The sequence below is a fragment of the Harpia harpyja genome, chromosome 5, assembly GCF_026419915.1.
Source record: "Harpia harpyja isolate bHarHar1 chromosome 5, bHarHar1 primary haplotype, whole genome shotgun sequence".
Lineage (NCBI taxonomy): Eukaryota > Metazoa > Chordata > Aves > Accipitriformes > Accipitridae > Harpia > Harpia harpyja.
In genome coordinates, this window is record NC_068944.1 from 4028895 (window position 1) to 4085910 (window position 57016).

General features: G+C 38.7%; 1 protein-coding gene across 4 annotated transcripts; it reads left to right on the top strand.

Annotated features, from left to right (window-relative positions):
* The first annotated feature begins 7712 nt into the window (after nucleotides 1–7712).
* On the top strand, nucleotides 7713–54416 carry RPRD1A (regulation of nuclear pre-mRNA domain containing 1A). 4 transcript variants are annotated; one of them, XM_052786827.1, is made up of 7 exons: nucleotides 7713–8095; nucleotides 19305–19434; nucleotides 20161–20267; nucleotides 20351–20445; nucleotides 21404–21530; nucleotides 21629–21804; nucleotides 49724–54416. In XM_052786827.1, the coding sequence occupies exons 1-7, from the start codon at nucleotides 7945–7947 to the stop codon at nucleotides 49871–49873; spliced, it is 936 nt and encodes a 311-aa protein (XP_052642787.1). In that variant the 5' UTR covers nucleotides 7713–7944; the 3' UTR covers nucleotides 49874–54416. The 4 variants fall into 4 exon arrangements, with proteins under 4 accessions (XP_052642787.1, XP_052642791.1, XP_052642788.1 ...); XM_052786831.1 differs by lacking the exon at nucleotides 49724–54416 and adding an exon at nucleotides 24370–24983 and having other exon boundaries at nucleotides 7714–8095; XM_052786828.1 differs by lacking the exon at nucleotides 49724–54416 and adding an exon at nucleotides 24889–24983 and having other exon boundaries at nucleotides 7714–8095.
* The last annotated feature ends 2600 nt before the right edge of the window (nucleotides 54417–57016 follow it).

The following is a 57016-nucleotide window of genomic DNA, read 5'->3' on the forward strand; positions in this document are numbered from 1 at the left end:
CTAAATCATTAATTTCTCATTAAGGACTGACTCCCTGATTGTCCACACACTGTACATACTGATATGCACCGAGACAACCCTTGGGGTGCTACCATCTGGCTCCTCAGGTGGGAAATCTTGGACTTGAAGTGGAAGCAGCTTACTTACGTGCAAGTCCTACTCTCACTGGCAAGAGAGATGCAATTGAGCTGGGTCTGGCTTGAGCTGCTCTGCTTACAGTAGTCCAAAGACAGTAGAGTACTGGGGAGACCGTGAGCCTCCTTTCCCTCACACTGGCCCCAGTTCAAGTTAAAACAAAAGCAAAGCGAACAGCCAGTCTGCACCCTGGAGGACTGTCCAGGAGAAGGTTGGATTCTCCTTTCTGGGACAAGAGCAAATCTCTGGCAACTATGTTGGTTTGGAAATTCTGTTTGATGGGGATAGAAAGTCACAGGTATGTGACACGGCATACAGCTTCTGACAGCCAGAAGAGGGGAAATGTCAGACAATGCCTGTGGGCAGCCACAGTCTCCCAGCATTGCTACAGCACTCTCAGCTACAGCATCCTTACCTTGCTTCCAAACTTTCCTGCCCCCTGCTCACCGTTTCCCAAGAGAAGTAAGAATCCCACTTCCATAGAAATGAGGGGCTTTTACTCTAACTGGGGAGCAGCTGTGGCCAGATGTGACAGTATAGGAGAGTCACCTAGTGGTAAAGCATATGGTGGCCTGGACCACTACCAGACAATGACAGCATGTCTGGTCACCCCTTGATAAACCACAGATGTCTGAAGAAACATGGACTTTCCACTGCATTCACAGCTGACTCCCGCACACAACTGCTTATCCGTCACCAACTCTGACTACGTTTTGAGTCGGGTATGACAAAACGATGGCACAGAAAACAAGTACAGCAGAGCACCACGTCACTAACAACTACTGGCAAAATTACTGTGCTTGAGTCATGTTCCTGAAGATGTTGCAAGAGCAAACTAAGAACTCTTACTGCCTGCACAATCTTCCTTTCCACATACCCTCTCCTCATTTATTTTCTTTCCTCAAAAAGCGGGCTCAAAAATACAGTTTTGGGGTGAACAAATAAACATCCCTTGGGAACAGCCACCTAGCACTCTGGCAATTCTTAGGTGTGCTTTCAGTGTAAGGAAGAGAGAAGAGCTAGTATGCATCAAGAAATACATGGATTTTATTTATGGACCCCCCCATGCATTTGGGGAAACTGCAGCTACTCAAGTAATTGATACTTTTGACAACATAACTGACGGCTAGCATGTAGAAGATACGTCTGACGGCTTTGTAGTAACAATTCTAATAACAGCAGACCTCTCCATCCCACTCAGCCTGCTCATTGATCAGTAGGAGTGTGGAGGTAAGTGCACTCCAGAAGACAACAAATACCGACTGTACTGAAGGATCACACTGCCATGCAAGTTAATCTGAAGAGCTCTATGTGATAGGAGAGTGATGTTTTGTAGCTGGACAACCTATCGTGCTATGTGGATCCAACTGATACAAGCCAAGCAAGCTAAGCCCTACGATGTAGATTTGTACTTGAGCCTGTACAAGTACAAACCAAGTCGTACAAGTATATCGCTCAGCAAATGTGAATAGTATAGTATATAGACGTAGTCTAGAGCTCTACTCCACCATCCTCCTGTTCAAAGCAGGGTCACGTACGAGGTCAGACCAGGGTGGCCAGGGCTGTATCTAGCTGAGTCTTGAGAATCTTTAAGGATGGAGACTGCAAAACCTTTCTGGGCAACCTGTTCCATTTTCTGACTCTCCTTGTGGTGAAAAAACTTTTGCTTTATATCTAGTTGGAAACTTCCATTTCAGTTTATCACCATTTGTCAGCCTCTCATCATGCATGTCCATTAATTATTCCATTTTTCTCGGTAACCTCCTCATAGGTATTGGAAAGCTGCCATTAGGTTGCCCCGAAGCCTTCACTTCTCCAAGTTAAACAAGCCCAGTTTCCTCTGTCTCTCCTTCTGGGTTCTGTGCTCCAACCATCTGACCATCTCAGTGGCCTTCTGCTGGACTTAAGCTTATAAATATTTTTGCTATACTAGGGGAGACCAAAACTGAATGCACTATTCCAGATGTGGTTTAATGAGTGCTGACTGAAGGTGAATAAGCGCTTTCCTTAAACCTCTGGCTATGCTTGTGGTAGTGCAGCACAGCATGCTGGCGGCCACCACCTCCAAAACCAAGAGCTGAGTACACCGTAACAAAAATACAGTGTCTGCTTCCTACAGGTGAATGGTTTCTGGGACATCATGTTCTCTACTGGATCACAAAGGTGAATCAGCCCATTTCCTTTGATTTAAAGTCAAATATAAATTTGCGTTTTCAGAAATTTCAAGAAGTTTCTTCACCCAGTATATCAATACATTGCCGAGTTTTCCTTTTCCTTGCAAAGATAACATTATTTATTGTTAAGAATGTGCTTTATTATTTTTATGCTGTGACTGAGCTATATACACTTTAGGGCACATATTAATGATTCATTAATATATTGCTCAGATGTTTAAAATTATTCAGCCTAATGTTTCATGCCTTTCTGCACACCTGAGTTAATACATACCCTGGAGTGCTTCCTGCATAGTTACAGCACTCTCTCTACTAAGGAAAACTGGGACTTGATTGCATCCATATATTAATCACAGTGTATGTTTACATAGTATGACTTCACTTAATAGCATAATGATGAAGAAGCCGGATGTACATAGCTGCCTGGCTGAATGCCTGACTTTTAGGAAAAAAAGAAAGGTTTTCTACAAACATCTTTACATCTCCACAGAGGGCCAAAGAAATCACAGAAATGCTAGAGATATTTTTTCTTTTAGATTATATCATGCATCTTTCTCCATAAGACATGGGAATGCCTTGCTGGATCATATATACATATCTCAGTAAGTGGTTTTTGTTAATCTCCGAAGTAGCAAGTAATTTCTGCCTTTAATGAATTACATTAAAAAGGTGAAGTGCTTAGTGGCAGGAACTCATGTAGAAGAACGATTATTCACTCTGAGGTTTTTGGCTCCAGTAGGCAGCTCCTGTAAGTAACTTCAGTGAGCTTCTTCCTTCCATTTAAGCTTTCTTTAGTTCCCTGCCTGCAGGACTTCACACTGATTCAACTCAAATTTTTTTTAACTTATTTATTTATTTATAGTTTCTGCCAGGGATATGCCCTCTTGTTATACAGGTAACAAATGGGGTTTAATGTTTCTGAAGAAATTACCCAGATGAACTACCATCTCTCCGTCAGGAATCATTTTACAGCTGTATTTCAGGGTCATCTTTTTGCGTTTCTCCATTTTCATGCCCTTATTGGGATATGGAAGTAGGATCATTTACACAGAATTGGGTCATGAGATGCACAAGCATATGGTGACAGATGGAAAAATATTTTTCAGTATGAAACTTCAGAAACTGTTATACTGGATGGACTGGACACTTGGAACAATAAAAAGGAACTGATATGCCAGTGTTGTATTTTTGAGATCCAGGCAGCACTTGGTATGCTGACTAACACAAATTCTCAGGCAGGAAACAAGACTAGAGAAACCTCATTTCTCCTTTAATAATATTTCATCTCCTGGGTGGGACTATTTGAGAAAGAGCTCCAAAACAAAGATAAAAATGACAAAACGCCAGCCTCACACAGAGAAAGATCTGGTCTGTTCTGATGCAAGAGCTGGTTTCAGCTCAAATCCCACATGGCTGATGAGTAATGTTTAGTAAACCAGTAAACCAGTATATACATAGACTTTTACTGCTCTATGTAGTGCTGTAAAACAAGGGTTCCTAAACAATTCCAGTGAAGCATAGAATATTACTAAGGATAAATAAATCATCCAGTTACATCTCTGGGCTTCAAGAGAAAACAACTTCTAAAGGTAACAGCTGTAAGGGGGGAGTACCAGACTGGAGTGCCCTGGAGGAAACAATTAAAGTTAAAATTGACTCTGAGACTAAGACATGTTCATATCAACAAACCATGGAATGAGATAGGTAGGCTCAGTGAACAGCAGTCAGGTGGTGTATATTTTTAACATAGTCTACACCTCTTAGATTTGGCAGGTAGAGTGCTGTTCTGCAGAGCAATAGCAGCCAATTCACGCTGAACTGACACTGCTGGAGCACAGACAATGGCAGTTTCACTGGGGCTTTGCCCATTTTGCCTCTCGGCACTCTGTTAACCAGCACAAACTGCCACCTTTGCCGCTCCTTTGGCCCTACCTGAAAGCAGAGAGATAAGAGACTCAGTATAGACAATCTGCCTTCTCTACCTTAACGCTGATCTCATTTTAAATTTTGCCTTTTCTTGCCAGTTTCAGATAAAACATCTAAACGCGTATTGTCTTTTGTTATCTCACTTTTAAAATGCTTAGTGATAAAAAAGTCATGCTCCTGTCTTGTGGCAGTTTAATTTTGATCATGCCTCCAAGTGTACCAGCAGCTACACCCAGCTAGATTTGCTGAAGGGCAGTCCAAGAAACAAGGTTTGATGTTCTGATGATCAGCTGGAGTGGTTCAGGCAGAGAAAGAGCGCACATGCTGGTTTGTGGCTTGGAACAGTTGCTTTTGAGACAGCCCTATAGCAGAGTCAAGATGTTGTGTGCCCCAGCACCTCACTAAAGCAAGCCTTCTCTTTGAATTAAGACTAGATAATAGAAATGCTCAGATATCTGGGGGGAGAGCAAAGATATGGACTGATGCGTTTTGTGGTTTTTTTACCTCTCCCACAATGCACCATAAGCATTGCTATTTTAGACACGGATCAGCCCTTCTAGTGCTTAAACAATTCCTAGGATTCCCTCAAGGTAACAGAACGTAAAACTTCCAATCATTACTAGGGTTAAATTCCCCTCTTATGGAAGGTTTTATGTGGATGTCCTTGGTTGAGGGGAAGAGAAACAAAAAATCTGCGGCCAGCATAGGAAGTGTAAGGATGCTATATAGCCTCTTGGCGACTGCAGTCTGAAATGTAATTACATCTTTCAACTATCCAGAGCTTCCCAGTCCCACGTTCTACAAAAACATCAACCGAGTAATTTATTCATAGTCATTGTCTTACACTTGCACAGGGCTCCTTTCTCTAGGAGCGGGAAAACACAGCGAACTACCACCAACCCACGGTGGTCAGACAGAAGGGAAGCAGTGCAGAATTTCATTCTTAGGGAATGAGAGGAAAGATGTTATTACGGTTTGAACACAGGAATGGGTGGAAGAAAATTTGCCATCTGTTGGCAACTCCGCCCCTGCGGACATGGGTGAATTTTTTTAAAGGCAGGTGGATAACGTATGAATTGTTTCTGAATGAAAGTTGAGGTTTTCAAAGCTCTGCAGCAAACGAACCCTCCATCGTGCATACTTGCTGTCTGAGAGTCACTTCACTTTGAGTAAGTCTCGTGGTAAATTTCCATTCACTGACTGGGTAAGCATAGCTTTTAAAATTAGATTACTGATGTAAACATTTACGATTACAAATTTAAAATGTGCTATAAAGATTTATGGGGAAAGTAAAATATCAATTTTGCTGTACATTATATTATACACTAGATCATACACAGACAATAAGTCACTCTCTTGGTATTTAAATATATTTATTTACAGAACAAATACCTATCTCAGAGGATTTATTCTTGTTTGTAAAATGTTCTGATAATCTGGGATAAAAAATGCACAGGAAGCAGTAATAAACATTTCTACAATCATTACTAAAATTCTCTACCAATTTCCTGCTCTTTTTCCTTATCTTTTTTGCTTTAACTTCTAAATTTCACTGTTTGTTCCTAGATACTTTTTAATCCAGCCTTGTATGTGAGAGAAATGTTTCTCTTTCCATAGTTACCCACAAGTTTCTCCTGCTAACGCTAGAACATATGCCTCCAGAAAATGGTATTTGAATGTTAGTTACTAGATTACCATTCATATTTCATTTTTCTCATGCTTGCATCTGTGTTAGCTCTGTCTTAATTTTAGTTCACTGGCCAGTTCTACTTAATGCCAGAGTGTCCTCTGCTGTACATAGCAAAAATAGCAATATATTACAGGTTCTTTCATTCATGATGATCAAAATGCAGTGAAGTGATAGAAAAAGAGACTCTGTAGGGATCTGTGCAACTTCTCACTTAAATTTCTCTGTCAAAAGCATTTTTGCAAAATCACTTCTAGTCCCCCCCAAATCATTCGTGCTACAGATGATTCTGTAAATAGAATTCACATTAAAACCTCCTAACACTCCCACCTCGCCCTCACCAATGTTTTATGTTTAAAGGGAAGATTTCACTAAGAACAAATATGAGGAAAATTGCCTGAAGACAATCCTGTGGGACATCGTCTCTGAATGTCAGGCATGAAATAGGGAGAAAACTTCGTAAAGTTTTAAAAATCCTCTACAGATATTTGTTTCATAACTAACTTTCTGCTGTTTGGTGAGGACAAACTGGATGTGTGAAAGGTTATAGGAATACTCCATTTTAAGGGTTGCTACTTAACCATTGACAGGATGTCCCATGAGTAAGGTATATGCATATTTTTCTAATTAATACACACATAATTTTATAGAAATATTAAAAATACTGAGAGAGACATTATCTGCAGTGATAATTATTAGCTACAGAACTAGGATTCAGGACAGACCTGTAGGAGTTAAGGTGGATAGTTCTCTGAAAATGACAGTTAGTTGGCAATGTTTCAAATAAGAAGTGGTGTCAGGTGTTTTTTAGAAGAGCAGCAGGAAGGCTAGAAAAAGCTTACGTTAAGACTGGAAATGCTACTCGTGTCAGGCGGCATAGAGCACCTTCCATGTAAGGAGGACTGACTTGGATCCTTCAGCCCGAAAAATGACTGCAGACGATACAATGCAAAACCTATGCAAGAATGCAAAGGTGAGCAGAGAACCTTTTTTATTCGCTATTATTTCCAAAACAGCAGAAGTAGCAAGGATTCAGTAAAGATTTAAGGGAACAGGTTTGAAACACAACTAAGAGGCAACGCTTTTGCACGTCATCTTGTCATTGAACAGCGGAACCCTCACGATACTGTCAACGCCAGAAAGACAGTTTTTAAAAATGAAGCAAGACACGTTTGTGGAGTACGTGTCCACCTTGCAAAGATGAAATACCATGCACCTTGGCTCACAGTAAGTTCCTTAACCTGCTAGGTGAAAGACACTGGCAGGCCCGGGTTGCCTTGGGGCCTTTTTTGTGTCTGGGTTTTCACGTTATTTCCCAGGGCAAAACGCTGACATATCTGGCCTTTTGTAGTAACGGCCCCTAACTCTTGCTTTTCCTCACCGCACCCTACAGCCTCCCAGACCGCACTGGGAAACCTCTCCAAAGCCCCTTAGTAAGGCACGGCTGGCACGCACAGGCTTTTGGGCGTGTGGCCACCTGGAGCGAGGCGGGCTAGCGAGGGAAGCCTGAGGAAAACCTGAGGAAAACCTGAGGAAAACCTGAGGAAAACCTGAGGAAAACCTGAGGAAAACCTGAGGAAAACCTGAGGAAAACCTGAGGAAAACCTGAGGAAAACCTGAGGAAAACCTGAGGGAAGCCACCCCGGCGCCTGAGGCGGGCCGAGCCCTGGGAAAAGGAGAGCCGCGCGAAGGCTGCTGGGAGAGGCGCGAGGACGGCGGGCGCTGGCGGGGCCCCACCCCGCTCCGCCTCGTTCTGGGCCCCTGCCGGAAGTGAGGGCAGGAGGAGAAGGGGGGCGGGGCTAGGCGGCTCTCCGGGAGGTTCGGCCGCCGCCATTTTGTTAGCGCCGGGCTGCCCGGGTGCGCGGAAGTGGCGGCCGGCGAGGCGGGAAGGGACGGGACGGGGCCCGCCCGGCTCCTCCCCTGCTGGGGCGGAGAGGCGGGGACTGAGCGCGGCCGAGCCGGGTCGGCGGAGGCGGCGGAGGCGACGGCGGCGGGGGGGGCCGAGCCGAGCGCGGCCCGGCGATGTCGGCGTTCTCTGAGGCGGCGCTGGAGCGGAAGCTCTCGGAGCTGAGCAACTCGCAGCAGAGCGTGCAGACCCTGAGCTTGTGGCTCATCCACCACCGCAAGCACTCGGCGCTCATCGTCAGCGTGTGGGAGCGGGAGCTGCGAAAAGGTGAGGCTGGCACGGCCGCCGCCGCCGCCGGGCCTTTTCCCGCCCTCGGGTGCCGGGTAGGGCCTGCCTTGGGGGCGGCGGCGGCCGTGGTGGGAGGAGGCCACCCTCGGGTGTGCGGCTGCTGGGGGGAGGATGGTAGGGCTCTTCGGCCTGTCGAGCCGGTGAAGGAGGGAGGGAGGGCCGGCCGGCCCGCCCCGGCGCCTGGGGAGAACGGAGCTGCTGGGGCAGGTGTTAAACCCCGGGTCTCAGTTTCTTGATTGTTGCGGGCTGGGGGTGCTTCTCCTTCCTCTTTTTCCCCCCCCACCCCCCTGGCTCCTTTCTTCTCCCTCCCATTCCGCCTTCCTCCCTCAGTGAGATGCTTCCGAGGAGGCTCGTTCTCACGTTTTACTCCTCTTTTTTTGCGGAAGGAGAGAGGAAAGTGGGAAAAGGGAGGGAAGGCGGAAAGCACGGGGTTTAGGGCTTTTTGTTTTAATACTGGCAGGTACGGCTCTTCCAAGACGATCCTTTTTAGGTAGTCTTTCATCATGTATAACAATAGTTAGCTGTGATACTATTTAAGTTTCCTGACGCGGTGGCTTTGTCCACTCGTGCCGGCAACTATTCTTTTAGGGAAGCTGAGGAGGGCAATACTCAGGGGGAAGAGCAATTTAATGTGTCCAAAGTGGTTTTTACTTACTGTTTTTGCAGATGGCTAATACCGATGTTAGCATAATAAAGATGTGTGTTTCTTTAGCTGTATTGAGTATTTGATGTTGAGCCTGCAGACTTAGATTCTTACGTGGCTTTCCTTTTAACAGGAAAGAACTTGAAGCTATAGGCAGTGGCTCAGGGACTGAAAAGCAGAAATGGCATCTGAAGGTTTATTTGACCTGACTGGCAAATAACTTTATCTTAAGCTGACTCATTTAAGAAAAAGAAAAATCACTTGCTAGAGCTCTACCTTGCTTTAGGAAATGTTACTGTATTCCAATAGCTTCCTTTGGAGCCCCATTAATATGTGGATCTTTAATGGGAAAAGTGAAAGGCTAGGTTTTCAAGCTGAGAGGAAAAACAGCAGTAAGCCATTACAGGACTTAGGAAAGAGAAAGCAATCTCTTAGTTTCACGCAACTAAGAGGAATAGTCAACTCGCAGAAATGATGTGTAATGGAATACAAAGAGTGCATGGCTGGATCAGAACTACCTCTTGGTTAGGGGGCATAACTTCACAGCAAATGGATTGAACTACCCTTAAAATAAAAATCTCGAGTATGAATTATACAAAACTTTACAATATAGTATGGAAATATGTTCCTATAAACTCTGTAGCTTTTCACATGGCTACTGTGTTTTTGTTTAATATATGCTTTTTGTGCAAAATGTTATCTTTTGAACTTTCAGGCATGAGTTAAATTATTTTTTTCTGTTGCCTAAAGAAAGACATATTTGGTGGCATATTTCATCTTGTGAAATAAACACATTTTCACTATATGTTTGTTGCAAGCTTGCTTTCTTGTTCTGAGAACAAATGAATGGATCTCCCATCTGTGTCTGAAACATTTCACATTTCTGGGCCTTCTAAACAAACAACTTGAATGTTTGGTGTTCTGAATGATATCAGAAAGCTATCTTAAACTAACTGGTACAGAGCTAGAGTTTTGGTTGCTCCTCTTAATTAACATGCATAATACCAGTTCATAATAATCTGTAACATTAGTGGTCAGTCCTTAACTTTAGTATTAGCATAATTTTCTTGTGCTCTTGGACTAATTGGAGAAATGAAATGGGCTATGTATTTGAAGGTGGTATTGAGAGGCAAGGATAATGATCATCTTAAGAACTCCTGGGAATGCTTTGCTTTTTCTCAGCTTTCAATGTCTGGCTTCCACTTTTAAGCCTGTTCTGAGGGTGTAGCTTAGGAGCTTCGGATGAGCGTAGCTGCTGCAGTTGGTTTTATCTTCAGTTTGTTGAAGCTGTCGTCCAGCTTTTGCTGCTTCCAAGTAAGATTTTTCTGGTGACCTCTTTTTGGAAGCCAACCTTCAAGGGTCTGTGGAGAGTATGTGATAGTCTGCTTCCGGTAGGAGTAGCCTAGTTGCTTTCAATGTCCTGTACCTTTTCTTCTGGGCTTTTAAGGCTTATGTGAAGTGTTTTTTCTTCCCTGTGTTCCTCTACCACTTCATTTGAAGCTGGTGTAGTTAATATAGGCAGGATGTATTTTAATTTTCCATCTCTGATAATAGTACCTAAGCTTCATAAATGTTAGCTTACATTTGGCTGGCACTAACTTTTTCCTAATAGCAGCACAGAATTGTAAGATGGTCCCTAATCCTCGAAGGGTGGATTTAGTGGTCAGAGCAGACAGCATGTGGAAAACGAGAAGGAAAACCAGTATGCTGTGGTGAAGTGACTTGCATAAAACATCACAAAGCAGAATGCTGGCAATGAGGCTATAAATAGAGTAGGTTTAAGGCTCCTGACTTGCCCACCATCCAAGCTGTAGAAACATGATTTCCCTCCTACCTGAGAGGAAAATGATCTCTATTTGGGGAATACAGACACAAAAATTATTGGCATTGTTGGCTGCTATTGCTAGCCAGTAGTGTCCTGGAACTGAAGCTTGAACCTTGCCTTTCTAAAATTTATTTCCTTTCATTGTATCCCTTTTTTTGTTGTCATCCCTGTCTCCAGACCTTCCTTCCAGCCTACTCCCTTTCAGGCTCATGGAACATTGTATAACCGAGTTGCACACATAACAGTGTGATACTACGTTTTTTCTGGATGCTTTCGGTTTTGGTAAAAGATCCCTTGTGTCAGATCAGCTTGCATGAACCTTTCTGAAGACGTCTTTAGTTATTCATGAAAACAAGTGCTAGGATCACGGCTCTTTTGTTCCTGAATGTTTGGTTCTGATTCTTTTATTTTTAAAATAGTCATTGTCTTTATATCACGTTGGAGTAGTAGAGGTGAAGAGGCAGCTTTTCAAATGTGCATGTAACTTAGGTAACATAAAATCTTAGTCCCTTTCTGTTTACTTTGATTCATTGATAGTGTTTAGGTCCCATATTAGGGCATCTCTACAGATCACTGGTTCCATACACCTTCATCTACAGGTTTTCTACAGTTGAACTTTCTTTGATTCTCTTGGTTAATTTTTGCACTTAGATGTAAACAAAACTCGCACATCTTTGTCATAACTTGGAGCAGTTACATAACACTGGATTTGTCTTGCTGTACTCCAGTGTTGCTAAAGTTGTATTCAGACAGTTGTTGTAACTCATGATTACTGAAGGAGAATGCATATATGCTTTTTCCATAATACTACCATAACTTTTATATGTAGTTCTTAAAATACTGGCATGTAAAATTCATAGGGTCATTCTTAGAAATAATCAAAAATTGGAGGAAAGCTAGTATAAGGTATTCTGGAATTGACTGTATTGTGAAAGTCCTGATAACTCTGAATTGTCCAGACGCTTCTAGTAACATCACAAATATTTAAGGAAAGGATGTTATTTTATACAACCAGTAGTTTGATGAAATTATGATAAGGAGTTGCATATAATATGCTTCAAGAGGCTGAGTGTAGAGATGTGCTGTTTAATGACTGACCTCAAATATGTGCTAATGAAAAAAGTATGGATGAACTGTGCCACTAGCATAGGGCTGTGGCAGAGCTGGTGCTCTGCCTGGGGTATTAAGTATTCCTGATTCTGCATCTGTGCAAAACCACTCACGTGTTGCTCAAAGTACTCCACGTTTCAGTGTATGTATATTAGTAATCTGTTACTATGATTAGTGGAGAATAGATTCTGTAGCTCATTGATCTTTTGTTCATTGATGAGTAAAATGATGAGAAAAGATGAATAGAATGCCTTTAACTTAAATGACAACTGTAACGAAATAACAAAGATTTCTCCTGTTTTGACAGATAAGCAGAGGTCTACAATGACAACAGAACAGCTCCTTTTCCACTCTGCTGTTGGTTAAATATGTCTTTAATTATTCTGATGGGTTTTTTGCTGACAATGTCTTATACTGTGCTGCTGCTGAAAATCCAGCAAAACCAATAATTAGTTTTGAAATAGATGAGTTCCCTGATGGAAAGCTGGTGCTGCCACAAAGGAGACTGAGGATAGTATTGTCCCTTTAGGCCACAGCCTGTGTTAGCACTGGCTTATGCTGATCATGAGTCTGCATTCTTTTGAATGTCATAGTTGATTTATGGAATAAATAATTTGGTGGGGAGGCTGCTCTTTCAGTACTTCATTTGTAGTAAATGTCTTAATAACATGAATCTCGTGCAGTTTGGATTTTTATTCTAGAAAACTGTGGCTTTTTTTTTTGGTACTTGTGATATGACAGCTTCGTGATTGCTTCAGAGTAACTTGTGTGGATTAACTTTTGTGATAATGTGGCCACATAACCTAATTATTTTACAGAGACCTTTTGATTGGGGGTTAGGGAGAATTTTGTAAAGGCTTGAAAGGTGTGCATTGAGGAAAACGATCCTGCTTCAGCTAGATTTCAGATGTATGAAATGTAACACCCAAAGTTAAATAGTTAATAACTTAGTAGACATAAGCTGACTCAGTAGTTAAGTAGTAGTAATTAATTAACTGTAATGTGACTACATGACTCATTCCCAAAATGCAATGGTGGGCCCATTAAAACTATTTAATTTTGTGTATCCATAAAGGGATTGACTTACAGGGTTTTTTTTAAACTTAAGTAGTGGCATTACACATACAATTTTGTTGCGTAAGCCTGCAGCCACTGAGCGGCTGCTGAGAAAACCCTTAGGAACCCCCTTGAAGAGGCTCTTCTGAGATAGAGGCTGTTGAGACTTATTTTCTGTTATTTGCAAATCAGGTATGTTCTCTTGCATACATCTCTTGCTCCCTGGTTTCAGGATTCTCTGCAACTGTAGGGGTTTGTTGTTTGTGTTTTTTGTTCTGAAATGAAAAATTTCGATTCCATAATTCAAAAGCATCAGCCTTCAAGGGTGAATGGTAAGTGCTTGCTCAGTAGGCTTCATGTGCTATTTGCTATACTGGGTTAAAGTGTGTTCTTTTTAAAAGGAAAAAAAAATTACTAAATATTTGAGTTTGGTAATGTGGTAATTTTTATTTCAAGCTCCAGTTAGTTGTCTGTAGTATCTTCCTGTCAGCTCATTTTCTGTTAGGTTTTCCAGGTCCAGCTCTGTCACTTGTTAGGTGTTTAAGTCCTAGTGATATTTTAATAGTTGTCGTGTTGTGTCTTTAAACCTTATTTCAGATTCAGGTATCTGTTTCCTCAGAGCCTGACATGGCATCTCATAGATTAGTCAGTCTCAGAAACTGATGCTGAAGAACGCAACATCCTCCCTGCCCCTTAGTCACTTGTCCTCTAGTTTTAGCTCTCATCTGTCACCCCACCCATGTCACAGGGATTGTTGTCTTCACTGCAAAGCTTATCCAGGTTAGCAGAGCCATTGTATATTTTCTTTAAGGCAGCTACAATTGCGTAAGTGCATGTGGGCTGCTACAGAGGGATGTATTTTTAGCGCTCCACTCTGCCAGTTTACCTGCTGTTCCATTTTATTGTGCTTGAACTTTTTTTTGGTTTTGGGTGTTGAAGTCATTCAGTGGTATAAAATGCAACTATTTTTGCTTATTTATGGCTGTCTACAACTTCTGCTGCTGGGACGTACGCTAGTGTTTGGGTCCTCGCTCATTATAGCTGTTGGCATTGATGCAGTACGTTTTTCTGAAGCTAGTGGCTGCTGTGGCAGTTGCTCAATGCTGTTGAAAATTGGAAGATAGAGGATCTTAGTAGGCAAATTTAGAAGGCCTAGCAACATTGAAGCTAGAATTGAAAGACGTAGTACATCTGAATTACTCTTGATATTCAGTCAACTGCTTTGGAGCAGAACCACAGCCAAAAGTGGTGGAAATATATTGCCCTGCAGATGTGAATTGCATTTCAGGAAACAAGTTCCTGATTTAAAGCAATTATTTTCTGTACTATGTAGTGTAGTTTTTCCACAAAGAGAAGGAATCTTTTTCTGCTGGTGGTTGTAAGATTATTTTACTTAATGGTGATATAGTGTCATGGGCCAGTGTGATACATTTGAGAGAATAAATAGATTTTGTTTATTTAAAAGAAACAAAACTATGGCTTACTGATTTTACTGGTTAGTAGGTGTTCTTGAGGAGGCCAGTAATGTACTTAAGACGGAGGTGCTTGTGGGTACCTTCCTGCTTATCCACATGAATCTTCTCATTTATGCAAAAAGGTTTGGATATCAACCAACAGCGGGAAAAACTTCAGGTGAATGCGAGTTGTTGAGTCAAGTTAGAGATTTACAAAATGACCTACAGTCAGGAGCAACAGATTAGCAATATAAGAATCTTTCACTTAAAGTAGTCACACTTGGATTGTGTAATCCAACCTGATTCATTGACTCTGAGTCTTGAAAGAATGCAGTGTGTACAAATCTATATTCATTTATTGCTGTACTACTTGTGTCCTGCTATCTTACCTGTACCTGCCTGTCTTTCATCATTCTGGTTCTGAATACTTAAGTGCAGTGTCTTTTTCCTATCCTAAAACTGTTGTTATTGCTGTCAATTCATACCCATCTGGGCATTGTACCAGCCAGGCGATGCAGTGAAAGGAATTGGTTTGTTTCACATTTAGGTAATTCAGGATACACTAAGTGTGGTGAGAAGCTTCTACAGAGTAATTATGTTGGAATGGTTTCCTTGGTTTGTGACCAACTTTCTCGTGTCTCTCTGGTAATTTGATGCTGATGGCCTCTTTCCAGGCAGTGGCTGTATGCTGTGTTCCCTTTGTCTACTAGCCTCCAAACTCAAAGTCAAGATACTTGGACCCTCAAACCTTGAACACACGTTCTGTGGGCAATCTCATTCCCCTCTCTGAAAAGGAGACACAGCAGTTCTCAAACGTTGGTAAAATTCACCAGGAGAATCAGGTGACTGCAATGTTGAACCCTTAGTTTAACTTTTTCTTAACAGAAGGTTAATTAATTTTAAGATTAAGTGCTTGTTGGTACCACATGCCTTTTATGGTTTTATTATCTTTGAATTGTCCTTTCTGGTGGTAGCCTCTCAAGTGACTTTTTACAGATATGCTTTCAGTCATGTTACCAAAGATGCTGCACTTAATCAGCTTGCATAAAAACTCAGGTTAGCTATCAGTGTGAAGGGTCAGTGATCTTGCACTCAAGTTTCAGTGCTGCTTGACTTAAAAAAGATGAGTTGGGTCTTGTAATAAAAAGCTTAAAAGCTTGTCAGGTGTTTACAAAGATGTCATGTAACTTCTTTTGCAAAGATATGAAGCATGCTATGACACAGCAAGTGTCCCAGGGATTTTGGGAGAAGTGCTGACACTCATATACTCTGCTACATATATGTAGATTAATGTAATTCAAAAGCAATTGAGCCAAATCTTTATTTGAATCCATATTAGAGAACTTCAGTAAAAAGGAGACTGGTTAGTGCTGATAACTGTTGCGGGATTTTAACCTACTGATGTTCATTTTCTCAAAACCTCGTGTTAAATGATACTTTCATTTGAGGTCAGTTGGCATAGCAGAGCTGGCCTGTAGAAGGTTAAAGCCTGCCGGCCTGTAGAAGGTTAAAACCTGATGTAACATTTTCAGATGGGTCAATAGGCTATGTACTTGTAGTGGGATGTAAGTAAAATCTCTTATGCTTGTGTGTTTCTCTGTAGTTTCTTCCTTTATGTCTAAGATGGCAAGTATCTCTCAGCTCTAGGGAAGAGGTGTGGAACAGCATGAAACTAATGGGCATGTTTCTAGCAATCTTCCTGAGACCTCAATTTCCAATGCCAGGAGGTAAACCTGGAGAAGACAAATATGGGTGATTATGCTGGCTTTGATTGCCAGAGTTAACCTCAGTGAAAATAACATGCTTACTGCTTTCCAAGGTAAATACTAGAGTTTCTTGCACTAAAGTGGTGGCTCATCAGAGTTCTCCAAGTATTACGGACTCAAGCATACAATGTCAGGGCATCTATATTGGACTGGCAGAGAACCAGGAATACCCAGGCCAGGCTAACAAATATGCGTTCCAAAGAATTTAAGACTTGATACTGAGGATGTCAAGTCTCTCCACCATAGATGCCTGATGACGCTGCAGAGTATTCATTGGCATTTAAATATGTCAGATACTTTTTTTTTTTTTTTTGGGGGGGGGGGGACACTTGGTTTCAGTTGCAAGCTGCCAATCCCAGTTAGCCTCATTGTGGATGCTTTAAGAGTAATCTGCTTAGTATGGCCCTTACACCAACCAGCACCATTGACATGTTAAAGTATTTCAGAATCCAGCACTTCAGGGAGCTGCTTTGGTGGGTAAATGGTAAATTGAACTGAAACAAGCAGAGGAGTTATGTGAACACTGCACAGAGCTTCTGAAAAGATGATTCAGTCCAACATGGATGCTTTCTTAGCAGTTTTGTGTTTGCAGACTGTACTGTTAGTGTACCAGAGGTACTGTGGGCTTTCATTTTCTTCTGACAGTAAGACTGCTTTTGCTAATAGCCTTGCCACGTGTTGAGGACGCTTTTTTAAATAGTCTTAACTGTTCTTTGATCCATTTTGGTGTTCTGAGATACATCAAAGCGCAGGGCTGAAAAGTTAGTGTCACTGCTACTGAAGAGAGATGCTTTAAACAGATAATTTTTTTCAGAACAGATCTATCTGGTCTGGAATTTTGTATTTCAGACTTCAATAGCTAATTTACAGTCATAGCAGCAATAGAACACTTTGCGTTTTTTTTCAGCTCAGAGTTGTCAACCTCAGTTGCTAAAGGTTACGTTGCCCTTTAGTCTCGTGTGTAAGGCAGAGCGGTAGTAGGCCGGGATGTAACTACTGAAGATTGGTGAAGTGAAGGGGACAGCTTCTTGAGAGTAGGCGTAATTTTTAGCTTTGGAACTTTGGAATTAAATATTACTTCACAATGTTCTTTGTTAACGTAAGGGTAGAATATTAGTTGAATTTCTAACCAAAGCCGCAGATAGCTTAATAGCGTTTTGATGATTTTTGTGCATTATATGCAGCTTTGGTTCTGTTGAATTGTAGTAGGAAGCTGGAAAGGTGATACTAGAGGAAAGCTTGAAAATGACTTTTTGGATTTTAGCGTGCTTTTTCCAAACATGGTATATTGATCTATTTAACTGTAGTGAATAGATCAAGTCTAGACTTTGTGAGAATCAACATCGCCTGACTTCATGGCACTGCATACATCTCCTGTCTTTACCAGCTCAGTTGATTTGGTTACTTGTTGGAAACAAGGAAGCTGAGGTCTGTCACAAACGAGTTGCATCACTGAGGATTAAAACATGACTTTTCTTTCTGTGAAATGGACAGACAAGGACCTATTGTGCATGCAGTTCAGAGGATGTGGAATGGGGAACAGTCTGCTTCATTAGATTTTGAGTCCTAATTCTGGGCTTATTTAAGAAATGGGGCAGGCAGGCATGGTCAGCTTTGGTCAATGCTAGTTAATTTTCGTGCGCCCATGAGACAAGACCTGTTTTTTAAAATTCTCTCTTTGAATAATTCAAAGCTTTCTATGTAACAGAACTATGATTTACTTGAAACATAGGTAGGAGACATGTTGCTATATTGTCAGTTAGTTTTTAATATAGAAATTAAGTAGCATAAGTTTATAAAATCTACATTTTAGTTTAGCCAGCTTTTGACCCAAATAGATGAATTTCCTAGCTGTCTGCATATAGTGACCTCACTGTTTGGAGCAGACTTTTAATAGATCCACCTTGTGTGGAGCACTTCCGAACTAATTCTTTTTTGCCCTTTTTTAGTTTTCCCTGATTCTAAGAGATAGGTGCATTTTTACTTTTAATGCAGAGGTTTTCCCCCCCCACTTAATCCAGAACTCTCTTAACTTGTTGGATATGTCTGCCCAAGAGGATGGGAAAAATTCAGTACTCCGAGGAGAAATCCTTCAGAGGAGTATTTCTATAGTGCAGAATTTATTCTCAAAAACAATTCCTTAGAATGGAAGCATATCAACATTGAATTTTCTGTTTGTACTTGAGGGTACTGATTCTGCATGTTTGAGAGGTTTCAGTGGAAATTAACATCACATCATACTGGGTACTAAGCATGAGTTTTAAGGAATCCTAGATTGGCTTTACCACAGTGCTGCTTTCCTCGAGAGAGCAGAAAAAACTTAAATCCTGTCTCTCAAGAGAAACCTCTTTTTAAAGTCAGAGCATACATACTGAGACTGTGTGGTGATAATGGATATTGGAAGTTTTTCTGGTGTTAACACAAGGTTAGAAGGGTTACAATAAGAGTTGCAGCTCTGAGAAACCTGTAGACTTACGAAGATTAGATGAAGTGTGGTGGTAAATGAAAATACCTAAGTAGGAACGCTTAGAAAACATGGAAGAGATTTTCAAAAGCAACTTGTAAATATGAAGCTTGTAATCTATTACATGTTAATGGGAATGGGGTAGAATGCTTAAGACACTTGGAGAAGAGATGCATTGCAGGAGCCTAAAAGTGATTTTTTTAAAACGTTTTCTTGATGTTACAGCTGCAGGCACATGAGTGTTTTAATGATTAGGAGATGAGGGAGGGGAGTATCATGGTGATATGGAGAGACTGACTGTTCAGTTTGCTCAAATATGAGAATGAGGGGTGGTTATGTAAGACTGAGTGAAATTCAGATCAAAAGGAAGAGGTTCTTCACATGAGTGATTGTGGATCTGTGAAGCTTCTTGTCAGAGGACTTCATGGGTGTAAGAATTTTATGCAGGCTCAAAGGGAAGCTGAAGTACTTTGAACAAATCCATGAAGACTACCAAATGGACAAATCACATAAGGCTCAGGAAAACACCTGGAAATAGTTGGGGGCTGAAGAACACTTTGGAGTATCTTTCTTTTTTTTTTTTTTCTGTTTATTTTTGGAGGTGGTGCTAGAGGGAGCTTATGTCATATTATGAAGGAGGAGGAATCTGAGCAAAGAGTTACAGCAGAAGGGAGAGAAAAGCCACTGGGTGACCAAAGTCTTTTCACATTTTTAAATACAAAATCAGACTGAAATGTTGTAAGCAGTAATGAGAATAGGAAAAACATATTTGATTTGGGTTTTTTGTGTTTAGTATAAATGTGGATAAATAGGTATTAGTTGGAGGAACTAGAATTTCTAATAATTCTTGTTTATCACTCTTTTTATTAGCAAAACCAAATAGGAAGCTGACATTCCTGTACCTGGCCAATGATGTCATACAGAACAGCAAAAGGAAAGGACCAGAATTTACGAAAGACTTTGCTCCAGTAATAGTGGAGGCTTTTAAGCATGTTTCAAGGTACAGTAAACCATTATGTGCACTGTCCTTCATCATCCTTCATCATACTGTATTTGAGGGGTATTTAGAGAAGTCCTCAGTTCATCTCTTCTGACCCAGCTAGTCCTTGTGCTATTTCTGTACTTGAAGTCTTGTTAATTTAATTTGTTCAATTTTCTTTAGATCTTGGATAGTCTTAATGCCGTTGCATGAAGTTACATAGTAAATTCATCTGCATTCAGTCCCTTTTGCCTTAGAAAGCTGTTAGCTGTGCCTTAAATTAAGACTTGCTTTCAGTCTTTATAGCATTTATGTGCTACAGCAGTTTGCTGTGTTTCATTACTGGTGTTGCATGATTTGTTATTCCCCAGCAGCCATTCATCTTGTTGCATGAGGATGCTAGAGTCTTGATACAGAATTATTTTCACATGGTACGCAGCTGTTGAAGCAACACAAACCTATTTGCAGTGTTTGCGTAATAGGGTTATAGACCTACAGATTTATGGGTTGAGCAAGCAAACAGAAAGAGGGGACTGGGCGTTGGTGTTTTTCTTATGTGCTTGCTGAGACATCTTGAACTGGTCTTTGCTTTCTTTTCTTTAAAATGTGATTTTGTTTTCTGAGGTTACTGGACTTCCGATACTTTGGTATTGCTAAGGTATGCCAAGGTCCTTCTGTGACAGATAATCATACGGCAGTGCTGTACTTTTCCCTAGTGCTGATTTTTGCTTTTTTGCCTTGTAACAGTGAGTCTGATGAAAGTTGTAAGAAACACCTTGGCCGAGTGCTCTCTATCTGGGAAGAAAGGTCTGTTTATGAAAATGATGTATTAGAACAACTTAGGCAAGCGTTGTGTAAGTATTTTGTGTGTGTATGAAGATTGAGTCTCTTGTTTGAAATGTTATTTCCCTGACTCCTCTGTTTTGTTTTCATTTAGATGGGGACAGAAAGGTGAGGAAGCGCACATATGAACAGATAAAAGTTGATGAAAGTAACTGTTCACCTCGAAGTTCTCCCACTGACCCTCCACAGGTAAAAGCATGTTTATAAAATTCTGTATTTGTGTATGGTTTGATAAAGAATTTTTCAGTTACTCTTGTTTTTGAATGGTCTCTGTTTTTCTTTTTAATGAGGTACTGTTTGGGTGAGGGTGACTATACCTGAAACTTTTCTTCACAGTACTTCAGGTTACAAGTGGAGCATGCTCTAACTTTAGTCAGTTTGATGCTAAACCAAAATGTATGAACTATATATCCAGCTTTGTCCACGTCAGGATTTCAGCATTAGTTTCTACAATGTTTTAAGTTCTCATTTGGTTTCCAGGGAGGTAACAAGTAACGTGTATTAAAATAAGATTGTTATCGATTTATCAATAAAATACTTCTCAATGTTGCAATCACTGGTTGGGAAAAGTTCTTGTCTACCTTGCATTGTTATAGCTTCTAGAATTCTTGTGGGTTTTTTGTTATGGTACTGCCCCATCTCAGAAGGCTTTTTGTTATGGCAAGGAATGACTGTCCCCAAATAATCACAATTTAGTATGTTTCTCTGTAACAGACATCTGGGCTTCTATGAACATCAGCCCTACTTCCAAAAGCAGTGCAGTGATCTAGTCTGATGTGATAGTGAAGCAAAAATACAAGAAAAATAATTTCAAAAATGTATAGTAAAATAAAAGGTACTGTAAAATAATCACTACTGTCAAAAAGAAAAGATTTATAAGTAGTCCTATACCAAGAATTTAAATGAAAAATCTATTTTAGGAAGGTGACCTTTAAAACTAGGAACACTTCAGTGTTGTTCTGAGAATTAATGGCTTGGTTTTGTTTTGTTTTCCATCTGAGAGGGGATAGAATGTTAGTATAGTGCTGATATCATAAATGCTTTTAAAATTACCATCAAATTGATTCCATAAGCTTATTGTGAAATGCTGTTTTGTACTAGGATCTGTTTATTTAAACTAGTTACCAATCTTGCATGCTTTTTTCAGACCACAGATCTCATTAGAGCATTACAAGAACTAGAAAACGCTGCCTCTGGGGATGCAGCAGTTCATCAGAGAATAGCTTCTTTGCCTATAGAGGTCCAAGATGTGTCCCTGTTAGACAGAATAACAGGTGAGGGTTGGGGATCCAGTAACTGAAATGCTGTTCTGAGAACTTAACAGTATGTAATGAAATCATGCTTTACTTGGTTTTCTCTGCTTGCTTTTTAGATAAGGAATCTGGAGAGCAGCTTTCCAAAATGGTAGATGATGCATGTATGTTGCTGGCGGATTACAATGGCAGGTTGGCAGCTGAAATAGATGATAGAAAACAGCTAACTCGAATGTTGTCGGACTTTCTCCGATGTCAAAAAGAATTCCTTGCAGAGAAAGAACATAAGCTGGAAGTGCGTAATGTTTTGTTTTAGTCCATTCTTCACTAGAGCTTGTTCTTGCAAATGTTTTTAGTTTGCCTAAACAATTTTTCTCTCCAAAGGTAAATATTTAATTGCTGCTGTTAGGTCTTTGCTTCCAGCACATTATTAACAAGATTTCTTTTGGTTCTAATGTTCTAAATCTATTAAACCAGCTCAACATTAGGTAATGTTACAACTGTAATCACTTTAGTGTTTTTCTTTCTGGTTTTTAGCCTATTCAGTCTTCATTACATGTACAGACTTAGTTTCAATAGTGCAGATAGAAAGTCTTATCCTGAATGGTACAAACTTAATTCTTCATAGAGTAAATTTTTTTTTGTTCTTTTTATTCATTGTTGTAAGTCTTAGTTGTGTATTACATTGTTTAATAATATCCTTTTAGTGAATAGAATGATCTTTCTGGTACTTGTAGGTTTGTGAAGGTACCCACTTAAAGGGTAAGAATTTAATTTCTGGTTTCAGCACTACTTTTTAACCTGACTCAAACATCCATTGGGCCCAGTAAAATGTAGTTTTAGCTTCTACAGCCTCTGACATGGCTGGTTAGCAGCACTAGCACTATTAGGACAGGGCAAATCATTAATAGAAGAAGGATGCAGAGTGAACAGCTCATTATGAGCAAATAATCCCCTAAGTTACTCCGTTCTTTGCTACTACAAGTCATCTGTTTTCCTTTCCTACCATGTAATACTGTCAAGCCTCCTGTTGAACATCCGGCGTATTCTGAATAGGTCCATAGTTTCATGTCCATTGCTTCCCAAATACCTTGTCTCAGCTTTGAGACATAGGTTCCAGCGTTAACTTGAGTATTACAGTAATAGAACTGAAGCTGCATCCTTCTGCAAGGGGAGATAGCTGAATGGTTGCAGTGCCCTGTAACTGCAGCATAAGCATACATGGTGCACAAATTAATTGCTTTTCAGGTTTCATCACATAGGCCTGTCAAGAACATTTTCTTCACTCTGTGGCTTCTTTACCCTTTTCTAACTTCAGAACTTGAGTTCAGATTTTGTGGTGTCTTTGTTCAGGAAAATGCTGTTCACAATGTATCTGAAGTGATCATTCAGATCAGTTGTGTCATTCCTAGACTACTCTTATTTCTTGACTCCCTTCCTTTGCTCTGTGCCTCACAGAAAAGCAATTGATGAAGGTTCTTTCTGTCAACTTCACTGTGTTTATCCTGTGGGAAGAATATCAACCAAGTTCATGTAAGATAGGTGGTATGCACAGTAGTGCTGATTGCAGTAGCAGCTGATCCAACTGCACAATGGAACCTGCAAGATTAAAGAACAGGAAGCCTTAAGCTTTTCATCACCTGCCTTACCTTCCCTCTGTGTGTGTAATGTGTTTGAAGGATAAGTTCCCACAGTACCAGCGTAGGACTGATTGTCTTGAGACACTTCTTTTTGTAGATCATTACTGGCAATTAGACCCTGTTTAGGTATAGTAGACCACTGGGATAGTGAGTTGCTCAAAAGGCAACTGTCCTTCAGACAGATGTATACTTCTGTAAAAAGACGAGAGCTCAATTAATCAGAAATTACAAATGGAGTGCAGCTGTGAACAGATTCCACCTGTTTGATGTTTTCAACAAATAAAAACCAGTTTAATTTCCCAATGTTACTAGATCAAAGAGTTTGTAACTGTAAGAGAAAGCAATTGCTTATTCCCGGGCTGTCATGGTCCTTAAAACTGGGTTTCTTGGCTGAATTATTTTAACTGTTAAAGGATCTCATTCTAATACAGCACACTTCCTGTTTTGGACTGGTTTCAGAGGTCTTTCTTTAGAAAGCAGGAGACAGTCTTCAGTATCTGTAGCAGTCTGTTTTAAACAGATGAAGTCCTAGGATGTTGAGGTATACTGTTAGAATGTTTTTAGACTGATCAGTGTGGTATAAATGCAGGTTACTAATAAAAAGCTGTGAGCCAAGATGGTGTCAACCCTGGGTACTAATAAAGAGCTATAAGGCAAGAGATTGTAAAGAACAAGAACTTTAAGATCAAGCTTCTAAATTTATGTTAAGATGAGTGAAGTGACTTTATGCTCACTACCAGTAGTGCTTTTTGGTTTGGGAAGTGCAGGCTGATAAACATTCTGAAGTTTTGAAATGTAAGATCAGGATGTCTTCATGATACTGTCTATAGGTCCAGCTGACTTAGTTTATCTTTTTATATTATTATTTTTAAGAAATGGCTATCTTCTGATGTAAACACCAAATATCTGTAGCCAGATGCATTTGTTTTCTGAAGCAAGGACTCTTGTTTTTACAGTCTTAGGAAATACCATACCTCAGATTGAGCCTTGCTTCTTGGCTTCTCATTTGAAATAGCACTGGAAAGGGGCCTAATTCTCTGAGAATGTATTTCTTGAATTGTCTGGTCCCTGGGTTTTGCTGCTCAGGTTTGATTTCTGGTGAAATTAATTTGCTCTAGACAAGCTTGTTTCCTTTGTTAGAATTCTGGCTACTGACATTTTTGAGTATGACATTTGATACGTTACAACCCAGAGACAGTCTTCATTTCTTTCTGAATTAGTATCACTGATCTGTGAGAATATTGCTGAGATCCTACCTTACTGATTTGTCCAACACCCAGGTATGGTAAGAAACAAGTGGTTGTATTCTTAGTGGAATCTAGAAATGTTACCTGCTGTTGACCTGGTTTAACAGTATTAGAATTTGAATGTCCAGAGAATTCTTGCCAGCTTGAAACTTTAGATGGGAGCTTTAGACCTAAATTTGCAGATGTTTTATCTTCTGAAGAAAATTTACAGGTAAGTAACTTTGAATAACCAATCTTTCCATGAGTAGTTTTTTAAGAATAAGAGTTTCTCTAATAGTAATTTCTAAACAGAAGTGCATGATTCCCATCAAAATCAAGGTAATGTATGCATTAAATCTTGACAGGAAATTTTGACAACAGATAAGTAATAGGAGCTATCGTGTCTGCATCAAAATTTAACTGTACTGCTTAGTAGGTGACTTTCATTAAGTCTGCTCTGGGTAAGTAGTGTCATCTTTAACTCTTCAATTGTTTTCTTTAACATCTGTCTAGCTTCTGTTGCAGGTGGTGGACATGGACCTATCTTCTAATGATGTCACCATCCATTAGTACAGACATCCTGCTAAAAATAAATTTAAGAATCAAAATCTTGTATTGTCTGTTGTTTTTGAAAACTGAAGAGGAGGAATTCTGTAACTACTCATACCAAACCTCTGCTATTTTCATCTATATTCTCACAAACGTTACTGAGTTTATGCCTGAGATGGATGAGTATTTATCCAGTGTCATTCCTTTTTCTTGAAGATTAAAACTTTCACATGGTTATTCCTAAAACCCACAAGTCCTTTCGGTTAAATCGTTCAAAATTCCAAATGCAGAAGTTTGGGTGTCACTTGCATTGAAGCTGCCATTACCAAAAGGAAAGAGCTGTGAAAACAAGACTTTTTCAGACTTTCGCTTTTTAACTTACACTCTAGCTATTGGGTTTACATGAACATCAGAAATGAGAAGTGATGGATATAGAACTTGTCCTTCACAAGCACAATAAAGAACTTTCACTTTATTAATGTACATCTATTCTACATTTAATGTAGGTAACAAAGATGTATTTTATAATTGCTCTTATGCCCCTTTAGAGCCCACCTCAAATTTGGGATCATCCTAAAGAGTATTTTCCCTTCACTTTTGTAAGTTTTAAAGTAGTATAAATATTTAAGGTTCAGTGTACTGTAGCCGTATCTGGAAACTTGTATAGGATTTATAGGTAGATGTGATTCTGTCTGTTAGAGAAAATGGAAATATTTACAGAAAGATCTTTGTAGGAACCCTTTTTTCTCAGAACTTGGAGGACTAATATAATTTCCTGTTTTCTTCTACTTTGACTGACTCTTTCCTCTCTGCTTCCTCCTTGTGTCCCTCTCCTACCTCCCTGCCCATCCCCTAGTTTTTGAACAGAAATGTTGGTTGATCTGTTGATCTCACTGAAGGCTGATAAAAAGAGCTTTTTATGTTATTCAGTAACAGAGAATTTGGTATACATAAATTAATATCCAGGTGCGCTCATCTCCTTTTGACAAAGACTGTCCTGTAGACATTCCAGGATTAACATGACCTTAAAAATACAGGGATGACATGAACAAGAGAAATACTTTTTTCATATTGCTTTGCTTTTGTCTCATCCACAGTCTCATTGATTACAGCATAAATAGACTCTTACTAAGTTTCAAATAAAGCCTTTGATAGTTCAGATTCTTATGTGGCTTGTTAACAAGTGTGGGCAGGGGATCATAACGACGTTTTTCTAGAAAAACAAGACAGCCTCCTCTCGCCTTCATTTTGATGTTACGGAAAAACATAGCATTGCTACACTTAGCATATACTAGATGATCCAGTTTCTTACATAGTGTTTGTATCAACTTACCACTTTAAATTGGGGAACATCTTGCCACTAAATCCAAATTTTTATGAAGTAAATGCTACTCTGGGAGGCCTGCTGTGTTTCAGCAGCTTGCATTTAATTAAGACACTGTTATTGATGGTGTTGCTGTCTTGCGTTCCTTATTTTCTGCAGCTGTATAAACAATATTCATATCCTTACACTCACACATCTGGTTATAATTGTTTGTGGTTTCTTAGCATGTTGAGAGAATATTATATGTTCAATGCACTTTTATTTCATGATTGAGCTTTATAGCTAGATATATATAGCTTGACTTGCCTTCTTAAAGGGTTTAATTTTGTCATGGGATTTTATGGGTAAACAGCAAGCAGTTAGTCATCCCAGTCTGTAGCGCTGGAGTCAAAGGCTTTTTTTTTTTTTTTTTTTTTTTTGTTCCTCCCCTTCTGTTCAGTTCCAGCTTAATGGTTTCAAATGCAGACAAAAATGTTAAGCGAAGAATTTAGAGATGGCAGTGGTATAACAGGCCTCTTGTGTTTAGGGTTTGTTTTTCAGTGTGAGGGTGGATTGATACCATCGTCGGCTGTTTGCCTCCACTATGGCCTTTGTGTTGTTACAGGGTGTAGTGCTTTCCTTGCTGTTTGGTTTTTTTTCTTTAGAGCCCTTATACTTACCTGGTACCTTTTTGTATGCTAGCTTCTTTCTTTCAGTGCCAGATGAACTTAGGGTAATGCATTCAGTCATGCTTCATACTTTTCAAGTCAACTTAAAATAATTGGGATTCCAGTCTTCATAATCTTGCAGCTGAGCAGCTAAAGTATTTTGCTGAGCTTTGGTTGAGGAAGATGCATTTGTAGCTTGAATCTTACACTGCTTTTTGTTATGGGGTGGAGTTTGCAGCCTTGCAGGTGATCTACAACTCCTTAAATGTGGCAGCACCACAGTAACTCAAGTTAATCTTGAGTTAGAACTGAGCTGTGCTGTACCTGCTGCTAACAGTGCAATGATTACAGAACTGGTAGCTGGGAAATATCAGGAAGTGGGCAATATGGTTCATCTGTACTCATCAGGACTATTTTGAGTATTTAAGATCATCTGATGCATGCTTGGCAGCAGAAGACTCCCTGTAAGTAGTGATACCAAACAGACCACGTTGTGTAGTCTCTTGACATTATGAACCATCGCGTTCGTTTCTGTTCAGGATTACAGTTTTAGAAATTGAAGCTGGGTTGACAGTGTGTTTCCCATTCAGGGAATATATGACTTCTACTGAAAGAGGTGCTTGAATTGATCTAGATAGTCTTGGGCTGAGGGGAGCATGACTGTGGATCTCTTTTTATAATAAAAAAGGGAGGAGAGCCTTCGCCAGAATTACTTTCTTCTGTGGGCCAATTTCAAGTAACTGTTTTTTCAGACAAATGTATGTAGCACTTAATCATCAGGAGGGCAACGTAGGCTAGGGATCTCTAATGGACAGATTCTTTTCATTCTAGTTCTCCCCATCCTACCCTGTATGAAATCGAATATGATTCAGAAACAGGCCCCTATGCTTAGAGATTTGTATAGATCGATTCAAAGTCCTTGCTTACAGGTTGGCTTTGAATGACCATTTGAGGTGCTTTGTGCAGTGTAAATAAAGTTGAGTTGCATAGTACAAGTCCTTTAGTGAATATAATCACTAGGGTTTTTGTGTTTCTTTTGGAAAAAAAAAACACACCAAAAAAACCAACCTGCCCCCTCCCCCCCCCCGCCCAAAAAGAAAAACCCAACCAAAAAACCCCAACCAACTAAACTTCAGTAAGCTTCGGTAGTTTGAATTATCTACCTGAAGATGACTGGGGAAAATTAAGCAATCACTGCAATACTCATTTCTCCTTAAGGTTTATTAGGTTAGAAGTTAAAGAATATGAGGGGATGTTTAAAATGAGACACAGGTTGCATTTCTGATCTGCAATAGAAGTAGAGTTGCTAAGCATGCTTATAGGTTGCTAACCTATCTTTTGAATGTGGTTGTTCTTTTGTTTCCATGAGCATTTTTTTCAGTGGCAGGAGATAGTTGTAAAGGTTAAGTTTTGTAGAAGTAATCTGCTGGACTAGAGTGGAGAACAGCAGCCCTTATGTCAAACACAGCAAAGCAAAGTCAAGTGGTCGGTGCATTTTGTTCCTCTGTGCTGTACCCACTTTATGAGAATAATGCTTATTTGCCCTATTTCTTATAACAAGCTCTCTGTACTTGAGCAGTAAATATCCTTTTTTTATATTGTGACCTCACGACTGCAGCCTCAGATACTATGGTACATAGTTTCTCAATTTGTACCTGGAAGAGTGTTAGACTTCAGAGCTCTGTGTTGTCATTCAGAGTAACAGAAACACTTGAAGACTTCCAGTTCTTAAATTGAATTACCAGATATTTGAGTATAAATCATGGCTTTTCTAACAGATTGGGCAGGTTGTAGGTGTTGTACTTTGCTGATCCTTGTAAAATAAGGATAACCTTTTGCTTCAGTTCATCATGTTTTAAAGCATCGCTTGTCACATTGAAGATGCTCTGTTTTTGAAACAGCGTAATAAAAATTGTTACAACTTCTGTATTTATAAAACTTTTTACCAATTTCACCCTTATTATTTGTGAAGAGTGGGGTTTTTTAACCTTTACTCTGCAGCTCACCCATTACTTTTTATTTGAAAGAAAAAAAAAAAAGTGTACAAGATACTACATACTGGGTACTTTAATCTAATACCCTTGAGGTGCCTTTTGAATTCCTTGTTATAAAAATACCGAGAGAAGATACTGGTCTTATCTAGGTAGGACTTGCTGCTGTTTGTGAGACTTTTAGACAGTATGTTCCTGGCTGTTGGAAGCCAAAAACTTGATACTGTTAACCAAAATGAATGGATCTATTTGTGTCATCCTCAGAAGAACAAGTTTTGCAGGTATGTAATGGATTCAGTTTTTGTGCAAACAAACATCTGAGATGATGGGAAATTGAAAACGGAATAATCGGTGCTATATCTAGAACTTCTCAAGTTTTTGAAGGACAGCTGTAGATTGGCAAGTGACTTCATCTGCTGCTTTCTGCAGCAGATATTCCCTTTGATCAGATGTTTGCTGGAAGAAAAAAAAAACCTGGATATAAGAGATGGATGTAAGAACTGGATGTAAGAAATATTGCAACTAGTGCCTATTTATGTCAGTAGTAGCAATGTAGTTTTTCAAGTTAAGACTACACCTTTTCTACAAGCTTTAATTTCCCACAGTAATATTGTTGCTGTTTAGACTCTTTAAAATTCTGGTGTTTGTGTTCCTAGACCTACTAAATTTTAAGAACGTATTTTTTTAATCTGTACTGTGAATACAAAGTCAGCAGAGCTGTAAAACCTGCTTGTATCACTCCTACAACTAGAAGCTTGCTTTTGGAATTGCTATTTGTTGAAGCAACTGTAAACTCTAAATAGAAAGATAAGATGCCACTGGAATGACAGGTAGTAACTACACAGACTAAACATTGGGCTTTCTCACTCAGTTTGAGAGTTACAAAGGAAATGTTTGTAATCTAGTTTCAAAAAAGAAAATGTTATGGATGGAAAGGAAAAGGGAAGGGAAGCTATCAGAAAGCTCTGCTCCACAATTTGAGATGACTTGTATAAACAATCTGAATAGAAATCTGTTGCTTTAGCTGCTGTCTTCTGGTAGTTTCATTTAACAGGAAAATAAGCCCATGTGTATTTGAAGATAATTGTGTTCGACTCAAATGCTGTGCTTCTTAGTGTTTTCTTTAAATTGTGTCCTAATTAAAGCCTATGTCATTAGGCTGATACTCAAAAGTTACACTTGGAAAATTTTTCTGCCATCGTTAAGATCTATAAACTTTCTTATAAATTTTTTGATCTAACGAGCTTCTATATGAAGTTAAAAGGAAGCACCACACTCAAGTTACTCTTTGTTGTGACCTATACTGGTAGATTTTTTTGCTGGATTTCTGATGATGATTTGGCTGATTGGTTGGAAGGGCTGACAGGCAGTGCTTCTAGGAATCTGACAGAAGAAAAGAGAAATGGCTAGAACATCAGCTTGCTTTTCCTCTCAGCCTTGCTGAAACAACGCAAAGCAGATTTCATACTCTGTTACAAACTTTTGATGTTTCCACTTCAAACCAGCACAGTGTTAGAAAAAGTGATTTTGTAAAATCTGATGCAGAATGTAGCAGCACTCATGCATTTGTGGACAGGGCTGATACCTTCTTGAAGAATTCGAATGTGCACAGCAAGGAAACAGTCTACAAGTGGACAACAACTAGCTGTTTATGAGACAGCATTTAAAGAAAATTTGTATCCCGTGTAGTCACTGTAGATCTTGGGCAGAGTGCTGATATTTACCTGTGTCCTCACATATACATAGGAAAATAATTCATCAGCTTCTGTAATAGTCTGAGGCGGCAGATATTTCAGAGCCCATTAATGAAATAATAAATTACCTTTTGCTATTAGTTGTATTTTAATGTCAGCATAGGGGAAAGTAAAGTTCTTATTGGAATAAATGTTAACTGGCGCAAACTAATTAGTAAGTATAGCTGATACCTTTATGATAAAAACCTGTTTGCATTTTAAAAAAAATTGTATTGGGAGTGAAATATTCTTGCTTTAGAATACATCAACATTCTGTGGTACGTAAGGACAGTGCACTTCCCTTGGGTTTTTTTGAAACCCAGAGCTTGAATTGAAATTAATCTAAGTCCATCAGTTATGGGTAAAATATCTCTGAAAATAAGAAAGTTGAAGAATTCATATGAATCTTGCATGACTGAGATAAGGATCATTTTTAGTTAGTTTTAATAATTCTGTTGTGAAAATGATTTGAGTTCATATGACTCAAAATGAATGAGTTCATAGTTGAGCTTCTTTAATCAGGCACCAAAACTATTTTGTTTCCCTAGTTTAAATTCATGATGATCTTAGGTAGTGGTACTAGTAAACTAGTCACAAGGTTTATTGTGACCATTTCAGACATTTTTTATGTTCTGTATGCTCTTTTCAAATAGCTACTAATGATCTGAAGGACACCTTCAACTTTTCTGTTAATTATATATTCTCCATCTGCAGTTCTTAATAAAGGTACAAGTAAGTAGACAAACATTAGCCAACAGGTAGAGTTTTAACACATGATGGTAGTGAGATCTTTTTTTTTTTTTTGACCAGTAGCTCTCTAATGTGCTTTTTTAAAGTAACATATGCTAATTGCTTAAGTGGCAGATCATGGAAATTACTAACTTCCATATTTTTTCAGCTAAGGCTAAATGTAGGGGGCAGAAATACTGTTCAGTAGGACTCAAAACTGAATTTTATAGATCAAAAACATCACACACCAATGTCTAAGTCAGTATAGTAAACCTGGGGAATTTTACTTCAAAAAATAAAATCCAGACATTTTATAAAATCAGCTACTCCTGGTTCTTAAAAAGAGCTCAAAGAATAGTAGGCCACTTCATGGAGCAGTAAGCCAAGAGGCCCAGCCGAGACAAGATGAAAACCATTAGGGAAAATAATGCTTCTCTTAGCTGGGCTGTTGCTGAAAAATCCAGTTCTTGAAAAACTCTTTCTCTTTCTGTTAAAGCATGCAGGTGAAATGCAGAGTTTTGAATATTTCCTTTCAGCTAGTATCAACTGTAGTTTAGTTAATGCTGGCCTGATTCTGAAAATTAATCTCCAAGAATAACGATAGCTGGTCTCCCTGGAGAAGCCAGTCTGGAAGGCTTACCTCCATCCTGAAACACACACGATGTGTGTACTCGGAATCAAAATGCTGGGGGGGGAATGGGAGGAAGAGAACTGCAGGGCTTTCACGGGATGCAGGAGCTACCTGGTAGAAGTGTTTATTCTTGCCTTGATTGGAATTGCAAGCTGAGATTTGTGATCATGTATGTATTTACACACACACAGAGTTTTGGGTTTTTTTCCTAGCACCTTATGTCAAAATATGTTGTCTTAGAAGCTGCATTATTTTCTTCATAACTAGATTTCCCTGATTGAGCAGGGTATGGTACAGGTGTCTGCAGGGGGGAGAACAACTTGGAAGCTATGAATGGTTGAGGACAATGTGAAAACACCAGCTCTAATTATTGACTGTCTCTTGCAGCTGTATGTATTAGTTATTCTGGGGGGTGTAATGGAACAGTAAGAGAGCAATTGGGAGAGCTATTTCAGCAGTAGTGAGGAAACAATGTATTCCATATCTGTTGTGCTTGCTGAGAATTAGTTTCTTAGCTGGGGAGAAATGGAAGTTCTTTGTCACAGCAGTGCTCACCGTTGACCCAATAAGGGTGTAACGTGGACCTTACACTTGCGTTAAAATTTTAATTATAGACCAAAGGAATGGCCAGAGTACATTTACTTCTGCATTCAGGCTGATACAGTTGTGATGTTTTTCAGTTCGGCCAGAAGTAAGAGTACTGGATTAGTCTACTTTGGAGTTGTTGTTTTTCTACTGCCAAAATCTGGAATGCTGTGGATTAAAAATGGTGGAAATTGGGAGAAACAGAATGCAGGGAGACAACTTGGGATAATGCATAAATCCTGTAAATGAACTCCATGATGTTTCATTCTACTAATACAGTATGAAGATGTGTCTCTGAGATAAAAAGTGCATTAAGTTGACTTGATTACAGAGGGCAAACCATTTTTCTAACACTTCTCAGCTACTTCTGGCAGTGATTGGCGGAAGAGGAGGGAGTAAATTGCTCTTACAGAAGGCTTATAGGTTTTGTGCTAGTCTGATTTCCTAGGAGTTTTGACTGTTGCAGTCATGCTTCCAGTTATCAATTATCCTTTCATTTGACAGGGATACAATCTTAATAATTCAGTTCCTTAAAAGTTTGCTAAAATTAGGTTTGTAAATAAGTGGATAGAAGAGAGGCCCAAAGGAATGCTTCAGTAGCTCTTCTCCCCTCAATCTGCTATCTAGTCAGTCTGTGTAGCATGGAACCAGCCATAACCTCTGCTGCCCTTTGCCACAACAATAGTTGGGCAATGTAGAAGACATCGAGGGATATTGGGATGGGGGGGAGAGAGTTGGAGGGGGCATACTGGGTGGGAGTTACTGTGGGATGGAGAATTAGGCTAACTGGGATGGAGTTAGGACATTTAGCTGCTTCTTGACAAGAATCAAATAGCATCATCGTTCACTGAACATCCTTTTACCACTGTGCTGCCTGATCTTGAATAAATGGTACTATTGAGGGTGTAAAATACTTGCATGTGGTAATAGGATTGAAACAGTATTTCTCTGAAAGTATTAGTCTGAAGAGCCAGTGTTTTGAGCTGCTCTCTCCAACATCACTAGCTGCTTTATGTTCTTGCCTGATTCACTACTAGGTTAAATTCTTGTTTGTTTTTCACAAAAGCACCTTTCTGTTTAATTTTCTTCATCTGTGAAATTGACCTCACAGCAGGTTCTAAATTCTCAGTGGTTTGGTAATTTAGAAATATATTATGAATTCCAATTGATTAAAAAAACCCTTTTGCACAGTTATTAAATAAAGTACACTGCTCCATCAAGGAAATGAAGAAAAATCTGCTGTCATAACTTTTTCAAATTGAAGAAGAGCTTCAGTATTTGAAATAGGATGTTACATATTTAAATGGGAATATTGGGAACACTTTGTTATCTAAGCATCAAAAAGGAATTTTAGTTACTTGCTTTTCCACACTTTTACACTACCAAATTTAGAAAAAAAACACTTTTTTTTTAAGTGAACGAGAATAGTATTTTTGAAGGGCATAGGCAGGAGAGGAATGTACTGTCACTTTTTAGGCAGAAAGTTTAGTGAACATAAGGGACAAATAGGTTTTACATTTTTGTTAGTGGACAAAATAAGGACTTAGAGGAGAGAAATTACTGTTAACAGCTTTATCTGGCCCCAGCCTTACCTCCCTGAATCAGACTGGTTTCTCGGTGCAGGAGATCAGTTCTCTCTCCATAGCTGGGTTTGTTTGCCATAGCATACATATCATTTTTAAGTGGGGGTGAGGGAGGAAGCTGAGTAGGAAGAATGCCACATGCTTTTTAAAATAACTGTAGAAGTTACAGTAGATGTGCACCAGAGGGCTGGAATATTAATCAGTATTTTGTCATTTAGCACAAGTCCTGAAGTATTTGATGCTATTCTGCAAGTCTTTGATTTAAGCGTAGGCCAGTGTTAACTAATAGATAGAAATCACTGTAAAATTAAGCCTTTGATCTTCCTGCAAGTTAAATGTTTCTCTCTGTGTTTTGGGGTTGTTTTTTGTTTGGGTTCCCCTGCCCCTCCTCCCCTTGCATCCAAACCAGACTTTTGTATGCTGCTCCATCTTTGAGGCCCTGTAAATCAGATGTGGAGATTCAGTTCTGCAGTCAGCACGTGCAACGGTTTTAAAGCTCTGCTGCGTGCAGAGTTGGGGGGTAGGAAATGTGTAGTGGCTGCTCTGTTAGTTATTACATTGCAAGAGGGGGAGAGTCAAGTTTTGAAAGACACAGCATTGAAAGTTGGAGATAAGCCTTTGAGCTTTGAGTTCCACCATTCAAAAGATTTTTGTTTTGAAGTCACTTCTGAAAATAGCACATTAATGACTTGTCAAAAATAGCAATAAAACAATGTGAAGAAGCAAGATTTACATCTGGCTGTGGTCCTAGAGGTCAAGTAGGTAATTACTTTGCTCTAGTTCCTCAAATGTTAGGTTCTCATTACCCCTTTCCATTCCTAATTATGTATTTCTTTTCATCCTTTGATTCTTTTCAGTCAATAGCATTCAGATAAGGTTCATTTTACTCCAGCCCAAATACTCATTCATCAGACAGCAAAGGAGGTAGAGGGACAACATGGTTTGTTCCAGAGTTGTGCCTGTAAACAGGTTCTTAGATTTTTATGTGGAGTGCTGAGCTCCTTGCAGCTTCTTTAAAAACAAGTCTCAGATCTGTCCTGATCTCAATAAATGTGAGCCCTTTCATCGTGAAGACGGTAGAAGGCAGAAGACTGAGCAGACGGTATATTTCCCCCAAGTGTTACACTTGGCAATGTTTCAAACACACAAAGTTTTAACATAATTTATTTCTAGGTTGCTAGTAACTACCAGAGTAGGAGGAATAATTCTGCAAGGGGAGTAGATAGGAAGTCAGTTGTTTCCTGTGTCACATCCTAACCCACTATTTGTAATCTGACCCATTGCTTTATTTCTTCTTTTCTGCACTATCACTTACTCTGCTTTCTCCTCAAACCATGGTCACTAAGAACACACTGAGAACGTTGTGTTCGTATAGAATCTCCCTCCACCTCGTCTTTGCTATCCTAGACATCAAGACTCAACAGTGACACTGAAGCTGAATCTGGTGCTATTCATTGCCTAAGACTTCAGAGTATCAAAGTGAAACCTGGTTAAATTCTAGGTGTATTCTAGAAACATCATAAAATCTCCCATTTTAAGTTACGTGTTTTCTGATGGAGGTAATTGACATCCATCAGCCATAGGGAACCGTGGTCAAAAGGTGGTGGCTCTTTTTATAAAGTCAGTATATTTGATAGATGAAGTGAGCGAGCTGTGCCATCATCATACCAGATTTATCCCAGATACTGATAATCATTTGGCATCCAGAAAAATCAGGCATTGAGTTAAACTGATACTTGATGGGTAGCTTCCAGTCATATCTTTTCAGCCTTTCACTCATCTGTGATTCCATAATAACCAATGTAAGTGACGGATACTGCATTGGTGTCAGTAAATCATGTTTTCCTCTTTCCCCATTTTCTGCCTTCTGCCCTAGGAAATCTTGTTTTTGTTGTTGGTGGTGATTTTTGTAGCTGCTGTTGTTTTTTAAACCAGTGGTACTTTAAACAACCTTTAGTTTTAAACAATTTAGATGTAGAAGCTGTACCACTGCAATTAGTATTCTGTACGCTGACTGTTTAGCAAAACAGTTTAGCATGCCATCTTGAAAGCTGGGCATTTCTTGTGCTTGCCATCACAGGTCATGTAGTGAATTGAGTGCCATTCCCATCATTTGGCATAGGATGATATTAGATGCAACCTCTGTAGAGAGAATTAAATTTTGTCTATGTGTATACCTATTAATTTGCTCTTTTGGCCATAACACAATGACTGTGCTTAGCTATGGCATTATCTGAAGATATGGAATGGAAAGTCCCTATTTATAATATTCTTATCTGTGGAAGAAATCAGGTGTTCTTGCTCAGCAATGTTATCTCAAAGCCTTTTTATCCTAAGGCTGAAAGGTTGTGGAATAAAGCAGAAACAGTGATGCAGGTACAAACCCAAACCAGAAAGTACAGTCACTATGTGCTGGTTTGGTTCTGGGGAATCTGCATGAACTTTTTCAGACATGTTCCTCTCAAGAACTAATAATTCCTGGTTTTCTGGATTTCTTCTTGTGTAATAGTGCTGTCTTAGAACACAGATAGCAGCAAGAAATGTAACATGACTAGGCTATCCTCCAGAAAGTAGTCTTTAAACCACTACTCCTTTGGTTTCCTGGCTAGCTTCTCACCGGTAATTTATATGGATTGTCAATGCGTTCTCTTGCTGCAATGCCTGTAAGTGAAAGTCATCCTAATACCACTGAAAATGTAATGGGCTGTTTCTTCTGCAGCCGTTTTGTACCCATGTTCTCAGCATTTCTAGAAAGAAGCACCCTGAAACTTCTTTTTTTTTTAACCTCCTGGCTGATTAGTGTCTTCTGCCTTATGCAGAGAGAAGAAACCAGGCCAGTTTTGTGGAACACCGAGATCTTCCTTTATTCCCAACCCACACTCCAGTAGACCTGTTACACCTAGTGCTAATCCTTGAGTCCTAGAGGGGTGCTGCTTTATTATTGGGCTAATCAGTGTTGCTAAGATTGCACTCAAAGGATCATGCGACTGCTTTCAAGCCAGGTAGTTGAAAATTGTTGGTTTGATGTATATGCAAAACATAAAATAATTATTAGCTTTTTTTTTTTTTCAAATCTTATGGTTCAAGATGGAGAAACTTCCTGTCACTGTGCTGACCAGGAGCATCTCATTTATTCCATTCGTGTCCTCTGCACTGTGTGTATGCATGTACAACTTGGCAAATATCCTAGCCCCAAATCCTTGAAGCCATGCTGGATAACAGCCACTGTAGTCAGTGGAAAATTAAATGTTCTTTTCATGGAACATGATCAGAAGAATTGTACACACTTAGTAGCAGCTGTAGGCTTTAACTTTATGCTTCTGTTAAACAGCAATAATTCTTGGGCTTCTGAGGGTCATTCCATATGTGAGCTGTAGAATAATCTTGATCACTTGAACTTCAGTTTTAGAGTTGCTTGTAAGTCTTCATTGTCTTCTGGTGTCTGAATAGCTCACATCTCCAAAGAGCAAGAGAGTTCACAGAAGCTACTCTTAAAAATACCAAAAGTAAAGACTGTGATGTATAATCTAGGTTTTAGCTATCTTCAGTTATAAAATGCTGAGCACAAACTCCAGATTTGCATTGATAAAGGCTTAGCATTTAAATATGTATTTGTTAATTTAAGAAATCATAATTGTATTATGTAATTTATGATTTAGAGCAATTTTATTTTCTGCATGTGAGCCAGCACCCAAGTTTCAGTAGGAGAAAGTTGCTGGAAAATACTGAATTTCATTAGAGCTGCAATAAAAACAAAGCTGTCAGTGAAAAATGTAAACGCACAGACGAACTGTTGTGAGGGAGAGCAGGCAGGCTTTCCGTGCCTTAGTGGGAGGGGGAGATACTGTACAATTCTGACAACTCTGCAAGGTCCAAACTTGCATTAAAGCAATTTCTGCAGGAGATACATTCTACACAGCCTGCAAAATGTTTAATGGCAGAAAAGCTTTCTCTTATGCTGCTGCATACAGACTTACTTGTTAAAGCACATTGCCCACTTTTTCATTGCACACGTGTGTTTAACAATACTTTTTCTTCCAATATTTGAGTACCTAGCATACTTTTATGCTACATCACACACCTTTTGCCATGTTGCACAACGAACTTTCTCCTCCGAAGTTCAGTTGATGTGGCAATGTAGTGAAATACGCCCTACGTAGTTGCAGATATCAACCTACATATGAATGACTGTTGGGAGGGTTTTTTGCTGCTTTTCCTTGGCTCCATTGCCTTGACTCTTCTTGATAACATAGCTGCGAGCAAGTCACTTTCCCTGAACCATGGCAAAAGCACGGTTTTGTGGTTTGTTCTTTTTAGCTGTGAAAGGGGGGGGACTGTTGTGCTCTCCGTGCTATCAGCAGTTACTTGCCCTCTCAGCCAAGGCTCCTCTTGCTGTGTTGTTGCAGCATCAAGGACCTGCTAGAGCTGGCTAGGAGTCACTGGGGGACTCGTTTGGGCTGCTAAGCCCCTTCAGCTTGCAGTGCCTGGCTAGCTTGATTTTTTTCACTTGCAGGTGGGTCTGCAGGTTGCCAGTAGAGAAATTACCTTTTTCTTTTTGTAAGGCGAGACCTTTAAAAAAGAAAAAATTTAAAAAATCTAAATGCATAGTGACTTTTACGGTCGCTCTTTAAGACGGTATCTTAAGTTTGGGTACAAGTCTATATTTTATTATAAGTCATGGTTTAATCGGCCCTGTATCTCATAGCAGGCTGGAAACATACACCCAGAGGGCATTTATGTTGTTCTTCATAAACACTTCCTCTACTCCGCAACTGATTATGTCCAGCAGACCAGAAATCTTAAAACATGTCCTGGCAGGCTGGTTTTGCTGTGCCAGCCAGTCGATCCAGCTCTTGCCTGAAGTTCAGCTGCAGGTTCAGACCTGCTGCTTTTGTTTCTGTTGATGTAAGTCCCAGTCGTCAGATGCTAGGTGTAGTTTATTTTTATTTTTTCTTTTAAACTTCATGTTTATGAGAGATCTGGAAGCACGAGTTTATGGACAGACCAGTCTTAAGTTTACTGAACAGGTAGGGAAGAGATGGATAATTATTCTAAAAAAAATCTTAAATTGTCCTACAAGCCACATATATTCAATTTGTATTCGATTCAATTTGCCACAATGGTAAGCCCTTTTCTGCAGCAAGAATACAGTCTCCATTGCTACTTCAGGTCTTGTTTTCTCAGGGAATTTGAAGCAGCTCACCAGTGAAATGAGACAGATGTAATTATTTTGTAATTTGGACATCAAATCTGATAAAACCCACGTACTTGTCTGCTTTCCTGAGGTACTGTAAGGAAAAAGAACATTTTAAAAGATTTTAGGTTCTTATTTTAGTGTGTACAAATGGCAGTAGAGCCTGAGTTTTTCTCTGGAACCTTTGATATAAATTTAAAACAGCATCAAGTTTGTGAGAGTGGATTTTGTATGAATAAGGGAGAAATTTGGAGTGTGTGTCATACGAAAAAAACACTGATGTACCCAGTGAAAATGTACCCAAGTGACTTGCATACTGACATGCAAGAAGCACATGGCAAAACAGAGAATTTGAGTGATTTACTACTTTGTATAATTCCATTTTTTTCAACACTGTGGACACCCAAATAACTAGTTTGGGAAATACAGCAAAGGAACTGATGAAGAAGAGTAGCTGTGTTTAGATATTTTATTTCTGCCTACTGGATAGTCAGAAATCTCAGTCATTAGAATCTTTATCAGGAATATCTAAAATGCTGTACTTTGCAAACAATGATTCTTCCCTGTGTTTCCCTCGATTCTGAAATTACACATTTATTAAAAACTGGATGAAAATTGAAAGAATGAAAGAATTTTTTACATTATTTGCATTTTTCCTCTGTAACACATCTACTGAATTACTTGTGATTTCATTTGTAAATACCTTAGTAATAAATTACTTTAACATTTAACTTACTATGTTCTCCTGATGACTTGATCTTCCAAGGTCACTTCATCCACAGCTGGATAGAAATACAGACCTACAAAACAGAAAACCCCACAGGTACTCTTAGAGCTTCTATAAAAACCAGAATAATAATTTTAAAGACCTTTTTATGAAACACAGGTGGCTTGAATGGATGAAAGATGCTTTAAAAACCTAAGACATTTTAGAAATGATTGCTAACCTCTGACACATGTTTTCTTTTATCAGTAGATCACAGAAGGATGTGCATTAGTGGGGTTATTGCAAGGTGTAGGCTTTTGGGAGGAAAATAGTTCATAATGGGAAAGAAAACTTCAGGGAAAACACTGTAAATGGCTTTCCGTGTTCTTTTTAATGCTCTTTACTTGTTCTGCTTTTTCTCTAGACTTTTTCTTCTCTGGTTGCTCATAATTTCTGCTCTGACAACCTCTTTTTACCCCCTTTTATTATAAAATAAAACTAGCTATTTGAGTGATTCAGAATAGGGTAAATAATGTAAAAAAGGGGCAGGTGGGCCAAATTTGCTGCTTGAAGTTGGTTGTTTGATAAGAGACGTTTACATTGTGAATTTTTCTTGTAATTGTTCTGTGCTCTCTATTGGTATGGCTTACCTTATGCAAAACTTTCTTATCATAGTATTTTAATACTAAAGCTTGAGGATACGCACTGTTTTTTAGAAGATGGAACTTGTATCTGTGTGCATTGTTAGGAAATTTAAGATTCTGCTCCTTTCTTGTTGGCTGTAGGAGGGGTGTGGTTGGTTGCTTACATCATGCATGGTAGTTTTCATTGGAGATATTGCTACAGGACCTATGAGGGGCAGTTTCAAAAGTAAGTCAGAATATCTACTGCTGCCGTGTAGTTCTCCCTTTCCAACTTTACCTTTCTTGTGCTCCCATCCCCATTGCTGAACGCTGCATTTGAAGTATCTATTTCACACTCCCGAAAGGAGAGGAAAACAAAATTACCATGCAGCATATCAACAGTTTGTCTTACACAGATAATTATTCTCATGAGTCATGTAAACTATAGTTGCAATTCTCAAGTGACGCTGAGCACTTTCAACTACCATTAAAGCAAATCAGGCTTGTGAATGCGTATCTTTGAGCTGTAACTAAATCCTCTTCTTTAGAGTCCATGTCTCTAAAATAGATGTTTCAACCTACTTAATGAAATTGTGAGAATGACTTGACAAGTGTAATACAAAACTGTCTAGCTGATGAAATTTATTAGTGTATACACACATTGGATGACCCCCTGGCATTTCTTGGCTTATTTTGAGAACCATTCTTTAAAAATCTCTTTAAGAAATAGCCACATGCTTTTCAGGTAAGACTGTTCTGGAATTGTAAGGTGGTTGTCCTTCACATCTGTTTCTTCAGGTTGGATAGGAGTCATTTATGAACTGGGAAAATAAAAAATTAAAAAAACCAAAGAACCGAAGAATTAGTTTGAAGAGCTTATGCAAAATGTCCAAGACCAGTTTTGCACAGATAGACCTGCACTGATCGATTACCTAAATGAACAAGCTCAGCAGCCTAGGCTCATCTGTAGCAGAAAGTTGAGGTCCTCTATCTGTATTTCTTTTATTTATTTCACTTGAAATATAGCTAATACCCAATCTCAGGTCAATAAAACACTTGGTTCAAACACTTCTCATTCACTTTCTTTCTTGCTCACAGTTTAACACTGAGTGGCTCTACACTGCAGCTGCAAAAGCTATATATGTTAGCCTGCTTTAAGCTCTCTGCTGCTTAGACTGCTACTAGTACTTAGCCTTGCTACGATAGAACTAGGTCTCATGCTTCTACTTTATGTAGATCTGTCTTTGACAAAAGAAAAGGATCTGAAACAGTTGTCTCTTGGCTAGCTATAGGTAAATCCCCTGCCTAGTGACCTGCAGTGTTACTTTCATTCTCAGATTCACTTTTCATCTTCAAAATAGTTACATGTAGTCTTGGCTTTACAGAATTCTCAAACTTTCAGATGTGCTTGTTACATAATGAACATCAAAGTCCACATTTTTGTGGTTCGACACCCACAGCATTAGCTTCAGAAAGATGAATTGCACATGTGGAATCTGAAGTTGGAACTGAGACTGTTGTAATGACCTGCAGGCGAGGGTTGCGTGAAAGGAGGAATGCGAGTCTGATGTACGCAGTTTTTACCGTTCAGCCGTTAGGTACAGTAAATACTTGAGCCTGAAGACTTTACGCAACTCCTCTTAAATGCATTGCCAAAGGTGTGGGTTTTTTCTATAGACCATCAAAATTTTTCATTCATAGATTCCTTCAAAATTGAACCCTGATATCATTTAATTTGGATTTCCTTCATATCATTTGTGAATAGGTGAAACTTTAAGAAGCTATCACTAAGCCTGCAGCCATTTAATTTTTTTTATTATTTTCAAAACTGTTCTGCTTTATCCCTTGTAAGTGTGTCCGTGTAGAGTATCAACTTGAATTGCTCAGAATTGTTCTGAAGTGCCTGATTGCTTGTCATCAGAAGTTCTCCAGAACTTCATTCTGTCAGCCAAGATTTGAAAATTAAGAATTCAGTGTAATTTAAACATCTCTTGGAAGTGTGTAGCTTTGAGTTTATTATAATGGCTAAATTTTCAACCAGATAAAAATGCTGTATCAGATAATAAAACACAAGGAGACCAAATTTAACCTCAAGCAGGCATCTTTCATTCAAGCTGCTGCTGCTCATATCTGCCATCCTGAAATGCTTTAAATTAAATCATTGTGCCATATAGATTCTCTAATTAAATCAATGTCTTTAAATAGTAATTTATTTTATAAATTAATATTCATCACTGTGGAACCTTTATGATTGAATGGAGGTAAATATAAACTAAGTAAGCCTAGTAATACTCCTGGTAATTAAGCTTGTAAGTCCCTGTTTTCTTTAGCTTTCCCAAACATTGACCAACTTTTTGCCAACACAATCTTCAAGAATAAAGCTATGGACAAGTGTGTAATAAAATAATCTTAAAAGATGACCTTTTCTTTGAGGTGACATAATTCATGTTCTTTCTGGGAGTATTATGGAATGGAGAAATCCTTCTTTCTGTCAGGGACATGCATTTTGATATACTAATGAAAATCAACCTGAATTTAATGAAATTACAAGCCTTTGGAAAAGTCTTACTTTTATTAGGCTCATCAGAGGTTTCTTAAAACATTACTAACTTCCATGAAGAGCTTCTCCGCCAGAGAGTTTTCCAGCTTGGGCTAAAGAAGATTTCTTCTGCAATTGCAACTGTATACAGTTGTTCTCTAGGCTGACTATGGGCCAGGCACCTGACACGAGAGCAGAGAAATTCTTCCATGGGTGGGTTGTCCATGGCTTCCATGAGTCTAAGTAATCGGGAGGTGGAAGCCGATGGGTTTGAATGCAAAACTTGGACAAGTTCCCATGGAACTTGGCACCAGAGGCTGCAGAGATTAGGAAGGGATCCAGGACTAGACGTTAGAGTAAAGAATGGAATAGGAGATCTGCTGGCTGAGAAGGAAGGGAGTGACCGGCCAGAAAAGAATAACGTCAAGTAGGACTGAAATGGGAGGAACTGGAATTCCTTTGGACTAAGAGAATGGAAGCAAAAACGGGTATGAGGTGATAGAGAGATCTGATGGAGATATTACATAGGCAGAGAACAGGGACAGGCTGAGTATAGGAGTGGGGAGAAATAGCTTGTACTGGAACCAGATGCAGCCAAAACTATAGACAAAATGATTGGAGTGAGAGGAATTCAGATATGGAGCCAGAAAGGAAGGAAATGGGAACAGTTAGGCAAAAACCAGTTGTGAGTTGTGTGTATAGCATGTGAATACAGGCATGACAGGAGTCTGAGAGGCATTGAACAGCCTTGCTGGACAAAGAGTTTGGTTCTAGGAACAGTGTTCAAGGAATGGAGATGGAGTCCAGGAGTCAAGTCTGGGGTCAACGAGAGTTGAGACCCAGTTTTAGGCTGGAAGGAGCTGGACAAAGAAGTTTCAAGGAAAGGGAAGAGTAGTTTGTGACCACTGTGAAGAACTTCACATTTCTTCAGATGGGAAATGTCCTGGTAAAATGCTTTATTCCTGTTTACTACTGCTGCACTCAGGAATTTATGATTTGAAGATCTGCAGTGTATTCCTGTCTGTACCACAGCATAACAGTTAATGGTAGACAAAGTCACTTAATCAAACTTTCCCCAGATGGTCACTAATTTAGTTTGTGGGTTTCAGACTTCTGAGTTCCTTGCTTCCTGTTGCTTCATTTGCAGACAAGCTGAGGAGTCTAATATTTTAACTTAATTCTTCAACATAAATTTTCTAAATTAAGTTCTTGGTAATTTTAAGTACTAAGAAAAATGGGATACTCAGAGGATGCATTTCATTTTGATTTCTCAGCTCAAAGAAGTTTTCTGAAGAATAAATTGTGTTTTGTAATGGTGAAGTATGGCATTAGAAAACCTATGAAAGTATTAGTAAATCTGTGTACAAACTTATGCGTACAGTAAGTAATGCATGGGGCAATGCATAGAACAATAAGAAATAAACAAAGCAGTTACTAGGTAGGTGCTCATTGTTTCAGTGCTATTTATTTTGCTCTAAATGTAGTAAGACCTAATGGAAAACTGATAGATGATAGCATACTTGAAAGTTGAAGCTTTCTTCCAAAAATCTGTTTTCTAGTAAACAGGCAAAATGTGTAATGGAAGATTAGCCAAGTCAGTCCTTTCCTAATCTTGTCATAACTGTCCTTGATTTTTCAACCATGTGTGTGTGTGTGAAGCATATATATGTGTTCAGACTCTGTTCAGAGTCTTAAATGAAAGTTATTTCAGGGTTTTGTTCATCCTTAACACTGTTAAATAGGTTGAGCCTTTAATCATACTGGTGACGAACATAAGCCATGCCAAATTTTTAAAGGCAGCACAAAATTTAACCCTGCTGATCTGTTTTCCAGAGTCATAGTGAGGCTTATCTGACTCCTTCAAGCCTGGTTGTCAGTCTTGCTTGCAGAAAAATACCCAGACTGGGTGAGGCATTAGATTTTAACAAGGTGGAGTCACACGTACACATCCTGTGTTTCTGAACTTCAAAACCTAGATATCAGGGTATCACATGCCATTTGCCTTCATCTGAGCCTTTGACGATTTCTAGTGGTTTCTGTGCTGTTGGACACAGTGCGTGAGAAGCCTTTGCTCTGTGACACAGCTCTGACATCTGCACCTGAAATCGGAAGGTTGGAACGGACCTAGAAAGTCAGATACCTCAATTTTAAATACCAGATATATATACAGGCCATGGATGCTGAAGTACACACACGCCCTCAACACCTTAAAAGCCTTTAAGCCTTTTGGGTTTTGTTTTTCTCTATTGAGAGTATTGATTTCCACCTTACCTTTCTTTCTGTAGCCAACAAGGGTGCAGATTAAATATTTGTGTTTTCTGCAAACCTTTTATTCTTGCTTTGGAATCAGACTTTGTTTCTTTCACTTTGCTATACATTTTCTGCCACGCAGTATTTTGATGCATGCCATAGCCTTAGTGATCCCTTGAGGGTTTAAATCATATTAATGTTGTAAAAGGAAAGCATATCCATGAAGTTCCAAGTTGTTTTGGCTGTAGCATCTTTCTACAGTAATTGCAGGAACTTTATATTAAGATCTATTTCAGCCTATTTCAGTTGGAAGGGAAAATACTCTATGCAGTACAGAGTCTGTTTGGCCTGCCCACATTTTTACTATTCATGATGATTGTAGTGTCTAATCAAAAATTATTTGGCTTGTTTGCCTGGTACTTATTTGGTAGAGAATTACTATTAATCTGGGTGTGGAATCCATATGTTGTTAGCATTGCTTTCACAAAATATCCATATTCTACACTGTCAAGTAATGGAAACTGTGGTAATCAGTGGGATTCTAATGAGCAAAATAAGTTCTTCTAATTATCTCATAAACCTACTTTTATGACTGGAAGTACAAAAAATTATTGCTTGAAAGTAGTGTTATCTTAGACTGCTGAAGAAATTGAAGAGACTTAATTCTGTACATCAGGTTGCTCATATAACCCAAGAGTAAAGTTCTCCATAGGTAGCAAGCAATGCAAATTATGCTCACTGTAGCAAAAGAAGACATTGTACTTCTGCCTGGCCTTGACTGTTTGAAGTAAATAGCTTGAATCTTGCCTCATTTACACAGGGGTAATTTGAATTATATCTTAACATAATGAAAATGAAATTGAAATTCTCCATGAGGATTTCTGCAGTTAAAAGTGTCAACAATATGGGTAAATTGATACTCGGTTGTACAGTATACAGCATTTCTAATGGAGCAACAATATCAGAAGTAACACCAAGATACCCCGTTCCCGCTCCTCTGCTTTAATTAAGTCACACTCTCAATGTATACGTTGAGGAAAAAGGTTGTAGGTACATGTGCATGCTTTTATGATAAAATAATAAAAGCTGTACATATAACGAGTATTGTTGATAATGAGTACTTGATACTTGTTTTCCAACAGTCCAGGACTACTTGGGTAATGCCAGGACTATATTAGCAGCCTTAAAAATACATAAGCAAACCCTTTCAGAAGTGACTAGTGATTTTAAATAGAATCAAGCTGTGAAAGCAGCCCATTTGAAAGTACCTCAAAACTACTAAAACTCCTGTACTTGAAAAACAACCCTCTTTTGAACTTGCTCACCAGTCATGAAAATGGGACATTTCCAGTGATTTCTAGCATGGTTTTGGGAGTGTCATGGAAAATGAGCTGCTCTGGATAAGGTGAATAATATTTCTACTTGTGAGGGAGGATTATCATGGACATCTAACCTGTAGTCGCAGATCTCACATATGCTTTGGATTACCAAAATTGTATTAAAATTGCATTCTGTAGCTTATACTGCATCAATAATATAATGAATTATAAAATCTTATGTAGTTTTTTATTTAGTTTTGTAATAAAAACCTTGAGCAAACTTTCTCAGAGGTCTCTACTTTCTGAGAAGGCACAAGGAACAAGTTTTGACTCCCTGAGAGCGTGCATTACACTAAAGGTATTGGCAAGAGGAAGACTATTATATGGGAAACTAAATTTATGAGAACATTTTCTTAGCGAGAAAAAGGGACCTACTGTCAGTAATATTGATCAAGCTGATATTCACTAGGCAACAAGTCCCAGGCAAAACGCGTATGGAAAATGCTGGATGTCAGAAATGTGATGTTACTATGGAAATGATTTATTATCAGCTGAAGGGAATTTTAATGCAGTCAAGCAACTGACAATCTAATTTAAGGCACATTTCAGGTTTTGGAGTAAAGTCTTGTGAGAATATAGCTGCTAAGTGTGATCTGTGCGTATTTGCCTAGCTTCACACTTCGAGCTTATGAGGGGATACTGATTTGCTGCTTCACGTTCTTCATTGACAGAGAATGAACTATCAGGATTCAGCTGATTCAAACATGATTTACAAGAATTAACTGCTGGAATTATTTTAGAGTTAATTTCTTTTACTAATTTTGGGCCTCTTGGGTGTTTTGATTCTGCTTACAGTTCTAATCATCCTCTTCAGTACAGCAGTACATCTTTCACAACGGAGGCCAGGTCTCCTAGCATCAAGTTTGCTCAAAGCCCTTGTTGCCCAATGCTTGATCTCCAGCCATCCTGCTTCTGAAAATCGTGATTCTGGTTACCTAGTGTTCTGTATATTGCCAAATTGTTTGTTTTACTAAACAACGAAACCTATCTCTTCCTCTGACATTAAAATCTACTCCCTAAAATAATAGTCAGGGGTGTATCTCTGCAATATGGACTAAAATAGTTAGTGAAAAGGGGAAGAAGTATTCTGTTACTGGCTTTTTACATGCTGGCAAAGGACTATGACTCTTGCACAGGATCAGCTCACTGACTTGCGATTTTAAGACTTTTTCGGTCATCTGTATCATAAAAGGAACGCTGCTTTGCCCTGTGTACTGTCACCAAGTGTTTACAGTTCTGCTGACTAGGCATCTGTAGTATTTTCGGTGTGTTTAGTATCTCATAAGACTCTGAACTGTATGTAATATTTAATTTTAAAATATAAATGATATCAAGGAATTGATGATCCTAATTCAGGGACATTTTTTCTCTATTTCTATGTAAAGATTTAATTATTTTTTTTTTAGCTATGCATTACCGTCTCATTAAGAATTTAACATTTGTTGTGGTTCTCTTACTGCCCTTGGTAAGAAGGCCACACTGCTGCTAATAGTCGCAAACTTTGGTTTTATATGTGTTGGACTTTGTCCAATAATTGTGATCGTGCCCCAGGTATTTAATATTTGCACGACTGTATTGGGTTCTACTACCAAAAGGTCTTTTCGTTGGCCTCCCTTTTTACTCCAGCTATTAACAGTATAGAAAAATGTTTAAAATTATGTTTAGACCTTGTAAATAGCATTATTATCTTTTATAGACATTTGCACAGTGGTTTTATACTCGCTAGAACTTTCAAGTGTTTATATTTGGCACTTTTATAGGATGATGTAGATTTTTTTCCCCACTATTATTTAGAAGTGGTTATAATCATGAGATCTTGGTTATCCATGGGCTGATTATCCAAGTTGTATGTTAACTATTTCTTGTTATTTCCAGTCATTCCCAGGCTGCAGCAAAACCTGCAGCTGCACTAGAAAGCATCTGAATTTGTTGTGTTGCGAATTACAGTATATTTTCATGAAGCTCCGCTTTGCCTACTAATGCTTAGTCTCTTCTGCTCTCCAAAGAAATGTGTTTCCAAGTTTTTGAAATGTAAATATTCCTGTAAACTGTACCCTGATCTTCCTACGTTTTGGAATAACTGTTTTCATTTTATACAAGCTGGTATTCTTCTCCATTATGTCTTGTATTCTTAATAGGTGAACACTAACTATATTCTAGTGCACTGGTTTACAGTGTTAAATACTTTATCTTGTATAATGTTGTTTCATGTGAAAAGTTCTTCATAATCATTAAATATATGAATTATGAGTGGTTTGACCTGTATTCCAACACAATGTGAAATCCTAAGTCCCCAGTTCTAAAAGTTTCTGAAAACTCAGCGTTCGATCCATAAATGTACTGATGCAATATGGTTTTTATTATAAAAGTTAATACAAATACTTTTATGATTGGTCAGCTTGGTGGGGCTGATCACCAGGCCTGGTTAGGTGGTATGTGGTTGGCTTTTATTCTTTCATCAGTATGAGCTGAAAGTAACTTCTTTGACATCAGCAAGTTTATCCTGTCATACTCTGAGTGACAGTAGAGTGTGTGTGTCAATTATCCTTAATACAGTTTCTAAGAATAATCCCATTCTACTAGTTGCATGGGGAAACGTGTGTAGCTGTGTTAACTGGGATTGTCTTCCTTGTTTAGCATTTATGTACTTAACGATTCAAAGCAAAATAATCCCATGGCTATGCTTCCGAAGTCAGATGCTGAGAAAATGCTAGACCTGATGTCTCTCCCTCCAAAACACCCAGTTCTCTGGGTTCTCACCTGTTAAAGGATGTTTAGTCATCTAACTTGCAGATGGAATACTTTATTTGGAAAACGTCAAGTGCAGTAAGTAGTAGAGATGGTATTAGCAAAAGAGCCTCACGTTGAATTCTTCTGCATTACAGGAGTACAAACGCAAGCTAGCCAGAGTGTCCCAAGTACGGAAAGAACTCAGGTCACGCATCCAGAACCTGCCTGATCTCTCTCGACTTCCCAATGTCACGGGCAGCCACGTACACTTACCATTTGCAGGAGACATCTACAGCGATGATTGATTACAAGAACATCCTTCCATAACCTCTACTTTTCTGTGAAATGAGGGGTAGGTCAGAATGATTGGTACACTTGTAGTATTATTTTTGTATATTGTTGGAGAGTGTCAGTAAAAAAACTCTAATAATTTATAAAAAATGGTTTAAAAGTTGATTTGTTTACTATTTTATTGGCGAGTGAACATAAGGGTACATTTATAAAAGTGGCATCTGTGTCTGTTACATTGAAGAATGGATAATTATCTTATCTTTTGTAAAGATTTTAGTTGGGTGCCCTCAAAAAAACATGCTAAGGTTTTTCTTATGTACCCTATATTTAACGTAGATCAACATATAATCAACACATACTTCTAACTCGAGACATTTCAGTTGCTAGTGAGGGAGTGAAATGCAGAAATCACAAGCTTATGTTTGCAAGAAGGTTGATGCAATTTAGTGCAAAGTTAAAAGTGATCTTACTGTCCATTACATTTAAATTACCCACTCCCAAAACAAGTCAGGTAGGTTTTTTTGAAGTAAATGTTAGTCACCAATTTTGTATTGGAAAACATAAATCATGTTACACTGAGCAGATCTTTAAATGACTCAAAATATTACAATATTTTAGTATCACTTAAAAGTCAGTGTAAGAAACTATACAATCGACCCATTTAATTATGTTTCAAAATTGTAACCTTCTTTTTACAGCTGCTTAGTTTCTAAATTGAGGGACCATTCATTTGTACTCTAATCCCTTTCTGGAACATCCGTCTCCATCTAAAAAGGTTAATCCCAGAAATGTGAAGCCATTTTACAGCTTTAATTAAATTGAAAGGTCATTCTCTAAACTGTCCCAATTGTTAAATGCCCATTATTAAAGTTCGACAATGCTATGTACCATCCATACACGCAGCACCACGATGATATAGCCATGCTGTACGTCCTCTTCCACTGAGAAACCCCGGAGGCCAGCATAGGCTTCCAGCCCTGCACCTCCACCCGCTCCAGCAAACGTTTCTAGATCTTGGTTGTCTTTTCTCACAGAACAGGAGGAGACAGTTCAGGCCTGTGTACGAGTCAAACAGTGGAAAATTATTGCCGACTGTCGTTTTTTAAAAAAGTCCTTTGCATGGCACAAATGTGGTACTTGTCTACAGGTAGCTGAATTTGTGAAAAGTCCTTGTTACCATGCTATGCACCAGCTTTTAAGTTCACTTAAAAACTTAAAAGATACAGACAGGCATCTAGCAAATTGCCAGAAAGTTGAGGCTTTTCAGTCAATTGGAATTAGGCACGTAATTGTTGAAAGAGGTATATAAAAATGCCTACCTGTGCCCTTGGCATTTAGATGACCTTAAAAACCTGAGCTGCAAGTGTTTGAGTTGAAGAGATCATCGGAGTATTTAATGATTGCATTTTGCTCATGGGTTTGCACTTGTCAGGCATTGTTTTCCATCAGTTAAGTAAGTTCCCAGTTTGCAAGTTTAATTCTCCTTCTCACATGAAAGCAAGTTTTCTTAGAAAAATCTATTCTTCCTTTTCAAAAACCACAACTCAAAATAGTCCTGGAGTGAAACTGTTCAAGATAGTGATCTGTCACTTGTTATTGACTTCTACAGGCCTAATCACTAGAATACTTGTTGGATGTGAATGGAGAATAATCTTTCTCTTTAAAATAGATACACTTGGTCATAAGCACCTCAGTCCAATTATCTTTTCTCATGGAGGTTGCCATGAATTAGACCTCAGTTAAGTCGGGAAGAAACCCCAAAAGATAAAAATACAAGCTGTTGACATAGCATTTGGTAGCATGCAATGTAGAATACTAATTTCATCAAAAAATCTGACAGATAGGAATGCTGAAAATAGTTCATCAGAGCTCGCTAGCTGTCCAAAGATTTGTAAGTTTTGAGTGGCAGTTTTCCACTCCATAGGAAAAAGGAGCTAACTATAATGAATCCAGAGGAGTGTTTCTTTAGTTTAATATGCAAAATTAAATAACACTTATTGGCATCTTTTCGGTGTAGATTCTTGATAAGAAAATGAATGTTCAGGTACAGTTTTAATGTTTTGAATATTTCTGTTCTAGTACATTAAACTCAGCGCATAAATTCTTATATACATGTATGTGCATTACAGTTGCAGTTAAAGCTCAGTCTTGCTAAAGAATAGCACCAAATTTGTGTTAAATGTTAAAAAAGCTTACTCTATTAAGAATTATAAAACAAATCATAAAACAAGAAGGATAAATAGTGAGTTCACGGTTGAATCCCATCCATGGAAAACTTAATTTGTACCCAGAGGTGGTAATAAGTGCAGTGGCATGGCTTGCTCAGGGTGCATTGAAGGATCTAAGTCTTGGATACTCAAAACCACAGGGAATTAAGCTTAAACAGACTTTTGCTACCTTAATTAAAAATAGTTATAATAATAAAGTTGAATGCTGAATTTCCTTGATCTCTCAAGAGTATTGAAAAAGACATGACACTTTTACTTCACTAGGCTTGTTTTTCCTGTTCATAACTCTTAGTGATATCGTTGCTTATCTACAGATAATGTAGAACTGATAAAAGAAGGAGGAAAAAATCTCAACTTCCTGATGTATATAGGCTTTAATTTTGAGAAAGTGCTATTTTCTGGATATATTTTTCTTTATTTTACTGTGAAATTGTTTACTTCAAGGAATATTTCGTAGCTGGGGTTTTGGAAATGATCCCTCCACATTTGTTTGGAAAAGAGGACTTGCAGAAGGTAAAGGTCACTCTTATAGCAAGTGTCATATATTAGTGGCTGAATGGTACGTTGTTTGTTATTTATATGGGAAAGGCATCAGATATCGACTAGTTAGAAGATTTATATTGTAACTGTAATAGTATAGCAGGAGATAACATGGTATGATACAAATGCAGCCCTGTAGTATCAAAAAATACCTCCAAATTCTCAGGTTCCAAAGCTTAACGTACGTACTTCTGACATCTCAGGAAGAAAAGAGACTGGGTAGGGAAAGGAAGGGTGCCTACGAGCTGAAAGGGAGAACACGCCTGGGTGGAAATGAAAAGCAAAACAAATGTCAACTTTTGTCAAAACAGAAATAGCAGTGTGAAACTGGGCAGCACAATGTTGTAGCTGTAGATGGGATTATACAATAGAACTGCTTTGGGGTGTTACCACCCTGGGAAGGAAAATGTGTGGGTGTACCTTGCCCGTCTCTTCTAGCGTGGTCTGAATCTACTCAAACCAGAACACTGACCCTACAGAAGGCACAATTATAAAATATCTGAACATTTTTCATCTAATAATGAAAGCATGATAATTAGATTATTTGCTTCACTATATTGCACTTTTATTGAGCATTCTCCAAAAAAAGCAACGAGATTCCTGCAGCTCTTTGCCGCATGAGAATGCTTACCTTGGAGGTCACTGGGACTGCTTGTATATTCTACTGTTTGCAGGCTCAAGCTGTGTTTCTGCATAATGTTTTGAAAGATATCAGGAATATTACCCCGATTCTGTGGTTTTAAAAATAAATGTGAAGCCCTTAGTTACAAAAATTACCATTCTTAGAAATTCTGTTTCATTACTCCTTTTGAAAATTAAACCACAGCCTGCAGTAACATTAGCTTGTCTGTTTCACTCTGTTAATGTTTGTATTAATATATTAAAACAAACACCTCAGTTAATCCCTAGCAACACAACCCAAACTACATGCTTATTATGTATTTTATCTGAGTAGCCTTCTGAGTGTTGAACTGAGAGCTTTCATTATGATAAAATTACATTCCTGTTTCCCTGAAGTTTAAAAAGACAATGTGTTAGGACTTCCATAGACTAATACTGCTCTCACAAGTCAGTGGGAACTCAGTCCGGTAACTTCAGGGATGACCCAAAATACATACCTAGGATGCAGTATGTGCAGATGACCATGGAAGACATGGAAATCATACCTAGGCTTGGTTGGCCCTCTACAGAAGAGCTGGCTTTCAACCTTTTGAAACGTAAGCAAATAGATTAATAGGTGGGGGGTTTTTTAAGTGGAAAAATTAATGAACTAGAAAACCAGCATGTCTAAAATTTGACGGTTACATTTATAAATATTTAGGGCCAGTTCTGCTCATTACTCATGCATATAATCACAGTGACTATTCCTGCAAGTAAGGAAAGCAGACTCAAATGTAGTGTCTGAAGTGGAATTTTTTTTTTTAATGAATGACCAATTTTGTCTCAGCTCCTATTTCAGTGTGTCATTTATCTTGATTAAGTAGTAAATCTCTTCCATCTTGTTATTTAGAAATCTAATTCTGATTTCATCTTTACAATATTTAAAGTATCCTACTAAGCATGATGTTTTTGTGGGAATTTGCAAAAGTTCAATAGCACTCGTTACTTGTTTGCAACAGAAATAGACTCATTTGTTAAAAGCTAACAAGAAAAGTTTGAAATGTAAAGATGTTTCATTATTGTGCTTTTCTGACAGAACGTGTAATCCTTGTGTAATTTATGTCCTCAGAATAACACCTGTATGTATGCTCTTTCATATTTAATAGAATAAAACATTGTTGTAAAAACATCTTTGAAATCATTGTTTATTGCTTGCCTACTCAATCTCTTGGTGTGAAATGGCTTTAATGTAAACTGCTCGCTATACTTACTTAGGAGTCAACCAAAATCTCATAGTGATGCTGGGGAAATGGTCAATACTAATTTTGAAGTTGTTTACTCTCTGCATTTGTATTTTGTGTGACAATTTTCAGTGAGGAAGCAGTGCATTAAGAAGTTTGAGGTCATAGCTTTAGAACTGTAAATTTCTTAAAAAGAAATACTGTTCACATACCATCTGGTTTGGCTGAAGTTTGTGTTTCTTCAGAGGGCGCTGGGTGTGGGGGAACCAGCTGTGATATGCCAGCTTGAGGTTCCCAATACTCAAAAATGGGAACACGGCTCAAACTGATGTTTCAAAATAAAACACTCTTTAGTTGAGCTGGTTATACGAAGACACACTTTGTAACATTTTCAATATATGGTATAATGCTCTTACTGTCAGTGATATACATACCATTGCCTAAGTAGAATTTGTATGAGCTGGGAAATAACTCTCACTCTATAATTAAATGCCTGTACGCAGGGCTGTATGCTAACAGAGAACCTTCTTGGTCTTGCTTTACAAAGCCTGGGTGAAATTCTGGCCTCACTGAAGTCAGTGAGGCTGTTTCCTCTCTCTGGAGTCATTCTTCCAACGCAAACCAGTAATGCTGCATGGCAGAGGTTCGGCGGGGAGGCTCAGCAATAGTCTGTTGCAGCCGGCAGTTAACCTCCAGTGTTTCATCGAGTACAGGAATGTAATATACATTCTGAAGGGAAGAGGACCTCAGGTGTGTGTATATGTGTAGATAGGTATGTGTGTGTATATATTTAGGTGTATACATATATATATCCATCTGATGTGTGTATACATGTCTATACCTATATACATCATAGATACAGATATGTATAAACATATACACGTGTGCGTATCTCTATATATATGGTTTTCAATACATTGATTCTGTGAAAGTCCAGGAACAGAAAAAGACTGTATTAGAGGCTTAGGAATAACATAAAAGCACTTCAGATGATAGATAGAAAATGCCAACATTATTTCTGCCCAGCATTTTGAAGCACACTTGTAAAACAAGGAATGGCACATACTAGTTTGGTTTTTTTTTTTTTTTCTTTTTTCCACAGTGAAGTCTGATAGCTTGCAATAGCAATCCCTTACACCACCACATCTGGACATGTCTGACAACTCTAGTAATTACAAAGAAAAAGATGGTGTTTGGAGCACACCAAGACTCTGTCTACATTAACAAATAGCACATTGCAATAGTAAGGGACCTGGAGTGCAGGACACCTGAAGCTCAGTGCCTGCCAACCACGCTACACCTCTTGGAGATGTGTACTTCTGACTAGCTCTCCTGTGATCCTGTGGGTAGATTGCCCATGAGCGTTCGCAGCACACCGGATCACGTCTTTTATCCATTATCTGTAGTTTTATCAAAAAGAGGAATGTGACTCGTGTACTCAAAGGCCACTTGGCATTGCATAAAACGCAGAGTGACACACACACAATTGGGAGCTCTGCTTCAAAAGCATACTCTTGACTTGCTCTAACAAACACATTAATGTTGGTGCACCTTAAAACATAGCAGATGCCCATGCTGGTTTCACGTAAGCCTCATAGGCAGCACAGCAGTAGAGTACCTAATATGTGTACTTTTATATTAAAAAAATTATTGGAATACTTATTTTTCAAATACTTTTGTATAATGCACATTTTCCATCAACAAGATTGAAGTATTTTTCCAGAGGACTGGATCATAAATAAATAACAGCAACAACAGGTGAATTAATGCCAATTCTACATTGGAAAAGCCGTAACTCCAATGTCCATACTTTGATCAAAGAATGACAGTTAATTTGATCCTACACGTACCTAAGGAACAAACAGCAGTGAACCTTTCAAATTTGCTGTGCAAGTGTACAGCACATATAGATATAAAAAGGTTACATGCCAATCTTTGAGACTGTAAGTAGAATTTGCAACTATTCTCCCCTGCCCCAGATTGCTTTCGCGTCTGCCAACTTACCTGCTGGTCCTATTTCTTAAGTGGTGTTCATTGAGTGCGAATACACTTAAAGGAAACTATTCATTAGAATACACACACACACACAAAAAAGGAAAATACAGACCTTTAAACCCAAGAATTTAAATGTTTTTAACAGACTGATTCTCTTTTCAGAGGGGAACTCTGAAGCACAATTTGCAGAACCGTCACTGCAGGCTATACACAGGGCAGGCCATGAACTACGTACTGAACAGTGACTTTCTGCTGTCCTTTCTCACCTCTGTGCCAACTTGAAAGTGTAAAATCTGACAGCGGAGACCGCTTTAACCTTGACAATTGTCTATTCACATCAAAACACTTCGGTGCAACGAGTTCACTACTATCCAGGGCAAACCTGATTTTTCGAGACTGAAGTCCAGGAAGGAAGCAACTCTGACACCTGATAAAACCGAAAGACATTTAAGAAAGAGGTTCTCTCCTTAGTCATTTCTGAACGAGACAAAAGTGACCCATTTTGGTAGCACCAGAGCAACTGGAAAGGAAGCATCCCCTAGTCTTTATGACT

Bases quoted from the DNA above. Each gene is read 5' to 3' on its own strand.
- RPRD1A (XM_052786827.1), top strand. From the start codon at position 7,945: ATGTCGGCGTTCTCTGAGGCGGCGCTGGAGCGGAAGCTCTCGGAGCTG. The intron at 19,435-20,160 runs GTACAGTAAACC...GCCTTGTAACAG, and splicing joins GCTTTTAAGCATGTTTCAAG to TGAGTCTGATGAAAGTTGTA. The intron at 20,268-20,350 runs GTAAGTATTTTG...GTTTTCATTTAG, and splicing joins ACAACTTAGGCAAGCGTTGT to ATGGGGACAGAAAGGTGAGG.